This window comes from Miscanthus floridulus, chromosome 3 (genome assembly GCF_019320115.1).
Source record: "Miscanthus floridulus cultivar M001 chromosome 3, ASM1932011v1, whole genome shotgun sequence".
NCBI lineage: Eukaryota > Viridiplantae > Streptophyta > Magnoliopsida > Poales > Poaceae > Miscanthus > Miscanthus floridulus.
Window position 1 is genome coordinate 78591164 of NC_089582.1, and position 69158 is coordinate 78660321.

Below are 69158 nucleotides of genomic sequence, written 5' to 3' on the forward strand. Positions count from 1 at the left end.
TCATGGAAGTCAAGGGCCAGACTGATTGCTGCTCCAGTATGACACTTTATTTTGTCCTACAAGATCAAATACTCAGCAGGCAGACTTTCTTGCATTCGTAGTAAAAGTCAACAGCTATGGCTCCTCCGTTCTGCATTAGATCGAGGCGAGACTTGTTCAGATGAACTCCTTGCTACATGGTTCTTTCAAGGTCCACAAAATTTATCAAAGACACAAGTTGACTTCAACAGTGATCAAAGGCACTCATGAATGTTTAGCATATTATAGATCAAATCAAAGATAAATAGAAAGAAATCTATAGTGAAAACCAACCAATAGGGCTAGAAACTAGCTACAAAATGACCAAAAGACCTGAGCTACACCACACTCAAAAGAGTTTAACCCACCAAATACAAAGTTCAACAAAAGTTAACACCAACATGCAAACAAGAGTTCACATATTTGCAAGGGTGTCCCACAGATCAAACCTCTTCATGACTACTAATACTACTGATATGTCCCATAGATCAAGGGTTGTGGTTGGCATGCAAGATTGGCTCCATGTCCACCTTCAGTAAGATGGTGTTGGTGGGCAGCTCAAAACTCTCGATCAGATCAGCGATGTCATCATCCGTCGAACCCAGCGAAAAACCCTACTCCACCACCTAGACGTTCATCGCTGCACTAATATAAAGTTGGGCAGCAGCCAGCACCATGGCAACCCCTTGACGAATGGCTTCGGTCACCATAGCTCAAAGGTGGGCTGATAGAGCTCGGAGGTGCTCCTCTGCGGTGACCTAATTGTCTGTTGTTTCCACGGGGAAGGCCATGTCATAGGCGGCTTGCGTGCATAGCTGCAGGGTCTAGACCTGCGTCCTTAGTTCAACAACCAGGGATGGCGCCATCATGCGGCGATAGGACGGCTCTCCGGCAACACCGGGTGGAAGCCCCATGACTTGCGGATGGCGCCATCATGGAGAAAGCACTACACAATGCAAGCCAAGTTCAAGCCCATATAGGATAAGGGGGAGAAGCAATCAGATTGAGAATGCAAACAACTTACTAAATTGACCGGCACAGCATGACACGAAATCACAGGTGGCTACCCCCATCGGGGATGCCTCGTGGGGACACTTTCTGAGCCTGACCGTAGATGAAGAATCATGCTCTAGGGCCAATGAGGCTCAGTGATGCCATCACGCCCATGTTCACCCATTGAGAAAGTAGGTAAATTCCAAATACTAATTAAATTAAACAGCATGAACACATACTAGCTAGTGTGAGCATTGCTCGCATATTCAGTTAAATGAAGATAAACAACATGAACAGCAGTATGGTGATGATCCACCTTTGAAGGGGGAAGTGGTGGTAGTTGAGAGACCACACCGACGAGAGGTCCATTTGTTGCAGGAGGACTATTCAGCGTGGAAGGCATCCAGGGCCTCCCATCACCACGATCTGGCGTGGACACTCTAATAGCTGTCATCATCAGATCGTCTACCTCCTCCATGCTGATCAGGATGCTCGACTTCAATGTAGCAGTCCCTCGCACCCTGGAACTCCCACTAGGGGTGGCCCCTCATCTTCAAGGGGAGTACCCTGATGGCTAAAGAAGGTACGGATCACCCTCGGCGCTACTAGTCCCCGGTCCTTCAGTTCCTCGATCGCATCAAGCAATAAGCGCAAATGTTGTGGTTTCGACAGGGTTGGCGTCCTCGACCATGATTCTAGCATGTCAGGACACAACCAGTCATGAAAAAAGTCAGCAATGGATGCTGCTCACTATTGGGGATGTAGAGCCACCTATGCTCCCAATCTAGGTCTACGGCATAGTGGCGGTCAAGGCTCAGGTAGCGCTCCTCCAATCTAGGATGAACTTTGATCGAGGCGCCCCCCCCCATCGGATAATGACAGGTACAAAGAGCACGCTGATAGAACCACCCAAAAAAGAATCTGCCACATATCATAATGGGCAGGTATTCCTAGGAAGCCCTCGCACAGCATGATGAAAACTGAGAGGTGAAGGATCCCCTCTGGGGTTAAGTCATGGAGGTGGAGCCCATAGTAGTAGAGCAACCACTTGAGTAAGGGGTGTGCCGATAGCCCAAACCCAAGAAGGTGGAAAGGGATGAAAGAGACTGACCTCATTATCCTTTGGCCTTGACTCCACTTCGCTTCTCGATGGGACTCTCCACCCAAGCTCCTCGATGGCCTCCAGGATCACCCCCCTCTCTCGCAATTGGTCGAACTCAGCCTAGTTGATAGACGATCTTGTCCACTCTGCCATGGTCCTAGCAGGAGGCATTGGTAGTATAGTAGGGTGGAAGGCAAAAGCTTTAGGATGAAATCAGGAGCTCTGGAGAGAGGAGGCAGCAGGAATAACCTTCCCTCTAGCCCTTGTCTCTGTTGCTATAGTATGGGGGCCATTGACCACCCCACGACCGAGACGTTTACATGGGTGGGCAGCGGGGCTTCGCCCCATCATGTCAATGTGACAGGCCTACAGGCGATGTCCCCTACTGTAACAGGTTGTTGATGCCACTTGCATGTGCACGCCTGCATGGGAATACAGGAGCACGTCATTCATCAATTACACTATCTAGGTAGTCAAGATTTCAAACGGCCAAACCTTGTGTGGTCCTATGAAGTATAGACAGCTCGATCTAATCCAAATAGTCAAGATAGTCGAGAGGCTTACTGAGGACTTGCTTCAATTTCTCTTGGTTTGTAGAGGCACGCATCATATTATAAAAACCGAATTCTGAATAAAATTATCTTTGATGCATGGTTCTTGGAAGTTCAACAAATCTTATCAAATACAAGAAAATAAGATGAGTTGGGTTCAACACAGATCAAAGCCACTCATGACTACTACTGCTGATAGAAATGTTGTGATCGAGTGCACTCTGTTGCCAATAGTTTTACTCATAGCTTTGTACTATATAGTATCCGACGAGATCAAATGTGCCATATCTAGACTTTCTTACACGACTATAGTAAAATATGAATAGCTATCTAGCTGCTTCATTTTGGTGGCCTATTTCTCTACGTGTAATTGTCGGAAGGCGTGATCCTCAGAGATCATGGAGATGTGGCCTCGCCTTACCTCTTGCTATCGCCCGACATCTGCTAGAACTCCATCAGCCAGTGTGCGTCCCCTGCTATAAAAATAGAGGAAAAATAGGGGAGTTAGTACAGTTGCCTTGTAACCTTATGAACTCACCTTTTCTGCTCGCCGCCTCCTCCCTAGCACCTCGTTCTTCAAGCTTGAACCATGGCGATGGAGAAGCATCCGAGGGAGGAGATGATGGTGCGGGACCTAGATGTGACTAAGTAGGCTCTCCATGAGGAGAACTAGGAGGCGGAGCAGCTACCATCGTGCCTCTTCGATGTGGAGACGGCACTTCGCCGTAGTCGATAGGGAGATGGCCATGGCTAAAGCCGTAGCGGGTTAAGCATAGGCGCAGCTCGCTAGTAAGGCATTGTCATTACCGTATCTTCTTGTTTTGTGTGGCACCGCATCTTACTAATTGGTAGGGTTTTCTTCATTCTTGCTCTTCCAGCTGTCATGGAGCAGCTAAACTCCACGTCTGTGCTGCCAGTGGGGCCAAACTTCCTTGAGCACGTCCATGCTCTGTCGACGTGGATCCAGAAGATAGTGACGCATGGCAGTTCGCCATGGGGCTACGTCAGCCCTGGTCATTGCCCACCTTTGTTCAGACGTGGACTTGCGTGCGGTGGAGCCGGGGTTCCCGCTAGAGCTGCTAAACCAAAGGACTTCATAGGATTTTTTCCTATAGGATATGGATCCTTCAAAATTCTTGTTTCTCCTTCATTCCAAAGGAGCCATAAGTTTTTGAGTTTTTTTCATTTCTTGGGATTCCATTTTGCAGTGTTGGTGGGCCCCGAATAGACAAGGAGATCTACCTGCTGCGAAAATTTGATTTTCAGCAAAAATTTCACACCACACCGAGCAGTGCCGCCAACATGCAACGAAAATTATATGTCTCTCTTTTGCCCTCCACTAGGAAATTAGGTTTACCATGCCATTGATTTCAGACAAGGGCATTTGTAGTAATGTGATGGCCACATAAAAGCACAAGGAGTCGTCATCTTCGCCTCCATCTCCATCCTCTAGCCGCCACCATCTCTCCTCCCGCTTCAAACCCTAGCCCCATGGCCTTCATCTCCACTCTCTAGCCGCCCCCTCTACCACCCCTCTCTGGACCCTAGACACCATCGGCATAGTAGCTCGACTCATCAATCTCCACTCTCCAACTGCACCCTCTCTCAAAACTTTCTGAACCCTAGTCGGAGCCAGATCCCCTTCAATTCATCGACAGCAGGTTAGCTAATGGTGGAAGGACTACCTCGACAACGATATAGGCCTGATCCAAATCCCCTACTTCGGCACCTCTCACGACCAACCAGATTCGAACCCTAACTAGAGCCAGATCTGGTACCCTTTGTCAATGTCGGTTGCACCAGTTCCGCGACCACGATGACAAGACGGCTATGCTGATGATGAAGCGTAGCCAGGGTACGCGGAGGAAAAGGTACCCAAATTCCTTTTATGATGTGTGTTGTATTGTAGTGGTTCAACCTAGGATATGTAGATAGCGATGGGGCTGCATATTTCCTATAGTTGAGCATAGCTGACAAGTGCTTTATTCGATTAATGACTTTCGTATAAGTTGTAGTTACTAGTTAGGCGCTTATTTGCAAACTCTTGCTCTCTATTATGTTGACATTCACTAGAAGCTTTAGTTAATAAATACCTTTGTAATCTAGATGAATAGCCACTAACTGCTTTTGAATGATAGCGGACGACGAAGCATAGCCAGGCTACACGGAGAAAGAGGTACCCAAATTCCTTTTATGATGTGTGTTGTATTATAGTGGTTCAACCTAGGATATGTAGATAGCGATGGGGTTGCATATTTCCTATAGTTGAGTGTAGCTGATGTGTGCTTTATTGGATTAATGACTATCGTATAAGCTATAGTTACTAGTTAGGTGCTTATTTGCATACTCTTGCTCTCTATTATGTTGACATTCGCTCGAAGCTTTAGTTAATAATTACCTTTGTAATCTAGATGAATAGCCACTAACTGCTTTTGAATAAGAGCGAGAGACACAAGTCACAAAGAACATAGGAAGATGGAAGAAACAGGGGTGGTTGTTGAGGGATTTGGTGATACAGATGAAACATATTCAGATTTACAAGATGAGCCAGTAGACCTTTGTAGTTGAGGTGCTTATTCTACCTTGTATTGAGTTCGGGTGGGAGGGGCCATGATGAGGACATGACACCCATGCATATGACCATGTTTGGCACATGGTATGGAGGGGTAGGAGGCCAGCAAGGGTGTCCAAGTCAAGAAGGAGGTGGTCCGAGGCTAATTCGGTTTGAGTCCCCGAGGTAGAGGCCCAAAGCAACTCAAGTTTGAGTCTGCCTTAAACTGGTCACCCAGGACGTATCCGGACTCTGTTTTCGACGATCCACATATGGTTGGAAAGCTAATTTGATAAGGAAGCCAATACAAGTGGTTTCACATCAAAAGACCTTCGAAATCAACAGGAATCATCAAAATAAGTCAGCATCTAGAATCTATCAGGGTGCTGCGACACCGTCTTTTGGTCCATTGGACCGTGTATCGTGTTTGGGCCCATTAGGGGGTGCGTCTAGGGGGTGACGCCCAAGACTCTATAAATAGAAGCCGTCACTCTCCTTAGGGTTTGGGTTTTGTTTAGTTCTTGATTTTCTCATGAAACAGACGTCGTTTTGCTGCAACTATCGCCGCCAAGGTCGCTTGCTGTGAACTAGGGCCCTAGTTCTTGATCTTGTTCGCCTGTGGCGATTAGTCCTTTAGAATTAAGACTTAAACTCCTTCTCATTATTATAAGCCTCATATTTATTTGTAATTTCAGATTGTGTTCATCTCATTCTTGCTTGTGTTCTCAATTCGCTTGCAGGAAAGCCTTCTCGGCGAGGTCAATCGTGTTCGCGTGGTTGATAACCAATGGAGCAGTGGTGTAACGATTGCAGGGGTCCGAATCAGTCTTGGTTCGAAGCCTAGATCGTGAACGTTGAGTCTCCACCAATCGACGCTATCATACCTTTTGAAAGATCGAGCCTTGTCTACATCAAGTGGTATCAGAGACCTTGTTGCCCGTTAGGTATAAGTTTGTTTTCCCCTTTAGATTGTTACTGTTTTTGCATTACCTATAGTCCACAAAAAGCTAATACATATATATATACATACACCGCCATATATTCCCTATCCTATAGCTTTGTTGTGCCGTGCAATTTCGTCTCTGTTTCGCATTGTTGAGTTTGTGCCCTAGGTCAAGTTCTGGTTGCTGGTTTTAGATTATTTTTTAGTTCAGTTTGTGTTTTCCCATTTGTTTTTCATCACAATCCATGAACATCTCCAAGTCTTGTTGAGTTTTCTTTGTATCCATCAAATTCTAGTCCACGCCATCTAATTTTCTATACTTGTCTTCACTGTTTCCATCAAATCATTGCTGTCGTGACCAATTTTACGCGCATTGTTCCCGGTTTGTCCTCTAATTCGGAGTCCGTTCTTAAAACTGGTCTAGTTTTTGCATACGAACTCGGATTTTGACACTCCATATATCAAAATCGATCAGAAAAAAATTTAGGATCCGTCCATCCCCCATTTTCTTGAGGTCAGAGATTTTTATTTTGGACAAAAAGTGGTCACAAGATTCTTTTTTCGTGGTCACAATGTTTTTGTCGATTTCGAGCACGTCTTCTGAAAATTCCACATGCCACGTATTTCACTTGTTTAAGCTCATATTTTCTATGATTACTTCTTTTGTGCTCCTAAGTGAAGAAAAAATATCAAAAAATAAAAAGAAAAAGTCAAATTTTCTCAAAAAAACAACGATAGCCCAAAAATAGAAAAAAAGAGAGGGGCAAGAGAGGAACAATATCTAGAGGAGCGCATAGAGAGCGTCATTTGAGCTGTGTTTGCATGTGCTGATTTCTACCTTGTTCCTAATCATATTCTTGCTGTTCACATCACTTGATACATCTGGTACTTGGAACGTGAGTAGACTAGCAACTAAGACAAGTACTTAGGATACTTATTCAGCTTTGCTATTCAGTTGCAAATTTTGCTATTCCTTGCTACTATATTGTGCCTGTCCAAGCTTCACTTTCTTCTAACCAAGTATAGGTTCGCCTTGCAACTGTTACACTCAAGCTACAACGGTATCACAGTCATCGACCGATTGCACCGCCTGTTGCTTTGGTAAGAACACTTGTAAGACCGTGGTAAGACGCTTGAGAGTTGAGTGCCTTGATTTTTCCTTGTCCACAACCTAAGTAGTTGATAGCGATAATACTTTTGTGTTGTCTTTTGCTGTCTTCTAACAATGACAGGTTGTTCATATCCACTGACTTATAATGGTATAGGTGCTGATGAGTACATGGAGTAGAAAATTACCATAGATAACATATTTGCTACTCGCTTTATGTGTCCAAGGAGGAAGGTAACAAATGCAGCTAGTGTTTTATGACATTCTGCTTTATCTTGGTGAGAGTCTTTAGATCCTTCTGATAAACCTCAAACTTGGAATGATATGAAACTTCTTATGCGAGAAACCTTTGTTAATCCACCTCCTATTTTGACTTCATATGCTGAGGTGCACCATTTAGAGGATGAGTCTGTTGTTATTCCTCTTGCTATGACTAACCTTCTGTAGGATAATGTACATAAGCGAGAGGATGATATGGAAGAAAATGAGGAACTCCCAACCTCATATGCAAATTCTGAACCATCACTTCACAATGCACCTATTACTCATACTGAGAACACAGGTAATGCCCATGGTGCTACACTCATAGAAGGTGAGAATAGTTTTAATGTACTAAATTCTTTCACAAACCATGCTATCATAGAGCAATTGTTAGTGGAACCCTCTTTTGATTTATCTCCATCCCATGATAATTTGCTTGAAGTTCCTTATGATAAAGATGAATTGGTTGATGATGCCTCAGTTTTACATATTTTGGAACCAGTCACTTGTGCTGAAAATAAATATGTTATTCATATTGCTACTAAAACTGATGAGTTCAAACTGTTGTCTTCTTTACATACTTTGGGTTACATTGAATTTGATGTTTTGTGTAACCTAGATTGTTTGGAGGAGAGCCTATTTAAATATATTGATTTGCCTTGGTTTTCTAAACATACATATCATGTTATTGGCAAATATAACAACAAGGGACAATATATGATATATCGAGTATACATTCGCAGTAATATGAATTCTCCTTTTGTTGTACAAGATTATAATCGTTTAGAGGTCAGCCATAATCATACAAACATTTTCTCATGTTTCTCAAAGAAACAAGTTTACTTCCAAGAAGGGGAGAATTGTTGGTTGCTACCTATGTCTGCTAGATCATCTATTCCTACATTATCTTTGGATAGTTCTAATCTTTTGTAGGATAGTGTTGACATACATCGTGTGCATTTGGATCATGGAGTCTACAGGCTTGCTGAAACTTTTATGTGAGATGACATGCTACAAACTTGGAAACATGGTCATGTTCCTTCTCACAATTATTTTAGTTCCCTTTGTTTTCGCAACCCTGTTCTCCTTTATGTTGTGCAGGATTAGTTTCAAGCACAATCGACGCCGAGGACGGCTTTTCATCAAGAAGGGGAGGATGATGAGGACATGACACCCATGCATATGACCATGTTTGGCACATGGTATGGAGGGGTAGGAGGCTAGCAAGGGTGTCCAAGTCAAGAAGGAGGTCCAAGGCTAATTCGGTTCGAGTCCCCAAGGTGGAGGCCCAAAGCAACTCAAGTTCGAGTCTGCCTCGGCCTCCAGGACCAGTTTGCCTTAAATTGGTCACCCAGGATGCATCCGGACTCTGTTTTCGACGATCCACATATGGTTGGAAAGCTAATTTGATAAGGAAGCCAATCCAAGTGGTTTCACATCAAAAGATTTTTTTATCAATGGGAATCGTCGAAACAAGTCAGCGTCCAGAATCTACCAGGGTACTACGACACCATCTTTTGGTCCGTTGGACCGTGTATCGTGTTTGGGCCCATTAGGGGGCACGTCCAGGGGGTGACGCCCAAGACTCTATAAATAGTAGCCGTCGCTCTCCTTAGGGTTTGGGTTTTGTTTAGTTCTTGATTTCCTCATGAAACAAACGTCGTTTTGCTGCAACTATCGCCGCCAAGGCCGCTTGCTGTGAACCAGGGCCCCAGTTCTTGATCTTGTTCACCTGTGGTGATTAGTCCTTTCGAATTAAGACTTGAACTCCTTCTCGTTATTATAAGCCTCATATTTATTTGTAATTTCAGATTGCATTCATCTCGTCCTTGCTTGTGTTCTCGATTCGCTTGTAGGAAAGCCTTCTCAGCGAGGTCAATCACGTTCGTATGGTTGATAACCAACGGAGCAGTGGTGTAATGGTTGTGGGGGTCCAAATCAGTCTTGGTTCGAAGCCAAGATCGTGAACGTCGAGTCTCCACCAATCGACGCTATCATACCTATTAGAAGATTGGGCCTAGTCTACATCAGGCCAGGGTGGGGGTGGGGTGCATGCTTTGCTATCTGGATAGCAATATAATTTGTACATGCTTCCTACTTAAATTTGTTTCTCTAATTTCAGCGTCTGGTTCGAAGAAGCCATAGAGGAGGCTCCACTAGCAGGACAAAAGGCAGCACTAATATCAGTCCTAGAGGAAGGCAGTCCAAGAGAGTGAAGTCAACACGACCTAGAGAGTTGACTCATGGATCTGAAAAGAACAAGCAAAACCGTGCAAAAACGAAGTGCCACCAAGCTACAGGATCTCGCTCCTATGTTGTACAGCTGCAATCATTTGTAAGTGATGGTTGTGTTTTATTGTTACTTTAGCCTTTATATAAACAGAAACTCATGTGCACTGTTAATAGAAGTAATAGCGGCAGGAGCCTAAGGCCCCCTATGGAACGCAGGATCAGAAAAACGTAGGAACAGGAAAAATAGAGGAATATGATTGGAATGCATGTGAAAATAGAGGAATGAAAAATAGAGGATTTTTGTCAGAAGGGGTGTTTGGTTTTGTATAGGAAAAACATAGGAAACCAATACAATGAGGTTTCACTGGATGTTTTTTCCTTTGTTTTTCCTATGAAAGTTGAAGGATAGGAAACTTTCCTATGGTTTTCCTTCCCCCATTTCTTCCTGTGAACCCAAGGCCTCTACGGTGCTGACTCCATAGGATTACTGATTCCCACATTTTTTCTTTGGAAATCCTATGAACCTAAAGAGGCCCTAAATATGGCATCATCATTTAATTTTGAAGTTGCAATACATGTGCATTGTGCTTTATGTAATCCATATCTGTAACCTATTGTTTACTACTTGAATTTTATAGTATGTAATCCATATTAGTATATGTGTGTTGTTCTTATGTAATCCATATTAATATGAAACCTATGTTACTTGTTATGAACTAATCTCTTGAGTTTTTAATTAAAGTCCTCTTCCACTAGTTGTAACCTAATGTTTACTGCTTGAATTTCACAACAAGCTATGGAAACTATGCGAGTAGAACATGTTGCTGATGGGCACCAACCAATGACAAGTTCTGATGTTATTCCCATGGTCCATTGCCTTTCCCATGGCTAGGTCCACTCCCAGGTCAGCAACAACACCTTTTTTTGAAGAATGATATTATCCCGACATGCTCCGCCAGAATAGAGACATCGATGGAGAGAATACTTCAGGAACAACTTGTTGCTAAATAGGAAAGTTCTGCTAACCTCGTCGAACAAGTAGATGAACTGAAGAGGAAGAAAAAAAGACTGAAAGGGAGTTTGAGGAGTTCAAGATACAGCAACAGGAGGAGTACAATAGGCTACGTGAGGATATCATGTGCTTCAGCTCTTCTTCTGGTGACTCTCAGTCATCAACTTTGTTGGCTTGATGTAGTGAACATTTATGGTTTGATGTGGTGAAACTGTCAGTGGGTTGCTGCTGATGTGTAAACAGTGATTTGTTGTATTTGATTGTCATGCTGAATAATTATATAGACATCGTCGAATAATTATGTAGTCAATCTGTGCAGCAGTGATGATCTTGAATTACTTTTCTAATGAATTGATTGTTGGGCACGTGGTAGAACCTGGGCAGGCCACGTGATCAAATAAAAATAGTGACACGTGGATGAACCAGTGCATGACACATGAAATGGCCATGGCACGACACGTGGGCTAATAAAAAATCCAACACGTGGAAGGAAGCCATCAAGCCACGTGGTCGAATCAAAAATAAAATGTGGACGGATAGCACCATGACATGTGGTTGAATAAGAAACGGCCACATGGACCAATAAAAATACAACACATGGTCCAATGAAGAAATGACACATGACCTAACCGCAACACGACATGTGTGCCAATAGAAAACTGGACATGTGGAACAATAGGGGTCCGACACGTGGTCCATTAAGAACCTAAAACGTGTAAGAACTAGGGATAGCCATGTTGTCCAATAACAAGGTGACACATACCCGAACTATCTCTAATGCAACCAGGATATAGATGGTACACGTAAAAAGCATCTCCAACGGAAGCAACCGATAGCATGGATGCCCCCTTGCCATGCATGCCAAAACAGTTCTATGACGGTTAGTTTCCGTCATAGATCTATCCACATCTATGACGAATTTCTAGAATCGTCATAGAAGTTAAGGAATGACGCGACTTCTATGACGAACCGATTTCCATCATAAACTCATTATAAAACTAAAATTATAACGAATTTGACTCCTTCAGTGATGAAGTAGTGCACCCACAACTGGAATACTAACCTTATCTCGCAGATTTTTTATAATAACTAGGTAGCGTGCCCGTGCGTTGCTACAGGATAACTGACAATTTATACTAAAAACACACGGATCGCACGATAAGATAACAATACTGTAAAAATTAAATACCAAGTGACATTTAATCCAAAAAGTAAAGTTTATGAATTTAACACAGTCACGGAGCGTGTGGCGTCGTAGGCTCACAAACTCTACTTTATAGACCTTTCCGTGATGCGGCTACGATAATTTGACAGGCACTAATATTTACATATATACTCACCGTACTGCTTCACTACCACTTATGTTCCGCCTCATCGTGGAGGTGACGAAGCAAGGTCACCACCACTTATGTTCCTTAGTTATAGTAGTAACTACTAAGCTAGTAGAATCACAGTTAGGGATGCCAGCTTTCTTTGAATGAATGAATTATTGAGCTAAATCATAGACAGTTAGGGATGCCAGTCTTAACAGTTCCCTATGGTGTCCACAGCCCCAACAGTCAAGCGTGTGTCCATGCATCCGGCAGGCATGGCCATGGAGGTCTCACTACAAACAAGGCGCATGGAGAAGCCTCAATAATTACACAGCGAAGTACATAGTGCCGAATAGAGCAGGAAGTTGATCTCTGTCGTTCTAGCACCAAATAGAGACTTGCAGGGCAACAGCATCCATCCACAAAAGAGTGGGAAGTCTTCCTCAACTATTTCCAGAACCATGGTGCTAGCAAGAGGGCAATGGAAACGCCTCCTGAATCACCGTCAGCACCGGCTGTGGCTTAGCAGGCGGCGTGTCACCGACAAGGACCCCTAGAGGTGGAGTCTACAAAACGAAACACAGAACAAAAAGCCATGTACTGACAGAACTCATGTCCGAGAGGTAGAAAATCGGCACGAGAGCAGGCATGTTACACCATCAAGCAAGATCGAGGAGCGTCTATCTTCTGCTCCAGACGTAGGCAAAAGATCGCCTCTATCACCAACAGCTGCGGAGAGCATACCGTCAGGGCCATTCTGAGCAATGCACGGGGGAGACTCGTGCTGGCCATATGCAGTCACAACCGAATTGAAACTATCTTGGTGACGTCAGCTGGCAACGGTGAAGCAGTTGTGGTTGTCCTGAGCAGCTGTTGAACCGGTTTCCCTATGATCTGACGTGCAACATCTCCCAAACAGATCATCTCAGCCTCATCAGTACCATCAAGAGCAATGAAACAGATCTTATACCTGCACAAGGAAAATAGCACTGAACATATTAGTTACTTGGAGACTGTAAAATACCATCGACCAGAAAAGGACATGCACATACTTGAATCTGAAGGAAGTTGATGAGCAGGCATTGCATTTGTAGCTAGTGCCATCCGGAGAGCACGATCTACTGCATCTAGTGCAAGACGCAAACCACCAAGACAACATGTTTGGCACCAAACGACCAATGGTAACGGTGCAGTGATATCCAACTTCCTGGCACACGAAAGCAGGGAATTGCCAAGCAAAACAATGAGAGCCAACCACAACGCAGCTATGAAACAGTGACACAAGCGTGCATTTTTCTTACCGCAAGGTCATACGGATCCATGCCATTTAACTCTGCTGCCAGGGTCTTGATCTCAAGCTGGATAGGCACACGACGCGGGCTATCTACCTGCAGAGAGAGGCACAGCAACTCACCTCACACCAACACGCTGGTCCTGGAGCCTGACAAATAAAATTTAGTTAGCAACACCAGCCTGACTTTGTCACTGTAGAGTACCAGTTACCAGATACACAACGGACAGATATTAGAGCCGACCACAGAACTAATTGGTAAGGAGATTACCTGCCATACAAGTGTCTAGCAGGTGGGATCTAAGGATTGAAGTACCACCTGGCAGCCGCATTGCCGCTAAGATAGCAATTGTCTACGCAGCACATGCAAGGCAGGCATATCGATGAGCATCTACATCTAAACCAAAACGAACGAATGCAACATACCGTGGTACTTTTTTATTAATCCACCAACAAACAACATAGCGAACGGCCTTCCGTCGGTCTGAGTGAGTGCCTGGTCAACAACAAACGCAGAATCACACTCTCCCCACAGGCGCACCTTGACCTCCGAGTAGCTGCATTCATTTAGGAAATTATCATAACACCAACCGCAAACTGATTCGCAGCACTAAGTCGAGCTAAGAAAGCATCAAAACACTGTACAGTGCTTTTGGTCCCTAAGAATAATGTGCCTGGTGAGTGTAGGCCGAGGCTTGTTAGGTAGATGCACCGTGTAAGTGTCCGACACCTTCAGTCAGTAGGCCAATAACATCTACAGCCACGATCATCTAAGCCAGGGTTACTATAAATCAAAGGAACAGGCACTAAGCATTAAAGGGACTCACCAACAAAATCAGCGGTGTCACCAGCACGCGACCTCAGATCATCGATTGGTGTCAATATGTACGCATACAACGGAAAGCCAGGCACGTCTTTCTCTGACAGCAGACACCTGCGTGCGAAATGTGATGAACTGTGAAGCGACAGGCCTGAAGCCGCGCTTCGCATTAGAAACTCTGAAATGGCTAATCACATAGATGCCATTTTCTTGTACAAGCAGGCTCTTAGTCTCCACCTCACCAGACGGGAATTCAGTGTACATATTGTTTCCCTACAGAAAAAAATGAAACCACTAATCACGCAAAGACACATACTCGGACCTGTTGCAGCACAATCATGCAGCGGGCAAGGAATACAACAGCAAACTAACAGAACATGCATACAGAACCATGTACCAAGAATATTCTCACCTTCTCATCGACCAACGTAAGATCAACATGCTGTATGGGCCCATCATCAGTTCCACCGCGATACTCCCACTTGCGGGAGACCCGAACAAGGATGACGGCATGCATGTTGCCAACCATTAGGCTGGGAAGCAGATCGAATGCCATCGCAGCCACCTACCTAGCCCTGCAACCACCAAAAAGCATAGCAAAACATATAAGTGACGAAACCGGGCACACTGGTGAGCTAAAAACATGGCACAAATTGCTACAACAATAAAAGTAAAATGCAGCACCCACCTACTAAAAAAAGCAACACACTTATCACAGCAGCGGTCTCGCATGGCGCTTTCTCTAATGATCTCAGCAAAATCTATCTCTTTCAACAGGCGCCAAAAGACAAGCAAAACACCATAGACCATGGCTGAATTTATTTGTGTACCAAGCACAAACAAGCAGTTCATGCCGGGTCACCTGCCGATGACATAGCCAAGAAGATTTCACTATAGACAATATTCTGCGTCTCGTCCGTGCTGTTACCATCTGCATCCTCTATTAATATCTTGAGACCTCGTTTCGGCGACATACAATTGACCATGGCTAAACACGGGTCTTTTTAGGTATACACCAACACTGGTCAGGGTCTGTCCCTGGCTCTTATTGATTGCCATTGCATAACATACCTTAACTAGGAACTGGCGTCTCTCTAGAACAAAGGGTAGCTTCATATTCTTAAGTGTGAGGCAAATTCTTGGAATCAGAACAATACTGCCTATGTGTGTGCCAGTCATTATCTGTGCCTCTAACAACATGCCTCCTATCTGAGTTACCACTAAACGTGTCCCGTTGCATAGACCAGTAGTTTGATCGAGATTCCTAAGCAACATTATTGGGACACCTTTCTTTAGAATAAGTCGATGCTGAGGAAAATTATTGTCGTTTATGGAATTCGAAAACTCAACAGGATATAACAAATCATACGAAGAATGTGCTACCGGGCACTTTGAAATCCTATCGCAACTTAGATACTCCTTTTCATCACCAGGCACTAACTCCGTGACGTAAGTGTTAATAGTGGCAGCATCATCATTTTTAGGTGTCAAAATGGCCCGTGCAGCGAAGGTAGTGTCAAAATATCATTTGTTTTGTATTGTTTATCAGTAAAATAATGAATGTGTAACCAGGTAGCTCTTCTCTAAAGACAAAACTAACTGAACGTATTATTTAATAAACTTTTGTGTTAATCAAATTAACTGTCATCCTACCTATTTCAGAGATATGACCAACAAAAAAAAATAGGGACAGAAACAGAGTCGCTTGTTAAAGTGCAACTACTATTTCAGTGTTTTGCAACACATTGCTACACACTTGAGAAACTGCTAGTAGATATGAGTATAGTTCATGGTGCCAGGTTAGGTAATAGAAGCCTTTCTGAAATAATTGGGTAGGCACTGCACACAGAACAAGAGCTAGTGTGTGGGCATTGATGCTACTATTGTCACTGTACATAAATCTACACAAACTGCAGCTATATATAGAACCCGTCAAACCACAAATGGAAAGGAAATGGTAGCAAGCATAAGGAGTCAAACCAAATTTGAAGTTTCAACGTTTCAAAAAACTCACAATATTCAGTCCCAAAAGAATATCACTGGAAATAAATGATAAATTGGGCAATGCAAATTTCACATTCATTCCACCATAGAAAATATGTGTCAGAAGTAGAGTGCTTAAGAAAAAAAAAACATAGATCCAATTTATCCAGCTAGTGATAGAAAAGATAGATTTGCAAGAAAATACACTCTTTCTTTCGTCATTTTGATTTATCTGCCAATAGCGATGAAATAAATACACTGCACTTCTCACCCTTTTCACAGCACCAAATTGTTCATCCATGGAGAAATCAACTACACCCCAAGTGGACGGATTTAGGAGCTACGGGGAGGGAGGGAGAGAGAACGGACCTGGATCTAGATCGCACAGCAGGGATGGAGAGCTGCCGCGGCGGGCATGGCGTCCGCGATGGCGAGGATGGAGGCCGCCGCGCTCCGAGCCCACACCACGCTCCCTGTCCCGCGCGCCGCCGGGTGTGGTCGTGCGCCCTCCCGCGCGCCGCCAGGGTGTGGTCGTGCGCCGTCGTTCTCCTTCTCACGGATGATTGAAACCCTATCTCCTGTGCCTTCACATCGGTGGGGGTTGGATCTGAGGCGGAGGCGCTCCATCGCCTGGTGGCCTGGTGGCCGGCAGCCTAGCGTCGCCCTCGCTTGGGTGGCCGGCGGCGGCCTAGAAGACGCCCTTGCCCCACCTGGTGGCCGACGCCCTCGTCCTGGTGGCTTGCCTCGCTCGCATCGAGGTGGGTTGGGGATGGATCCATCGCAGGGGAGGTGGGGGGTGCGGTGATTGTGGCTTTCCTTTTTTAAGCGACTTGCGCGTGGACGGGAGGCGGGGATCGCAAGTGGGCAGACGGACGAACCAAAACAAATGTCGCACCAAAAAATGTCCACGATTTATTCTTTTTAGTTGCAGGAGATAGGATGAAGCATCTGCCATATGTAGTGTAGTCACGGTTCCTTCGGACGACAATGATGCAGTTAAATGGAAACCTGCACCCAGAGGTAACTGTTGTGCAAAGGAAGCTTTCAAGCTTCTTAGCTCACAAGTGCAGGTACAACTCCCTGTTCAGGGATCGAGGAGTGTTAGCACTCAATCGATGGACATTTTGAGGAGGGTGTGGGCTCACAAACTTTTATCTCCAAACATGAAGGCTTTTGCCTGGAGATTGATTCGAAGAGCTATTGCTATAGGGGTCCGAGCTGGAAGTCTGTCCACCAAGATAAGCAAATACTGTGAAACCTGCAAAATGCTTGAAAATGACTCTCACTTGTTCTTTCACTGCAGCTTTGCAAGGGCGGTTTGGTTCTCTTCCAAAACCCCGTTGCACACCTGTTTGCTTCCGTTTGAACAGGATGGAGTTCAGGATACTCTATCTATCATCATTAACAGGGACACTTCTGACGTAGACTTACAGAGGACAATTCTCACTATCTTGTACATCTGGAGAGCCAGAAATGACGTTCGCTTCAAGAGGAAAAAATGGTCTGTTTTTCAGGTTCATCATGCAATCGAGGCAGACATTGAAGTTGCATCTGTTTGTGCTAGGGCAGATAACTCCACTGCTAATTCTAGGAGCGCTCAATGTGTCTCCCAAACAAATATTATGCAAGAAAACAATTCTACTGCTGCAGGTACGCACATTGATGGAGGGAACGCTCAGGCCCATATTCAACAGCAAAATTTCAGGCTGGGCTTGCCCAGCGATCAAACTTTTTGCAGGTTTCCGATGCTTCTACCGGGTGCAAGGTGTTACACAGATGCCTCTACTGCTCCGGATATGCCGAACCCCAGTCCAAGGAGAGCAGGCCTAGGAATTTTTATCCTGGATCCAAGGCGCAATTTCAAGTTCTACATCAAAGTGCAAATCTGCAACATCACTTCTGTCATCATGGCGGAGGGGGCTGCCCTCGCTTTTGCAGCTACAGCTTCCTCTTCACTTCAGATCGGTGACATTTCATTCCTCACCGACAGCCAGCTTCTGGACAGTTTTTTCAATGGCACAGATCTCAGCTCTCCACCACATTGGGAAGCCAAGCCATTCACCCAGAGTTTTCTAAACTCTGTGATCAACAAAAGAGTTCAAGTGCTCAAGGTTCAAAGAAGCATGAATGTCACGGCTCATTCTTTAGCCAATCAAGCCTTTAGACACTCTGGGGCTCAATGTAGTTCGCCAAATGTAACTTGTACCAATGCCAATCATGAAAGCTTCCCCCTTCGCATGGCACTGCTGTGTGTACCTTGGGAGCCTTTCTCCTTCATTGCAGCCACCTGCTGCTAATAATAAAAGTTGCTTTTTGTCAACAAAAAAAAAACTGGCCTTCCTGTTGCGGTGCACCTGCAGCTTGAGCATTGGCATCACAGAATCCTAGTTGGTGAGTTCGGCTTTCTTTATGGTGCGCTCACATATTTTTATGGGACGTTATACATGAACGGAGAGAGTCCCGATGCCTGAACTAGTTGCATGCAGATACATCTTTGTATGAATGTCCTGGACTATAATCCAATCGATTGTTAGCCCGTTGTTGACAGCAAAATATGACCGGCGAGACAAATTTGTACCCGAGGAAACAAATTCGGATCAAATTAGGTTTATATATATATATATATATATATATATATATATATATATATATATATATATATATATATATATATATATATATATATATATATATATATATATATATATATATATATATATATATATATATACTACCCCGCTGGCTACAAAATAACTTATTCGGTAGCCACTTTGAGTTACGATAATTACTATGTTAATTTACGATATTATAGTAACTCTTTACTAAATGGTTTAATATAATGTTATGGTAAATATCCCCATGTGCTATAGTAACCCGACTATCGTAAATATATATTGACATTATCGTAAATTAGTATATAAAATTATCGTAAATGGAGGTGGCTACAGAATAACTTATTTTATAGTTGGCTACTGAATATATATATATATATATATATATATATATATATATAACCAAGCAAAATTTCTGCCACAAAATCTTTTGTCCAACTAAGACATCATCGACTCGGTTACCGTTTACGTATTTCTGCCATAAAAATTCCACTAACCACTCGTCCAAGTGAGTTTCAGTGTCAGTTAACCACACGTTCATCCAACCATGGAAACGCCAGCGTCACCCACGACAACACTTTTCTTTTCTGTTTTCATTGTCAGTTCCGTCCTTGTTCTTTTTCTTTCTCCTATTTTTTCTATATATAAACATCAAAAGTAAAAAATAAATATAATATTATAGCTCTTTGAACTCTAAAATTTTCTATAAATAAAAATACAACAATAAATATAATATTATTGCTTTTTGAACTCTAGATTCTTTCCTACAAATAAATACTCCCATCAATAAATTGTTGGCGTAGCTTTGATTAGGAATAAAATTAATTTATAGTTAAGCTAGCGCCCGGACTGTCTGTCCCTAGGCCCGCGTCCGGACATAGCTTCGGCGCCTCATACCTGCATCGCATCCCACACGCTCCGTCACATTCCCAACCAGTGCCAGAATCCGGAACCGCGGCCCGCACCCATCCCGTGTCCGCACGGCAGAACCATGCCCTGCGCCCACCTACCCTGCTTGTGGATGCACGTTGTGGAAGCGTCTGCAGGCCTCAGGCGCCGGCACATGAACCATGACTTTTGAAACATGCAAATAAAATATCTACAACATACGCCTGAAAAACATATTAAACACTTGAAACATGCGAGTATAGCCATTGCAACATGTGCAACACCAGATCAACTTTTGAAACATCTAGATGAAATATTTGAAACAAACGTCTGAAACACCTGAAACACTTGAAACATATGCTTGCAACATGCATATATTACCATTGCAACATATGCAACGTCCCAGATCAACTTTTGCAACATTCAGATGAAACACTTGAAACATAAGTTGAAAATGCCTGAAAGACTTCAAACACGGCATCGCCGGTAGCCATGGCCTACCTAGTTGGGGACTGCGGTAACCAACAAGCTCAGGTCCAAAGGGAAACGTCGAGGACAAATAACCCAGCGTGAAGCAGGCCTCCCCTTCCTTCCGTGGGAGATGAAGTCCGGACCGGTGGCGACCTCCTCTTGGTGGCGCCGGGGTGGTGGTGGCGTGGTGCCCGCCATGGCCGCAACGGGCGAGGTGGACAGGGGCGCGCCGGTGGATAGGGTCAACGTGCGGGATGGTGGCACGGCCGGCGATGGGGTGCGGTGCGGGAAGGGGAAGGGCATTGCGTGCGCGAGGGGCGGGCGCGCGGTGGGGAAAGTGGGCGGTGCGGCAGCGGATGCGCAGTGATGCTCTGATAGCTAGATGCGAGTGCGATGGGGATGAGCACACCTATTGGGCTGTCCGCTGCGCACGCCCATGAAGAAAGCGTCCGGATGAGGGCGGACGCCCGTGTCCAAGTATTAGCGAAAATTTATTCTTATTATTAGAACCTGGTCCACGATGGTCCAACTAACAATAAAACTGTGAATTGAAATGTTGAGCAGTTTATTATCGATCTAATCTAGATAAATGTATCTACAAGTTATATGCATATACCAGTGCGATTAGACAAGGGCTACCATATGAAAATTGAGGTATCCATTATAATCATGAATGGACAGACTAATCCATGACAGATACGAACTAAGTCCTCATCACCGACTATAATCATATAATAAAATTACATATTTTTGCATATCCTTAGAGAAGATCAAGGAACTCAATATTTAACAACATCAATACGTGGGTATTATGAAAAATAAAGTTATGATATATTTATGAATAAATATTTTTGTACCTTACAATATAGGAAAAAACTGTCAAAATTATATTTAGTTTGATAAAACCTTAATAGGATATTGTCATATTAGTACCATCAATATTAATTTATATTGTGGATGTCATGGTCACCATAAAATAAATTATAGATTTTAAATTTTATAGAATGATATATAATATAAAAGATAAATAGATATGTAACGTTTCGGTCTCGCTTCATATTAACATTGACAACTTTTTTCTCCGCACGGACAATTTTGCTAGTATAATAATAATTTTGGGCGAGCCATGGAAAAACTGGCCCAAACCGATTTAGGTGGGGCCTCTATAATGTGTCTGTTAAAAACGGCCCAAACGCACATGTGGATGTGGCAACTTCCCTGGTTCTGGTTTGTTGACGCGGATCGCATGGATTTGTTGGCTGCTTCTGGACAGTGTGTCGCCTTTTCAAGCTGGTGTGTTTTTTTACTCAGTATATTACTACTTATTTGTTTCTGAGCAATATGGTTACGGGCTAAAGAATCGATGTATTCATGTAAAGGTAGTATAGTCGGATAACAAACTTATTCATTAGCAGTATCATGACATAGCTATTCAACGTGTTTACTCAGCAAACTCATGTCAAAGACGTTATGCATTAGCCGCGTAAGCGTAAGGTCTGCAATTAGAGCATCTCTGAGAAGAGTTCCCTAAATCCTTTCTTAGGATGCATTTGGATGCGAGAACCAGCTGTGATGGGATGGGATGGCTCCAGGTTCAGGGTTGTTTGGTTGGGAGTCCAACGAGGGCAAGGACGTCCCAGCTCCGAATAATCCGTGCGGGGCAACCCTGTCCTAAAAAATTTTATAGACGAGGTTCGCCCCGGGTTGGACAAGCTCGCAACGAAGAAGAGAAGGTGGGCGACGGGCATAGGAGAGGAAGAAGAGGAGACACACCGAGCGTGGCCACGTGGGAGAGCTTCGCCATCATCGCCGAACATGCGAGTTGCGCGTGCCGCCGCCGCGAGGGCGAACTCTGGCCTCGCCGCCGGGTGGACAACTTGCGACCTCGCCAGTCTGTAGGCGAGCTCCGACAACGACGTCGAGTGGACGAGCTGCAGCCCTCCGACGCGCGGCGTGAGCTCTGGGGCTAGCCCTGCCTTCGCCGCGAGAGGAGGCTCGGGGCACCGCGTGGAGGAAGCCTAGGGCGGCGTGCGTTCGCGCTGTGGTGGAGGAGGCGCAGGGCAGCCCTGCTGCGAGTCGCGGGCGGGCGACCTCTGCCCCATCCCTGGTGCGAGTCGCCGGCGAGGGAGCCGGCCCTGCTGCGCGGTTGCGCGAAGTCGCGGGTTGCGTGGAAGAAGCTCACGACCAAAAGGATAAGGAGAGAAAAAAAGAAAAATAAAAAATAAAAAAATGACAAATTGATCGTGCCTATCATTCACTTATCCCATTTTTAATGTCTCCAAACCAGAGAGAAAACGGGTTGATCCCATCTCTACTCAACCAAATAGAAAATAGAGTTATCCCGTCCCACGAATCAGAGACGGGACCATCCCACTCCACCTTGACTGCAACCAAACGCTACCCTAATCCTTGATTTTTATCAAGATGAGAAAAAATTCCTCTCCGACAACTCATAATCCATCCTCTTAATCTTTTAGAACATAAGAAAAGTTACTCTGTTCCGCATAAAGTTACGCGCTTCTGGGCCGCTCGTATCTTCTCTCCGCATACGTGTTTGTCGGCCAATCTAAAGGTGAAATGGCATGGAAAGAATAAAGAGTAGAAAATGGTTCTTTTGTAAATATACAAGAGAGAAAAAAATATATAAAAGTGGTTATGATATTTTAGAATTAGTATATGATTTCTGATGTAAAATTGTCTTCTATATTTTTAGAGTGCATTATTAGAAACTCTTGGAGATGGCTTTCTTTATTTCTTTCGATACTTTTTTTAGGAGTTGTAAAGCTTTATATTTTTATGAAGAAAATATTGGGTAGGAGATGCTCTTAGATAAAAGCACTGGCAGAAAAGCATCTTGCAACGAGGATAGTCCTCACGTGGTTCTAGGATCATTTCTATGGGAATAAATAAGCATGCCACGTATACAAAATTCAAACGTGCCAGTCGAGAACAATAAATAGAGGGAGAAGAAAAATCGATGAAACGGTTTCTCCTTCAGGAAGCGGAGTCGACCCCCCGGCTTCCTGGAGAAATGATGGTTTTTTTTTCGTTGGAGAGGCGGGTGTTCCCCCGTTCGTTTGGTCTGGGCTTATAAGCCGTATTTTTTTAAATCAATAAATAATATTTTTCTCTTACGTTAAATAAATCAACAGTACTTTTAGCTATAATTATCAGTCAAAAAAAACCCAAACAAATAGGGTGGTTGTTTCTTTACAGCTTTCTTGGGGCTCACGATCGATGCTTGCCATAGAGTGCTGCGTTCGTTGCTCCCATGAATAGAGACAAAATTATTATGAGCCCACTGCAGTATTGCGTTGTATGGCATAGTTTCTTTCTAATTTGGCATGTACGGAAACTAGAAGGTCGTTTCTGGGTTAGGATTGCCCTAAATTATCTGGGAGAAGCATTGTAAATAGTCGGCCTGTTCGCTGGTTGGTTTCTGGGCTGGTTTGGGCTGGCTGATGCTGGTTTATTGTGAGAGGAAAACACTGTTGGCTGACTGGTTTGGGCTGGTTGAAACCAACAAGCGAACAGGCCGAGTGGCAATTTTCCTTCCAGTGAATCAGTAGCAAATACGATTTGTGACACCTAAAACAGTATGTCAGCATTAAGTGGACAGAAATTTTATAGCAATTTCTGCTCGTCTTTCAACCCAACACAATGGATCTTTTTCCACACACTTTACAGACTTACTTTCTAAAAACATGCATGTTAACAAGAATAACACAGCATGCAAGTCTGACAATAACCAACATTTAATGGGCTCGGTATATTGCTAAGGTGATCACAAAATGAGCACCATAGGTACAGCGGGCATTAGCTAGATAATTGTTTTTAGATAATGGAACAAAGTTCTCACCTTTACATCTCCGAGATGATGTATACAGCAATGCACTAGCTAGATCATGAGCAAATACAGATACGAGGGTACATGATACAGAGACAGCTGTCCCAACAAACTTGCACAGAAGCCCCTATAGAAAATACAAGTCACAAGAAGGTCCCTGGCCACCGTGCACTTCGATCTCGTTGGCGAACTCCACCTCCGTCCATCTCCGGCACCGGGAACACCCGCCGCCACCCAGATCTAGAGGAACCCCATGGCATAGTAGCTTTGAAATGAGCCACAGTAGACACCCAACGCCGAGGCCGGGTTGATTCTATCGTTGAAGAAGCATCGGCCGGGGACGCACCCCGAGTTCCACCGACCATGGATCGCAGCTCGCCGTCGACTCGCGCCGAGGAAGGCTCGAGCTCGATCCACTCTCCAGCCAGCTGCATCACCCGTAACCGTCGCTGCACCCTTGACGAAACGCGTCGCTGGCACTGCCTCCTCCCCGAGATGACAGAACGGCAATCCACACGGACTCCTGTACAGGAGCTGGCAAAGCCGGACTCCACCTCCACGCGCTCGTCGCCAGCACCGGAGTAGAGTGCTGCCGAGACGGGGAAGAGCGCGAGAAGACCTTATTCCTTGACGCCGCCGCCGCCGCCGGACACTAGACCCTACACCTAGAGGGACCTAATCTACACTACCGGGCGAAGATCCACTCATTTCCGAGGCCAGTAAGGCCATTGAAGACAAGGAAGAATGGTGGTCTCATCGGTGGGAGCACCTGTTTCTCTCGCTGCCTCCGCAGTCGCCTGGAGAATAGACGAGGCTTCGAGAGAGCGGCGGCTGGCTCTAGAATAGAGGTCCTTAATTCACGGTGTAGTATCTATGTCATATCGAATCCTGACATTCAAGAGCAAAGACAGAGCTTACTGCCTAACTTGGACATCAGTACTGAACGAAGCCACGTAGAGCATAATCATGATGAATAGTCATGAGTAGCTGATGACAACCTTAAAAAAAGGCATTTAAAAACCTGGGAGGACAAAAACAAAAAGATAAGCAATAATATAAAAAAGAACTTGGCCCGTTGGGTAAGACAGCCATGAACATTGTCCTTAAGATAGAAAGTAACTTCTCAAACAGGTCGACAAAAACCACAAACCTCTGTCTCATCTATCAGCCTATTGGCGGGGGATGAAACGATCATATACGATCGTAGATTATTACTGCTAGTTGATTTGGTATGAAAAAAAATATTGTTCTACCTAAAAATTTACGATCGTTTACGACCAAACGAACAGGCTGTATAAACAGCGGCACGGTTGCCCACATGAGACCTGGGCCGGTCCTTAAAGCTGACATGCGCATTGTTCTCAAAGAGTGTTTTTGTTTATTATTCCTCTTGTCAGAGAGAAGATAACAAAGTCAAAACTAATAATCTCATTACCAATAAAATAGGAAAAACACTATGAATACCTCGAGGTCCAAATTAGTGATAAGGAAGACGCTTAAGGAATCAAAGGAAATAATCAACCTGCAATTTGAACACCGTCAAAGTTCTTACTGCTTAGTTTAGAAGCTTATTAAGCTATCACGATGATATACCAGGGTCCTCGTTGTGGTGCCCTCCGAGCTCAGGCAGCCTAATTCGCGAACGCTCACCATACGGTTGTGGTGCCCTCCGAACTCAGGCAGCTTAATTCGTGAACGCTCACCATACCAGGTTCCTCGTTGTGGTGCCCTCCGAACTCAGGCAGCCTAATTCGCAAACGCTCACTGAGAACCCAGCGAACAATATTCCGACAGCTACCGTTTTTGTTTTTGGAAAAAATAAATTTCCACCTTTTTTCTATTTGGATATCTACAGGTGAGCGCAGTACTCCCCTCCTCCGCTGACGTCACTCTCACCAAAGCTAAGAAAAAGTATACCATTTATTTCAAATTGCTGCAACTTCTAAACGAAGTATCCATTTTAAACTCCGTCTGCACCGGTGTATTCTATACGACGAGACGAACAAACTAGACCTCACTTACATATATTTCAAAGAATTATTTTATAGTAGCAATTTATGTGTACTAACTTATATCATATAAATTATAATGTATAACTTATAAAGTATAACTTATACGAAAAATTTAGAAACTAAGAAATTATGAAACATAACTTATTTATAAAAAGTTATTAAACATAAGGGAACAAATTAACATAACTTATGCCAAAACTTACAAACACAAAAGTTATTTTTTTTTAAACACAAAAATTATTTTTACACAAAGAAACGAGCTAATTTATAACTTATACCAAAACTTAGAAACATAAAAGTTATAAAACACAACTTATATGCAAAGTCATCAAACACAACTTATGTACATAAGTTATTTTATATAATTTTTATACATAAGTTATTTGATACAACTTGTGTGCATAAGTTGTAAGTTATAAGTTACATATTATTATAAGTTAATATACAAAAATTGCTACTAGAAAAAAAAATCGAAACATATGTAAGTGGGGGTGCTAGTTTTGTTCGCCTCATCGTGTAGAACACACCGATATAAACTAAATTAAAAATGGATATATCGTTCAAAAGTTATAGCATTTTGAAATAATTTTTTTCTTTTTTAGAGACATCAGCGGCCACGGAGAAAACGCTGCAAGGAGGAGCCGCCGTGGTCTCATCGTTGGCTATAAGTAGGGATGAAAACGGATCGGATACAGACGGATATAACAGATATTACATTTGTTTTCATATTTCTGTCCGGATTCGGATTCAAATACGGATAGTGTCAACTATGTCGGATAGGATACGATTGGATATCGACATCATAAATATGCGATTTGAGTATTCGGATACGGATGTTGGATATCCGGACTCGGATACGGACAGATCTCAACCCCTCTAAATGGATTCGGTTTCGAATACGGTCGGAAAATATCCGTACCATTTTCATCCCTAGCTATAAGTGAACGATCGCTATAATGGAATTGGGCGTTGAACTCCTTCAAAGGGACATGACGATGACGATTTTTTTAAAATTTTAATATTTTTTATAAACTAATTTTAAATCTAACACTATTTTTTTAAACTAACACTTTTGGTCGTGTCTATTGTCATGGCGTGGCGAAACGCCTGTGCTGCGCCATGCATGGTGACGCGGCAGGAGGGTGACGTGGCGAAGACCGGGGCCGCTGACTGATGATGTGGCAGGGTCTGTCGCGCCACCGATATTGGCGCGGCACTGACACGCCATGGAGCATGGCGTGGCAGGACCTGGACACAGACTGAAGATCGCCTGCTGTCGGTGAGGATCAGCAGCGACGCGACCATGGACCCCGGCTTCCTCGACCCCTTGCCGGTGGGCTCCGATCAGGTGCTCTAGTCCGACTAGGGTCGCGCAGCACGATCGAATACTGCGTGTCTAACCAGGGTGCCTTCTTCAACGATTTCGTGGCGGCGATGACCAAGCTCGGGAGGATCGGGGTCAAGACGCCGACCACCGGCGTCGAGATACGCCGGGACTGTCGGTTCCTGAACTAGTTGCTACTTAATCTCGCCGGTAGTGCTGCCGCGACGCATTAAAACGAATATGAAGCAAATAAACGAAGTCCGTGCGTAAGTTCACAAGCTGCCACATAGTATTTTTATTGGTTTAACATAAGTTCGACATATCATAACCAACTAAGCCTGAAAGTTTCGGACGCTAATATTCGTTCGACCTAACAAACTAAGACCTAGGAGTGTAAGGATTCCTCGCACGCCTCTGTCTCTTTGGATTTGTTGGCAACACATTGGGAGTATAGCCAACGTCGGTGTGGTCGCCCTGCCGGTGCGTACGGCTCATACCCTACAAGTATATGATATGCACGGTTACTTATAATCTTTATGACCGATAGTTCATAAAGCCTACGTATTTAAAGAAACTATCTTTGTTAGTACATGTGAGGCTCCTTGGGTACCAAGCGGGGCACCACCTAGCTGAGACATGCCGATCTCGTCCTACGGCCAATCGTCCCACTGGTCATGCTATCTGCGGAAGCCCAGGGGGTCATCGTCGTCGTCATCGTCGTCCTCGGTTGCAGGGTCCTTCCCAGCGCTATGATGTGGTGGTGTATGCACTGCGGAAGTGGCACCTGTCACTAGCTAAGAAGAGCCGGCTAGTGTCCTCAAAGAGGCTGAAGACGTGCCACCCAACCGCGCCCGGAGTGGCGGTTCCACCCAAGTGTCCATGCAGCTCAGCTTCTGAGCTAGCTTCCTGCAGCTCTTTTTTACCTTCTGCATAAATAGATGTTAAAGTTAGTGCATTTCCCAAATGTATATACACTAAAGAAACATTTTTGGAACAGACAAGTTTATGTTTACCTCCACAAAAGCCTCGAGAACGCCTGGCCCCTGCCCTCTAGACTCGTGAAGCCGGAACACTGCTTCGTTGGACATCCTTGACAATTTTGTCGCCTGGGTACAGAAACGCGGTTGGACAGTTTTAGTACATATACTTAATATCAAATGGATAACAAATTGTACCATTCAAGTATCTTACCACGTATCTTTGAAGCGGGGCTCTCTGTAGCTATGTGTCCTCCCTAGTGGCAACATCGTACACATCTTCAATCACATCTTTCTCCGAGTCATCATCAATCGCCTTCTTAGTGTACGGGGGCTTGATATGTGTCCTCGTAGACCTATGAAGCCACCGTAGGTACTCGTCAAAGGTGTGCTAGTCGTGTGGGGGACTCGCATGGACCAGCTGTCGTTCCCTGTTCAGCCACAAGTTGATGTGCGCTTTATGTGTTACACGCCAATCCTTGGTCTTGTACCTCTTCCTGCGGTCATACCTACAACAAAACTATGTTAGTTGTATCACACACACCTCTGAATTGTAGCTTTGTTATTAATCGATAACGCACCCGTGTAATTCTTGGTTGGTGGAGTAAAGCGGTGGTGGACAGCCTATCATTCTTCCAAACTGTCTGCAGACCCTAATGGGCAAGTGAATCTCGACCACATGAAAGAAAATAAGAGGGACATTGCAGCGATACTCGTCTGACTCATCCCTAGTGATAGGACTCAGATAGTACTTGAGCTCCGAAGCATCCCAAGGACACCAATGCACCAGAACATTTCGTAATTGAGTTAGGTTGTGATATAGTGTACATCTGTGGCAGAACCACCTGACATAGCATACTTACGGAGGCGCTCGTCTTCCACCAAACACTAAGCACCCCGAAAGCCACTACCGTGAGCGGTATCCGTCGGACAAACCCCGAGGGAGAGCCTGAAAGATCCACATTTTTCCCCAAGGATCCAATAATGAAAACGAGTTACAATACAAGTCTATCTCATACATTAGAGTTTCTAAAAAGTATATTATTACAATACCAAATACAGAGTTCGGAATGATAAACAGCGGAATATTAAAAGATAACATCTAGCGATAAGATAACGAGGATTTCGTCTGAGCCCACCAGAAGAATCCTCCACACAAGGTACTCCTCAAGCATCACCTACAACAGGGGTAAATAAACCCTGAGTACACAATGTACTCGCAAGACTTATCCGATAGTGAAAATACTTTCCCGACTCCAAGGAATATGCTAGGCTTTATGGTTGCTGGTTTTCTTTTAGCCAAAAGCAGTACTAATAGTGAGTCCTTATTGATATATTATTATTATCAGCCGTATTAAGTTTTATCTAGTCAATCTATATAAGCACCTGTGCTACTTTCAAGCAAGAGTTGAGCAATTGATACTGTTTCTTCTCCTTTTCCACTTCTAGTTCTTACTATGGTGCTAAACTACAGACAAGCCGTACCGGGTAACTCGGCGATTCGCGAATCAATGTGCCCAGCTGGGTGCCCCAAAGACACGCGCCCTGCTTGTACCCCGGGCACAAGCGGGACTAACCCACCACTCTCCTGTCCTGGGTGTCTAGGTCCCCGTCCAAACTTGGACTCCAAGCCCCCGCCTCTGAATCCTGGACTCAGTGTGGCGCAAGGACCTCCACCACCTCCTCTTCCCATCAGTCGGTCCGGAAAGAGCCGGATCCACGACAAGAGAGCAGCAAGTCTTTCCTGCGCCCATACCCAAGTATGTGCTCGAGATAAAAGTCTGTGACTTACCTAGAGTCATATGCAACGACCGGTCCTTAATCAACACAGACAGGGAAAAAGTGTAACCGTGCTATGCCCTGTTGGCCATAGGACACAACCCCTCACACCCACCAGTATCAAATCCACATCCCTGTCCGGTCACCATTTTTCCTTCCCATTATTTCGTCATGATATTATAGTGTAATCACCTATTTGCGAGTAACGTCAGGTTACTCACGCTACCGACATCCTGAGCAAAGTAGCTACTCGACCTGCACTAGTAGGACTCAGGGTGGATATATCTATGCATGTAGTTTCCACAAAATGCCTGTAACATAAATGCATATCATATAAATATATTCAGTGATCATTTAAAAATAGGGGTTATGCACCGGGGGCTTGCCTTGGGCAGGTGCCGAGTCAGCAAAGTCAGTACCAACAGGCTCCTGGGCTCCCTCCTGTGTGAAAAGCTCCTCCTCGTACTCCTCGATCACCTCGTCGTACTCCGGATCACCAACGGGTACGAAGTCTACCTGTTCGTGATCTACATGAAATGACGATGCAATGATTACACAATGGCAACAGTAATTCTCAATGCAAAAGTAACTCTATTACATTACTAAGCGAGGTCTTCCTACTAAAGTCTAAGCTATATACTAGTACTACTAACATGTATGACCGCGTCCTACATTCTTACGATGACTACGGATATTCATACTCCTAATGCCAGTTTACGATAAAGCAAGGATAATAACTACGTCATTAAACGACTCGTTCAATGATTACCATTTTTACAGCAAGTATATAAATGCCTAAGGAACCTACGGTAACGATTTCAAAGCTAAAGCTATCGTCGGTTTACCACAACAAATCTTGCAATTAAAGATCGATATACCGCTAAGCTTTCTACTTCAAGCTTATGAGCCTACCATCCTAACCACTAATGGGGAACCAACTATACTAACAGGTAGGCGACATTTTTGCGAACCTAACAAACTTTGTTTCGCTATTTTTGGACAACCATGCAATTTACTACTAATTATTGAAGTTCAGTTCATAACCTAAATAGATAAACAATTTCTAATGCAATGAAATAGAGAAAACTGAAACTTCCTTGGCCGGCCCACAACGCGCGGCCCGATCCAACTCGTCATCCCGCCCGCGCGTGACAGAAAGCCAGCGCGCAGCCCACGCGGAGGTACGGCCCAGCCGACCAGCGGCCCGCGACGGTGATGGCCTATGCGCGGAGTCGATTATGCACGGGCACCTCCGAACTACAATGAAATCATAGCAAATCCTAAGCCACTATTGAAACAATCAGCGCTTTTACAACAGCACCCTCCGAATACTATGTCTTCACCGCAGTGAAGTCCCTAACCATCCAGAGCACGCACCGGCGCGACGACGCGGCACTGGACGCCTACGCCGGCCACCCCGGCCCTCTCCATGCTAAAATAAAGGGCCGATACTCACCTACGTGCGAACGCAAACCACCGGGTGGAGACACAGGCACCGAGACGTCGCAGCGAGCTCGGACCACGACGGTGGGCAACCTGCAAGGACGGCGATGCCGTTCCGGTGAGCAACAGCACTGCCAGGACAAAACAAGGAGTGGACGAGTACCAGCGACTCACCACGGAGCTAGAAGACGTGCAGCAACGATCGGAGATGGCTCAGGCCAAGCCGGCCACGTGCGCGCGATGAGTGCGGCGGAGCACGGCAATGGCACAGCCACGCCACGGGATGCACTATGGCGGTAGGGTCTAGGATATGGCAAGCATGGTGACAACCGATGGAAGGGGAGGCTAGTGGTGCGAGGAATTTGACCGAGCTGCTTTGGTGGCGAAGAAAACCGATGGCGCAGCACTTCGGGTCTTAAAGGCATGAGAGCTCGTCCCTTCAAAATTGGCGCACAGGACTAAGCTATAGGCTGCTATGAGGGGCGAGAAGGGTTACCGGCTGCCCAACGGAGCTGCGGGCCAGACCAATTGGAACGGGGTGCAACCACTACGGCGAATTGGAAGGAAACGCTACGGCGGTAAGGGGACAGCGGAGCCAGAGGAGCTCACGGCGTGGCATGGCTCATCTGTGGTCGTCAACACAAGGTACCGCCGTGCTTGGCCATGGGGAACCCCAGGGTGTGCTCCTGACAGCCGTCCACATGGCCGCTACAGCAAACGACGAGCCGTGGCATGGCACGTCTGCGGACAGCGCCAGGCAAGGACACGACGGCCACGACGCCGAGGCGACAGTGCAGCGGCAGTCTTCTAACACGCAAGCGGCCAAGGAGTCAACTGAGCGGTGCCGAGCGCAGCCGCTAGCGATGCGAATGCGGGACCCCGCCCGACCACGGCCACAGCGGGGTAGGGCAAGGTGCAGGCAGAGCACGGCCGGTGGTCCAGGAGCCACGCGTCGGTTGGCGAGGCGAGCAGCAGCAAGGCAGAGCGCGCTAGCGGCAGCAGCGAGCAGGTGGTCAGGACGCGCGGGTCATGCACGTGAACGGCGCAGCGAGCGTAGCCGGCGTGCAGTGGCTCTGGCCCGCACGGTAGAGCACGCTGGCAAGCCAACGGGGTGGTGACCGTGCCCAGAGTCCATGCAGGTGACGTGCACGACTTTTAAAGCAGCTAGAAAATGAGTACGCCGTGCTCCAAACGCTATTCCAATTGCTCGATGCGAAAAGGAGTACATCGAGCCATCACTCTCAGTCACGACATTGCGCTACTTCTTAAGCCGATTGTTCTACAACTAATGCCAAAGGTGGCTTCGTCGACCACTTCAAACACTTACGCGGAGGACGTCGATTTGAAAGATTTCGCGTCGAAACCCCAAACCCGCTCCCCGGGACGTACTCGCTAGCCCTCCATGTCACCGACCACAACTTTTTATCGCCATTCCCAAAACGTTTTATAACATTTTGTGTTAACAAAATTTTGATTCAGGTAATAAACGCGTTATGTGACATGAAACATAACCTTTTTCTTTCTATTTCGTAAAAATGTTTCCAAGCCAAACATGGATTGTAAAGCCTATCATACACCAATGCACATAAATCAGATGCTTACGAAATGTTTCAGCAAAACATTACAATGTAACACCAGGGTGTTACAAATCTACCCCCCTAAAACAAAATCTCGACCTGAGATTTCATGTGCCTAGTGCGAGAAAGGGTATGGAGTACATTTTGTGCAAAACTAACTATCCGACCCAGAGAGGAGATGGGGGTAATGCTTTGTTAAGTAATTCTCTTGCTCCCAGGTGGCTTCGTCCTCTGAATGGTTTTGCCATTGTACCTTGTAAAACTTTATCACCCTATTCCTGGTCACTCTCTCCTTCTCATCCAGGATTTTTATAGGATGCTCCACATAAGACAGATCAGGTTGGAGTGGAAGTCCTTCTATTTCCACAGATTCTTCAAGAACTCGTAGGCATTTCTTCAGTTGCGAGACGTGAAATACATTGTGAACTGCCGAGAGAATTTCAGGGAGTTGGAGACGATAAGCAATGGGACCACACTGCTGCAACACCTTGTATGGACCCACATACCGAGGGGCTAACTTTCCATGGACACCAAACTGATGTACTCTCATAGGAGACACTTTGAGATACACATAATCTCCAGCTGCAAATTCTAAAGGCCTTCTTCGCTTGTCTGCGTAAGCCTTCTGTCGACTTTGAGCTGACTTCAAGTGTTCACGAATTATATTTACTTTCTCTCGAGCCTCCTTTATGAAATTAGGCCTAAAGTACCCACAGTCTCCTACTTCAACCCAGTTTAGTGGCGTTCTACACTTCTGTCCATATAAAGCTTCAAATGGCGCCATGCGGATACTCTCTTGATAGCTGTTATTATAAGAAAATTCGGCTAGTTTCAAACACTGATCCCACCTCTCAGGAAAAGAGATTGTACAAGCCCACAGCATATCCTCAAGCACCTGGTTCACCCTCTTGGTTTGACCATCTGTCTATGGGTGGTACGCTGAGCTCCTGAGAAGATGAGTACCCAAACACTCCTAGAGTTTCTCCCAGAAACGAGAGACAAAAACTGACCCTCTATCAGAGATGATGGCGAGAGAAACTCCATGTAGGGTCACAATCTGATCAAAGTATAACTCCGCATACTTCTTTGCATTGTATCTAGTGTCCACCGGAAGGAAGTGGGCAGACTTGGTGAGACGGTCCACGATGACCCAAATAGAATCAAAACCAGAGGAGGTGCGAGGCAAACCCACAATGAAATCTAGGGAAATATCCTCCCATTTCCAAACAGGAATGGGTAAGGGATACAGATACCCAGGAGTACGCATATGATCTGCCTTGACTCTGCCACAAGTGTCACATTCCGCAACGAACTGGGTGATATCTTGCTTCATGTATGACCACCAGTACAGCTTGCGTAGATCATGATACATCTTGTTGCTACCAGGGTGGATAGACAGCTTGGAATGATGGGCTTCTTGCAAAATCTTTCTTTTCAGCTCTTCATTGGATGGAACTACCAATCTATCCTTGTATCTTATGACTCCTTGCTTATCAATGCTAAAATGAGGTCCATGCCCTTCTGCTAGCAACTTCTTGACATGAGGAATCTCTTCGTGATCTCCCTTCTGTTCCTGAATAATTTGCTCCAGCAATTCTGAGGTCAAGGCAATCTGAGTGAGCACCTCAGTGTGGTGGAGTGACAAGGGTATTTCCTCAATCTGATGCGACTTATGACTCAAAGCATCCGCCACCACATTGGCTTTTCTGGGATGATAGTGAACTTCCAAATCATAATCCTTGATCAACTCTAACCATCTCCTTTGTCTCATGTTTAACTCAGACTGAGTGAAAATATACTTAAGGCTCTTGTGGTCAGTGAAGATATGCACTTTGTTGCCCAACAAATAATGCCTCCAAATCTTCAGAGAGTGAACTACAACAGCTAGCTCTAAATCATGGGTAGGGTAGTTCACCTCGTGCTTCTTCAGTTAGCGAGAAGCATAAGCTATCACACGCCCTTCTTGCATAAGCACACACCCCAATCCTATCTTCAAGGCATCACAGTAAACATCAAAGGGCCTCTAAATATCAGGTTGTGCCAATACAGGAGTAGTGGTCAGAAAAGTCTTCAGGGACTAAAAAGCTTCTTCACAAGCTGGACCCCAAACAAACTTAGCTTCTTTCTGGAGCAGCTTAGTCATGGGCTGGGCTATCTTGGAGAAATCAAGGATGAAACGTCGATAGTATCCAGCTAGCCCAAGGAACTGACAGATTTGGTGCACATACCTTGGAGACTTCCAATCTAATACATCTTGCACCTTGCTGAGATCCACAGAAATGCCCTCAGGTGTCAACACATGTCCCAAAAACTGCACTCGATCAAGCCAAAACTCGCACTTGCTGAATTTAGCATACAACTGGTGCTCCCTTAGCCGAGTCAGTATTATCCAGAGGTGACGGGCGTGCTCTTCCTCATTCTTGGAATAGATTAAGATGTCATCAATGAAAACTACCACAAACTTATCTAGCTTCGGCATAAAAACTAAGTTCATCAGGTACATGAAGAAGGTCGGGGCATTGGTGAGGCCGAAAGACATCACTAGGTATTCATATAGCCCATACCTAGTAGAGAAAGCTGTCCTTGGTATATCCTATGGCCTGATCTTGATCTGATGATAGCCCGATTGGAGATCTATCTTTGAGAACACCATGGCACCAGCTAACTGATCAAACAAAGTATCAATGCGGGGCAAGGGATACTTGTTCTTAACTGTTACCGCATTGAGGGGGCGGTAATCCACACACATCCGCGGTGTACCATCCTTCTTCTTCATGAAAATCGCTGGGCAACCCCATGGTGAAGAACTTGGGCGGATGAAACCCTTGTCCATCAACTCCTCCAGTTGCTTCTTCATTTCTGCTAGTTCTCTTGGGGCCATGCGGTACGGACGTCTAGAGATAGGAGTAGTACCAAGCTCAAGCTCAATAGAGAATTCTACCTCACGGTCCGGTGGCAATCCAGGAAGATCTTTAGGGAAAACATTAGGGAACTCACATACTACTGGAATGGAGGTAAGATCAGGAATGGCTTCAGCATGGACAGCAATAGGTAAGACCGGTTCTGAGGGTATGATGAGAGACATCCTATCCTCAGAAGACGGAAGCCATAGCTCTACACTTCTTCTCTTCATATCCAATACTACCCCATACACCCGCAACCAGTTCATCCCAAGAATAACGTCAATGCCTTGCCCAGGCATTATCATGAACTGTAGATGGTAAGTGTGGATGGCTAATACCAAACTTACTATATCCGTGCGGGTGTTGATGAACATGTGAGAACCCGCAGTACGGATCTTATAGGCATACGGTATAGCCACAAGTGATAAATTGTGCCGCTCTACAAACCCCATGCTCATAAAGGAATGTGATGCACCAGAATCAAACAACACCAAAGCTAGATGGGATTCGATGGTAAACATACCAGCCATAACTGTCTCCTGATGCACAACCTACTGAGCATCCATGAAGTGCACCTGACCGGATCTGCTAGGCACCTTCCTCTTGATGAAAGTCCTCTTAATCAGCCTGGAATTTGTAGACGACTAAGACGGCTGAGCTGCCTTCTGCTGAGGACCCTCCCTAGCATAGTGGCCCTCCTTGCCACACTTGAAATAAGCACCAGGCTTGTTCCCAAATCGCTGACGAGGTGGGACCTACTGTCCCTAAGTCTGTTGGGGCTGCACCTGCTGCTGAGGTGCCTTGTACTGAGTAGCGGAAGTCTGTGAGGTCTGCTAGGGTGACTGAAATGGAGGCCCGCCGGATGGTTGATAGGACCCTCGCCTCACAATTTGCACCTTCTGAGTATGAGGGTGGCTGGAGGATCCAGCTGCCACCCTCCTCCGCTTCCAATCCGCCTAAGATGCCCACTAAAAACCCTCAAGAGCAATGGCAGCGTTCATCAGAGCCCCAAAGGTCTAATAGTTTCCTAGGTACAGTTTCTCCTAAAGAACAGGAGTGAGACCACGAAAGAAGTGATCCTTCTTCTTGTCATCTATGTCCACCTAACTACCAGCATATTGAGCCAAGTGGTTGAACTAATTCACATACTCCATTACCGTCCTGCTCCCCTGATGCAACTCCATGAACTCAGTCACCTTCTGGTGAATAACGCCAGCAGGTATGACAAACTCACGGAAGGCGGTGGAGAACTCCTGCCATGTTGCCAGATGATCCGGCAGCTCCGCGGCCAGGAAAGTCTCCCACCAGGCACCTGCGGACCCCAAAAGCTGCTGGGATGCAAAGTGCACCTTCTGCTCGTTGGCCACTCCGAGCAGCCAAAACTTCTGCTCTAGCATGCGAAGCCAGTGCTTTGCCTCCAACGGATCGTCCGATGGCGTGAACATGGGCGGGTGGGTCTTGAGGAAATCCTGGTAAGAGGACTGTCCCTCAGGATGGCGAGCACCACCCCCATTCCCACCGTTGCCTCCGGGGCCTCCATGGGCGAGACCCACAATGGCCTGTGCCATAATCTCCAAGGCACGAGCAGTCTCCTGTCGAGCCGCGGCTGACTCCCGATGAGCAGCCAGCAACTCCACCATGACCTCCGTGGTGGACAGCGGTAGAGGCGGCGGTGGCGGCGGGAAAGGATGAGGAACCAAAGGTGGAACCTCCCGAGCTCCCTCGTTGTCACGCTCAAATGCCCGAGCACTATCACCATGGCCCTCATTGGCCGCTCCTAAACTGGTGCTTCCACGTCCGGACCTCAGATTCATCTGTAAGAGAGACGAACCCTCCATTAGGACACCCTCCCGATTAGAATCTAGGGATTAAAGAGATGGCAGCACATTTATTAAAGTATTCATTAAGTTAGTCCTGCCAATTTACTACTTTCATTATACGTGAAGGGGGATTCCTAGTTCAAAAATGCTATTATATGATGCATGCTTCGACCTATACGTTCACTCAAGCCAGAATATAGCGGCGTTCATAACATTTTCGGCACCTCGCACCCTCACTTTCCGTATACTAAACGATTTCTTACGCGACGTAAGTCAGTGTACCTGCAAAAAACTGATTAGATAAAACCAGTGCTGCTATCCTAGATACACCATATAGCTAGGGCTTATACTTATATAACTTAACTTAATCGCATCCTACTTTTCGCAAAACTTTTGTTGGTCAAACTTTTAGTTTTGTAAAAGAGTGAGGAACTCATGACCATTATTGGCTCTGGTACCAACTGTGGCAGAACCACCCGACATAGCGTACTTACGGAGGCGCTCGTCTTCCACCAGACATTAAGCACCCCGAAAGCCACTACCGCGAGCGGTATCCGTCGGACACACCCCGAGGGAGAGCCCAAAAGATCCACATTTTTCCCTAAGGATCCAATAATGAAAACGAGTTACAACACAAGTCCATCTCATACATTAGAGTTTCTGAAAAGTACATTATTACAATACCAAATACAGAGTTCGGAATGATAAACAGCGGAATATTAAAACATAACATCTAGCGATAAGATAACGAGGATTTCGTCTGAGCCTACCAGAAGAATCCTCCACACAAGGTACTCCTCAAGCATCACCTGCAACAGGGGTAAATAAACCCTGAGTACACAATGTACTCGCAAGACTTATCCGATAGTGGAAATACTTTCCCGACTCCAAGGAATATGCTAGGCTTTATGGTTGCTGGTTTTCTTTTAGCCAAAAGCAGTACTAATAGTGAGTCCTTATTGATATATTATTATTATTAGCCGTATTAAGTTTTTATCTAGTCAATCTATATAAGCACCTATGCTACTTTCAAGCAAGAGTTGAGCAATCGATACTGTTTCTTCTCCTTTTCCACTTCCAGTTCTTACTATGGTGCTAAACCGCAGACAAGCCGTACCGGGTAACCCGGCGATTCACGAATCAATGTGCCCAGCTGGGTGCCCCGAAGACACACGCCCTGCTTGTACCCCGGGCACAAGCGGGACTAACCCAAAACTCTCCTGTCTCGGGTGTCCAGGTCCCTGTCCAAACTTGGACTCCAAGCCCCCGCCTCTGAATCCCGGACTCAGTGCGGCGCAAGGACCTCCACCACCTCCTCTTCCCATCAGTCGGTCTAGAAAGAGCCGGATCCGCGACAAGAGAGCAGCAAGTCTTCCCTGCGCCCATACCCAAGTATGTGCTCGGGACAAAAGTCTGTGACTTGCCTAGAGTCATATGCAACGACCGGTCCTTAATCGACACAGACAGGGAAAAGGTGTAACTGGGCTATGCCCTGTTGGTCGTAGGACACAACCCCTCACACCCACTAGTATCAAATCCACATCCCTGTCCGGTCACCATTTTTCCTTCCTATTATTTCATCATGATATTATAGTGTAATCACCTATTTGCGAGTAACATCAGGTTACTCACGCTACCGACATCCTGAGCAAAGTAGCTACTCGACCTGCACTAGTAGGACTCAGGGTGGATATATCTATGCATGTAGTTTCCACAAAATGCCTGTAACGTAAATGCATATCATATAAATATATTCTATGATCATTTAAAAATAGGGGTTATGCACCGGGGCTTGCCTTGGGCAGGTGCCAAGTCAGCAAAGTCAGTACCAACAGGCTCCTGGGCTCCCTCCTGTGTGAAAAGCTCCTCCTCGTACTCCTCGATCACCTCATCGTACTCTGGATCACCGATGGGTACGAAGTCTACCTGTTCGTGATCTACATGAAATGATGATGCAATGATTACACTATGGCAACAGCAATTCTCAATGCAAAAGTAACTCTATTACATTACTAAGCGAGGTCTTCCTACTAAAGTCTAAGCTATATACCAGTACTACTAACATGTATGACCGCGTCCTACATTCTTACGATGACTACGGATATTCATACTCCTAATGCCAGTTTACGATAAAGCAAGGATAATAACTACGTCATTAAACGACTCGTTCAATGATTACCATTTTTACAGCAAGTATATAAATGCCTAAGGAACCTACGGTAACAATTTCAAAGCTAAAGCTATCGTCGGTTTACCACAACAAATCTTGCTATTAAAGATCAATATACCGCTAAGCTTTCTACTTCAAGCTTATGAGCCTACCATCCTAACCACTAATGGGGAACCAACTGTACTAACAAGTAGGCGACATTTTTGCGAACCTAACAAACTTTGTTTCGCTATTTTTGGACAACCATGCAATTTACTACTAATTATTGAAGTTCAGTTCATAACCTAAATAGATAAACAATTTCTAATGCAATGAAATAGAGAAAACCGAAACTTCCTTGGCCGGCCCACAACGCGCGGCCCGATCCAACTCGTCATCCCACCCACGCGTGACAGAAAGCCAGCACGTGGCCCACGCGGAGGTACGGCCTAGCCGGCCAGCGGCCCGCAACGGTGACGGCCTGCGCGCGGAGTCGATTATGCATGGGCACCCCCAAACTACAATGAAATCGCAGCAAATCCTAAGCCACTATTGAAACAGTCAGCACTTTTACAACAGCACCCTCCGAATACTGCATCTTCACTGCGGTGATGTCCCTGACCATCCAGAGCACGCACCGGCACGACGGCGCGGCACTGGACGCCTACGCCGGCCACCCCGGCCCTCTCCATGCTAAAATAAAGGGCCGATACTCACCTACGTGCGAACGCAAACCACTGGGCGGAGACACAGGCGCCGAGACGTTGCAGCGAGCTCAGACCACGATGGTGGGCAACCTGCAAGGACGGTGAGGCCGTTCCTGTGAGCAATAGCACTGCCGGGACAAAACAAGGAGTGGACGAGCACCAGCGACTCACCACGGAACTAGAAGACGTGCAACAACGATCGGAGATGGCTTAGGCCAAGCCGGCCACGTGCGCGCGATGAGTGCGGTGGAGCACGGCAATGGCACGGCCGCACCACGGGATGCACTATGGCGGTAGGGTCTAGGATATGGCGAGCATGGTGACAACCGATGGAAGGGGAGGCTAGTGGTGCGAGGAATTTGACCGAGCTGCTTTGGTGGCGAAGAAAACCGACGGCGCAGCACTTCGGGTCTTAAAGGCACGAGAGCTCGGCCCTTCAAAATTGGCACACAGGACTGAGCTACATGCTACTATGAGGGGCGGGAAGGGTTACCGGCTGCCCAATGGAGCTGCGGGCTAGACCAATTAGAACGGGGTGCAACCACTACGGCGAATTGGAAGGAAACACTACGGCGGCAAGGGGACAGCGGAGCCAGAGGAGCTCACAGCGTGGCATGGCTCGTCTGCGGTCGTCAACGCAAGGTACCACCATGCTTGGCCATGGGGAACCCCAGGGCGTGCTCCTGACAGTCGTCCGCACGGCCGCTGCAGCAAACGATGAGCCTTGGCATGGCACATCTACGGACAGCGCCAGGCAAGGACACGGTGGACGCAACGCTGAGGCGACAGTGCAGCGGCAGTCTTCTAACACGCAAGCGGCCAAGGAGTCAACTGAGCGGTGCCGAGCACAGCCGCTAGCGACGCGGACGTGGGACCCCGCCCGACCACGGCCACAGCGGGGCAGGGCAAGGTGCAGGCAGAGCACGGCCGGTGGTCCGAGCGCCACGCGTCGGTTGGCGAGGCGAGCAGTAGCGAGGCAGAGCGCGTAGGCGGCAGCAGCGAGCAGGTGGTCAGGACGTGCGGGTCGTGCGCGTGAACGGCGCAGCGAGCGCAGCCGGCGCGTAGTGGCTCTGGCCCACGCGGCAGAGCACGCTGGCAAGCCAATGGCGTGGTGACCGCGCCTAGAGTCCATGCAGGTGACATGCATGACTTTTAAAGCAGCTAGAAAATGAGTACGCCGCGCTCCAAACGCTATTCCAATTGCTCGATGCGAAAAAGAGTACACCGAGCCATCACTCTCAGTCGCGACATTGTGCTACTTCTTAAGCCGATTGTTCTACAACTAATGCCAAAGGTGGCTTCGTCGACCACTTCAAACACTTATGCAGAGGACGTCGATTTGAAAGATTTCACGTCGAAACCCCAAACCCGCTCCCCGGGACGTACTCGCTAGCCCTCCATGTCACCGACCACAACTTTTTATCGCCATTCCCAAAATGTTTTATAACATTTTGTGTCAACAAAATTTTGATTCAGGTAATAAACGCGTTATGTGACATGAAACAACCTTTTTCTTTCTGTTTCGTAAAAATGTTTCCAAGCCAAACATGGATTATAAAGCCTATCATACACCAATGCACATAAATTAGATGCTTACGAAATGTTTCAGCAAAACGTTACAATGTAACACCAGGGTGTTACAACATCGAACAAGACACATATATGATAGTAAAGAGAGCGTAACCTGGTGCTGTGTTAGGACATCGAGACCATCCGTGTACTCCTTGTACTTACGCCTCTCATTCCCTCTAACTAACTCTACTTCCATCCAGATATACAGAGCTGTAGGGAGTGTATCCTGCCCGTTGCATTGTTGTATTGAACACAATAATGAAATAGCCATTAATAATTAAATCATATGTAACTGCCTCGAAGAATATAGTGAACTGAAGTACTTACCGATAAACCAGTATTAATGGGCCTCCTAACGGGCCATCATTCCCAACACCAAACCTGGAGTAGGTAGGAGCAACCCCCAAGGTTCGCATACATTGAGGTGCGACGGTTGGCAACGCACAGTTGTCGATACGTCCATGTCGAGACTGCGCTGCTATAGCTGTACGCCGCTATGTTCTCCCATGGTTGGCATAGTATGTCAAGGAAGATCCAGTTGATGGTGTTGCCCGAGGCGGCTGGGAAGAGAAAAGCACCAAGGAAGTGCTAGAGCCACACTCTAGCAAACCTATCGATCTAGCCTGTGGGTCCAAGTAATCAAAGCGCTCTGTGATCCAGGACAACAAAACTCTAGAACTTTTCCTGAAATTCACCAAAGAAAATAAGACCCGATGGCTGCAGGAAAGTAATGCAAGTATTAAATAGGCTTAAATTGCTCACTTATTTTTCTTTGAAACCTCATCGTCCAGTGGAAGAAATCCAGTGAACTGAGCCACCAGCTCCCTCCAGTGATCATTATCAATTATACCCATCACTGGAAGTCTGAAAGCATCTAGGCCCCATGTTGGGTTTTGGTGATTAATGACAATACAAGATTACAATGACTAACGTGTGTTTTGCAGAGGCAATTAAGTTAGGTCATGGTAATGGAGATCAATTGGGCAATCAAGGTGGTCATGTCCCTATGATGGAAATTGTTTTGGTTTTCAAAGGATGGACGACAAGGTTAAGGATGACTAGTTCTAAGTGTCGATTGGAGTTGGAGTGACACTTAGAGTAGTTTAGGACTTTGTTTTTCCTTTGGCCATACTATTAAGGGGGGTATGGACGGGTAGCTTGACCTAGATGAGTCTAGTGAGTTAGGGTTGGTGCACACTTGTTAAAACTAGCACTAGGTAGCTCCACAATAGCACTATGATCCTATGAAGCAAACTTCATTCACATATGTTCGAGAGTTGGAAGTGAATGGAGGGTCAAATGCTGACCAAACGCTGGCTCCGATGCGACTGGACGTTGGCCGTAGGGTCCGGTCAGTACATTTGATCAAGGAGATTGTGTTCGGTGCGACCGAATGCTGGAGTGGTCAAGTGACCGGACGCTGAGAGGCAGCGTCCGGTCGACTCCAGTAAGGTTCCAGAGAAGGAAATATGCGATCGGACGCGTCCGGTCAGTGGTGATCGGACCCTGCTAGCGTCCAGTCAACACTTAAACACTAGTGTGCGGGTTGAACTGACCGGAGCGTCTGGTCACCCCACAGAGGCACATAACGGTTCGTTTTTCAGGCTGCCTTATAAATAGAAGCTCCACTTGTGTGTGGAGTCACTTTTGCTCATTCCAACAGCTAAGAAACACGTTTGTGAGTGCCAAGAAGAGCAAGGTCCTAGTGAGGTTATTGAGATTCGTGAATCCAAGAGAGTAGCCACATTAGTGAATCAAGAGTAGCAAAGTTTGCATCCACCGTTCTCATTAGGCTTTGAGTGGTCAAGTGAGAGTTTGTGCTTATTACTCTTAGTGATCGTCATCACCTAGATGGCTTGGTGGTGATTGGGAGTTTGTTGGTGACCCAACTCAAGTTGTGAGCGGTTTTGGGTGATTCACCACGACAGAGTGTCGAAGAATCAACCCGTACAGAGCACTTGATCCTTGCGTGGATCAAGGGGGAGCTACACCCTTGCGCGGGTGCTCCAACGAGGACTAGTGGGGAGTGGCGACTCTCTGATACCTCGGCAAAACATCACCGCATTCCTCTCTCTCTCTCTATTTACTTTGAGCATTTACTTTGAGCAATTCAATACTTGTCTTTACATTCATAGAATTGCCATGCTAGAGTAAGTTTAGAACATAGGTTGTAAGTCCGTTGTGCGTTAGATTAATAGAAACACTTTTCTAGGCACAATGGGTTAATTGGGCTAACCGTAGGATTTAATTATTGCAAGAAAATTTAGAATTGGCCCAATTCACCTCTCCCCCCTCTTGTGCATCTGGATCCTTTCAATTGGTATCAGAGCCTCATGCTCATGTTTTTAAGCTTAATCGCTTAGAGCAAGATGTCTTACGGGGATGGACCTCCTCCTATCTTTGAGGGAGATGACTTTCCATATTGGAAAATCCTGCATGGAGGTCGTACTTAGAAGCTCTAGATGTTGGTATTCTTAGAGCCGCCTCACAAGGCTTCCCAAAACCTCAGGATGCTACTAACTTACAAGGCAATGAGGTTAATTATGAAAAGTGGAATGCAAAGGCTCGAAACACCATCTTTAGAGGCCTTTGCAAAGATGTGTTCAACCGTGTAAGGAACCACAAAGACGCCCATGCACTATGGTCGAATGTTTGTGCGCTCCATGAGGGAACCAAGAGTGAGCGTGAGGAACGCTATCATCTTGTAATTAAAAAGCTAAATTCTTTTGAGATGCTTCCCAAAGAATGTGCTAATAAAATGTATTCATGTTTAAATGTTCTTGTAGAGGAAGTCAATGGGCTTGGACTTACTCAAATGTCACCATCCGACATTGTGAGAAAGATCTTGAGTGTCCTCCCCATTGACAAATATGGGCATATTGTGACCGTGCTACACCAAGGTGATCTTTCCACCACTACACCGACACAAATCTTGAGAAAGATCAATGCTCATGAGATGTACATGCACATCACTGCCACAAGATGGCTTCATCCTCTACCAAGAAGAAAGAGAAGGACTTAGCATTCAAAGCTAGTCAAGATAAGGGCAAAGCAAGACTTGAGTATGAGAGCTCAAGTGATGAAGAAGATGAAGATAAAATCTTGCTCTCATGGTGAAGAAAGCCAGCCAAGATGCTAAAGAAGCTAAACAAGAGTGGCATCAAGTTTGACAGGCAAGAAGAAGAAGTTCTTCACAAGCTCTAGAAGAAAGCCAATCTCTGAAATAGGATTGCTTCAATTGTGGTGAACTTAGGTCATCTAGCACATCAATGCCCCAAGCCCAAGAAAGACAAGTTCAAGAATAAGAACAAGGGCAAGAAAGATGACTCGAGTAATGAAGATGAAGATGAGAAGAAGAAGAACAAGCCATACAAGAAGAGAGATGGCAAAAAGAGGGACTTCCACAAGAAGAAGAGTGGAAAGGCATACATCGTTGGTGATTGGCTCACGGACATTGATTCATCTAGTGGATCATTCGATGATGATAGTGACAATGAGAAGGTGGCCACCATTGCTATTGATCTTTCATCTTCACCACCACCATCGCCATCATCCTCTACACACCTATGCCTTATGGCCAAGGGTGAACGCAAGGTAACTAATAATGATGATAGTAGTGATGATGAGCAAGCTAGTGATGATGATAGCGATAGCGATGATGATGATTCACCTTCATATGATGATCTTAGTCAAAATACTAAGAAAATACACTAAGATCATTAGAAAGAGTAGAGCTAAAAATGAAAAGCTTGATGCTAAAAATGATTCACTCTTAGCAAAATGCGATATATTGGAAAAGGCTAATGTTGAGCTTAGAGAAACAAATGATGCTATATCATCCCAACTCAAGGAGTTCAAATCTTCTAAGAAAGAGCTTAAAGATAAACATGATAAACTTGAGTGGGTGCACAATGAGCTCATCACTAGCCACAACAAGCTAAAAGATGAATATACAACTCTTAAGATCAATCATGATACTCTAGTTATTGCTCAAGAATTTTTACCAAATGAGACACATGATGCTACTAACCATGTTGTTAAGATTGATATAGCTACATCATGTGATGATTTGATTGATGAGAGCATTGAGCAAGGATCTAGTGGCAAAGGCAAGCAAGTGGTTGAGTGTAATGACTATGATGAGTATATCAAGCTCAAGAGTGATAATGAGAAACTCAAGAAAGATCTTGAAGAGATGAAAAGCCACAACACCATTGTGCTAGAAACTCTTGATCATGATGAAGGTTTGATCCTTGAGAATGAGAAGCTCAAAGAAGAGAAACAAGAAGCTTCAAGGAAGAGAAGAACAATGATGATTCTCAAGGAAGAGAACAAGAAGCTCAAGATGGAGAAAGAGCATCTCAAGATGGGATTAAGCAAGTTTGCAAGAGGCAAGCATCTCCAAAGTGAGCTACTTATGAACACCATCATGAAGATGGATAGAAGTGGCATTGGATATGTTGCAAGTGTAGAGAAGAAGAAGGCTCAAGTTCAACAACAACAATCAAAGCCAAAGCCAAAGCCAAAGAGATGTTTTGAGTGTGGACAAGAAGGCCACTTTGCTCATGAGTGCCATACTTCCACCGCCACAACCCTTGTCACAAGCATGCTAGACCCTTTGCCTTCAATGCTCACTATATGCTTAGAAAGGATTCTAGTGAAAAGATGAAAGTCATGTTCTTAGGACCCCCTAACAAGAATAGGCCTAAGAAGATTTAGGGTGGCTAAGTCACTTGTTGAGAAGGTGAAGGGTCCTCAACAAGTTTGGGTTCCTAAAGCTTGAATCTCTTGTGTGTAGGTGAACTACAAGACCAGGTGGAAGTCATTGGGTTATTGATAGTGGTTGTACTCAACATATGACCAGGTGATCCTCGTATGTTCACCTCACTAGATGAAGAGGTAAATGGACAAGAGAAAATAATATTTGGAGATAACTCAAAGGGCAAGGTTAAAGGATTGGGCAAAGTGGCAATATCAAATGATCATTCCATCTCCAATGTGCTATATGTTGCTTCATTGAGTTTCAACTTGCTATCCGTTGGACAATTAGTGTGATCTTGGCTTCCAATGCTTGTTCACCGAGAAGGAGGTTGTTGTATCCAAGGTAGATGATAATCAAGTGATATTCAATGGATTTAGATACAACAACTTATATCTAGTGGACTTCACCTCCGAAGATGCAAATTTGAAGACTTGCCTATTCACCAAAACAACACTTGGGTGGCTATGACATAGAAGACTTGCTCATGTTGGTATGAGTTCACTCAAGAAGCTAATGAAGAATGATTTGGTGAGAGGGTTGAAGGATGTGAAGTTTGAGAAGGACAAGCTTTGTAGTGCATGTCAAGCCGGCAAGCAAGTTGCAAATACCCATCCAACAAAAGCTTTCATGTCAACCACAAGAGTGCTAGAACTCCTACACATAGATTTATTTAGACCAACAACATACAAGAGTTTGGAAGGGAATCTCTATTGTCTTGTGATTGTTGATGACTATTCAAGGTATACATGGGTATTCTTCCTTCATGACAAATCTAAGTTGCATCTTGCTTCAAGAAGTTTGCCAAGAGAGCTCAAAATGAATTTAAAGTGAAGCTCAAGAAGATAAGAAGTGACAATAGTAAAAGAATTTGACAACACAAACATTGAAGCTTATTGTGATGAAGTTGGGATCAAGCATGAAGTCTCTGCAACTTATACTCCTCAACAAAATGGTGTTGTTGAGAGGAAGAACCAGGACTTTGATCACTCTTGCAAGGACAATGCTAGATGAGTACAACACCCCTGAAGCTTTATGGGCGGAAAGCAATCAACACCGCATGCTATGCATCAAACCGCCTATTCCTTCAAAAGTTCCTTAGGCAAGACACCTTATGAGTTGCTCAATGGGAAGAAGCCAGACGTCTTCTTCTTTAGGGTGTTTGGTTGCAAATGCTACTATCTACAAGAAGCGGCAACACCTAGGGAAGTTCCAAAGACGTTGTGATATTGGTTTTTTTGTTGGTTACTCATCAAAGTCCAAAGCATATAGAGTATTTAATCATGCCACCAGGCTTGGTTGAAGAAACATATGATGTGGAATTTGATGAATCTAACGGCTCCCAAGGAGCACATGAGAATATTGATGATGTAGGTGATGAACCATTGAGGGAGGCTATGAAGAATATTCCGGTGGGAGACATCAAGCCAAAAGATGATGAAGATGATGTACAAGTCATTGATCAACCTTCTTCATCAAGTATGCCACAAGGTGGTGAAAAAGATGAGAGAGTAGAAAATGAAGATACTCATATCTCCCATGAGCAAATGGTGGTACAAGCACAAGATGTTGATGCTCCACAACCACTTCCTCAAGTGGTCAATAGAAGAAATACACCTCTCCTATAAGATCATCCACAAGATCTCATCATAGGGAGTCCATCAAAGGGTGTAATGACTCGATCTAAAAAACTTGCTTCATTTATTGCTCATCACTCTTTTGTCTCTTGCTATGAGCCTACCAAGGTAGAAGAAGCTCTTAAAGATCCGGATTGGATAAATGCCATGCATGAAGAGTTGAACAACTTCACTCGCAATGAAGTTTGGACTCTTGAAGAGTGACCAAAAGGTGCAAGAGTCATTAGAACAAAGTGGGTGTTCCACAACAAACAAGATGATCAAGGTGTTGTTGTGAGGAACAAGGCAAGACTAGTTGCAAAGGGGTTCTCCCAAGTTGAAGGTTTGGATTTTAGAGAGACCTTTGCACCGGTTGCAAGATTAGAAGCCATCGGTATCCTACTTGCATATGCATCACATCATGAAATAAAACTATATCAAATGGATGTGAAAAGTGCATTTTTAAATGGCTTTATTAATGAAGTAGTCTATGTTGATCAACCTCCCGGGTTTGAAGACCCTAGATATCCTAATCATGTTTATAGGTTGTCCAAGGCACTATATGGGCTTAAGCAAGCCCCAAGAGCTTGGTATGAGCGCCTTCAGAACTTCCTCATTGAGAAGGGCTTTACCATTGGGAAGGTCGATACCACACTATTTACCAAGAAGCTTCATGGGGATATCTTCATTTGTCAAGTATATGTTGATGATATCATCTTTGGATCATCAAATGAAGACTCATGCAAAGAATTTGGTGAATTGATGTCAAAGGAGTTCAAGATGTCCATAATTGGTGAGCTTACATTCTTTCTTGGTTTTCAAGTCAAGCAAATGAAAGAAGGCATCTTCATCTCTCAAGAGAAATACACAAAAGATCTTCTCAAGAGATTCAAGATAGATGAATGTAAGCCAATCAAGACACCAATGCCTACCAATGGACATCTCGACCTAGATGAGGGAGGTAGCCCGGTTGATCAAACTCTCTACCGTTCTATGATTGGTAGCTTGTTATATTTAACCGCATCTAGGCCTGACATCATGTTTAGTGTGTGTATGTGTGCTAGATTTCAAGCTAATCCTAAGGAAACACATTTAATTGCCGTAAAAAGAATCCTTAGGTATCTTAAGCACACACCAAGCATTGGCCTTTGTTATCCCAAAGGAGCTATATTTGAATTAGTTGGCTATTCTGATTTGGATTATGCCAGTTGCAAAGTTGATAGAAAGAGCACATTCCGGAGGGTGCCATTTGCTTGGATAGATCACTTGTGTCTTAGTCCTCCAAGAAACAAAATAGTGTGGCTTTGTCCACCGCCGAAGCGGAATACATTGCCGTGGGTGCTTGTTGTGCACAAATATTATACATGAAACAAACTTTGCTAGACTATGATGTAGTTCTAGAAAAGGTACCTCTTTTGTGCGATAATGAAAGTGCGGTAAAACTTGCAAATAATCCGGTTCAACACTCACACACCAAGCACATAGATATCCGCCATCACTTTCTAAGAGATCATGTTGCTAAAAATGATATATCACTAGAAGGTGTAAGAACCGAAGATCAATTAGCGGATATCTTCACTAAACCGCTAGATGAGGCTATATTTTATAGATTGCGGAATGAGCTCAATGTACTTGATTTTAGTAACTTCACTAAAAATTGAGCTGGTGCTGTCCCTTGCATTCATTGTAATATACAACATGTTTAATTTTTGGTAATGCATATAGGGCTTGTCTAACATGGTTAAGATAACCGCCAAAAAGCGTGTGAAGAAGCTTAACCTTGGATCAAACTTAACAAGCAACTAGATTTACTTACAAGTATTACATATGCATGAGTGTTGTTTTGTCGTTTTGTTCCATTTGCCCTCTTATTGCCTATTTTCTTAAAAAGAATTATAGCCTAAGGCAAAATATTTTGAAAAATATGAGGGTTTGAGAGAGGTCACTCACATCAGTCCCAATTGGTGTTTATTTGGATCTTATTTCAAGTTGGGACTTGATTGGGAACAGGCAGCGCGGAGGAACATTGAAGTTTTGCTAGAAAAGAGTGACCGGACGCTGCACCGGACTCTACTATCCAGCGTCCGGTCTGTTCACAGGAGGTGAATAGAAGCTGAAGGAGTGACCGAACTCTGCGTTTGAGCGTCCGATCAGAAAGGATTCTAGTGTCCGGTCGATCTACATGGTGTTAAAGGCAACTAACCAGACTCTGGCTGTGTCCGGTCATGGACCACCGGACGCATCTGGTCGTGATTCCAGAGGAATTGGACCTCTCTGGAATCGACCGAACACTGGGTGGTAGCTCTGATCGCTACCACAGGAGCGTCCGGTCAGTAGGAATCGTGCGGACTTCGATCTCTATTTTTGTTTCCTATTCTGTCTCTCTAGGACCCCTTTATAACCGATTCGGTCGTACCTTGCACCGTATCCGCCTTTGCCCTAGCCTGCTTCCCCGCGCCGACGCCAATGCCACCGCAACTCCTCCGTGCCAGCATCGTCACACCAGCTCCACCGCCACCACGCCCACACATCATTGCCCCACGCCAGCTCGCCGTGCCAGCGCCACCGCTAGCCCACGCGCACGCTGCAGCCCCCCCGCGCGCACGCCGCCGACTGCTCCCATGCCGCTAGTGCCCTGTCCATAGCACCGCCGAGCCAAGTCCTGGTGCCCCAGCGCCGCCGTCAGTCAACATCGCCGATTCACAACCGTAGTATGATTCTCACCCATTGCTTTGCGTCGGGCTATCAATTCACCGCTCAACCCTAACCCTAGCTGGTTCCGAAGGTTCCCCGTGGGTCACTTCTCTTCTTCTCGGATCGTCGGTTCGTCAGGTAGCAAGCTAGTCGTTTCTATTTCGCACCTAATTTGCTTGCTCTAATAGGTTTTCGCATCTATTAGATATATCGTATTTACTCGTATATCCATCTATTCCATCATGCAGCGGTCGGCGTTATTGAGGTGTCAGTGGCAGTTGACAGTCAACTCGGAGCCAAGCTCGCAAGTACGGATCGAGGCCAAGCCTCGAGAGTGTCAGTGGACCATTGATTGTGTCAGCGGCAGTTTTTTTCTTGTCAGATCAGATGGATCGCACCAAGAATGTTGGTGGTGGTCCAGGAGATGATGATCGGAGGCCTCCGCCTTGCTTGCCCATAGGAACTAAAGGCAAGGCGACAAAGCAGGTTGTATCAAAGAAGCGCAAGTACCCTGATGACAGAGACAAGCGAGAGCAGCAGCAGTAGCTGAGGCCGCTAGAGCATGCCGAGAGAGGAGGTGCCCACAGTGGAGTTATCATTGCAGATCATCTGGCACCAGACGCGTAGGGCAGACTTGAGCGTGTTGAGCGTCTTCATGGTAGTCCACCTGGGACTATCATGATGGTAGGACGACGTCTTCCCATTATGGATCCTTAGCCTCAGGGGGAGTCACAGCAGGAGTCCTAGCAGCAACCCCCACCAGCAAAGCCTTAGACAGCTTAGGAGACACATGAGGGACATCAGTCACAGCAGCCTCAGGAGGGTGAGGAGGGCCTAGCAGGCCGAGGAGACCAAGCAGGCACCCTAGCCATAGCTACGCGCTCTGGTCGTACCTAGGTTCCAGTGTCACCGATGCCGCCGACACAGTGGAGGGGATCACGTCTACCACCTCGTCCACAGGGTCTGCCTCCAGTGATTCACCTTGACTTGAGGGCCGCCACGGCCAAGTAGGTTCAGTAGCTTCGCTTTGTGGAGTTTGATGTGTGGTTTCCTCCGAGGATGGATGAGAGAGCAGCAGAGGGTTTCTATACACCGCTCTAGGAAGACTTCTATAATGCATATCTAAGCAGTGGGGCAGTCTTCTGATCTCAGAGAGTCTGCAGTATTGAGGCTATTGTGGCAGCAGCCGGAGAGCATATCCGCCCCTACTTATCATATCTGTCGGGGCTGACAGATCTGATTGGCCGGACAGGATTATATGTACCATCTTGGGTTCGGTAGTTTTATGCTTCGCTCTACATTGATCCGCAGCATAACTTATACACTTTGCATTCAGAGGCAGAGACTACAGGATGATGAGTTTTAGGGCTAGGGAGATACTGAGGCTACAAGAGCAGCCTGTCAGGTTACATGAGGTATGTTATGGACAGCAACAGCCTCCCAGGCGCCCTCATGGTGGTTTGGTGCCTCCTACAGATCTTGTGCGTCATTGCTTCAAGGAGCCCTTTGGTGAGGGGTCGAGGAGGAACCCCTAGTGACCTTACTCCTACAGCTAGAGTTCTAGAGGCTATCATCAGGAGGACACTACTTCCCAGGTTGGGATACAGAGAGGGTCTGACTCGCCTACAGCTTTGGCTCCTCAATGCCCTGATACAGCAGACAGTGTTCGATATTTGGGATCTTCTTCTGTCTGAGATGGAGGACACAATAGCTGAGGGCTTCAAGGGTCGCAGGCAGCTTCCATATGCACATTGGATCACATTTCTTATGCTCAAGGCTATGCATGTTAGGACTCCTAAGATGGTTGCAGAGTACAAAGGTGCCACCATAGAGTTTCCAGCTTATAACATGGCACAGAGGATCAGGCATAGCACACCACAGGCACCCACTCAGCCTCACCGTCGTCCAGATGTACCAGAGTCAGCAGCTCAGCAGGACGAGATTATCAGAGGCATAGCCGCTACTGAGGAGGAGCGGCTTGAGGCTCAGGAGGAGAGGAGCGAGTCTAGTGATAGTTCGGATGATGACTACCTGCCTATCCCTCATATGCCTCCACGCAGACATGATGCAGAGGCCGGTAGTTCCAGCTCAGCTCCACCTGCACTGCAGACGAACCCTGTTTTGATTGCTATTCTTGAGTGGATGGAGCAGGATCAGGCACGACAGGCTCAGGAGACCGCTGCCAACTTTGCAAAGTTTCAGGCTCGTCAGGACGAGTTCCAGCAACAGTAGCAGGTCCTCCAGCAGCAGCAGCAGCAGATGCATCAGCAGTAGTTACTCATGCAGCAGCAGCTTATGGGATTTATGCAGCATGTAGTAACAGCACTTGGGGCTCCACAGTCACTGCCTTCACCCCAGCTTGCTCATCCTGCCACCACTATGATGACTCTAGCAGTACAGCCCAGTGGGCTTCAGAGTCAGGGACAGCCTCCAGCTCCGTTTGCCTCTCCCACAGTACAGGTGTCCCAGTGGTTATCCTCGCCAGTGGTAGCCCCACAGTTCACACCATATCATACGGGCTTCACACTGGACCAGTCACCCTCGCTATTTGTGCCTGACACGTCAGTCTCTAGGAGTCTTGGAGCATCTTTCAGCAAGTTGATAGGGATGCCTACATCGCCGCATATGTATGCCCCAGGTCCTTCTACAGCAGCTCCTATCACCGTGACTACTCAGAGGCTCCCTTCTTCTGTCGTATCTTCAGATCCTACGACAGATATACCAGCAGCATCATAGGCAGCACCTGCCCCAGCTTAGACCCAGACCGCTTCAGAGACACTTCCAGCCACAGAGGGTCAGTCAGTACATAGCTCAGGGTCAGATGATGATGGCGCCCAGTTCCAGCTTGCCCCTCGTACCTCAGCGCCCGGCTCATCCGCTACAGCCCCACCGACCGACCCTTAGGTTGTGGTGTTTGACGCCAAAGGGGGAGAGGGTTCGAGTATGTAGACTCAGGGGGAGCGTCTTTTAGGGGGAGTCTTGTTAGCTATTAGTCTATTATATACATTTGGAGTTTTATTTGTGTGATACACTATTACTATTATGCATTCATGTATTTACTTTCATGCATACTATTATATCTATGTGATAGTGATATCTACGTGATTGTGATATATGACATGTGTGCTCTCTACATTGAATTCTTGTATATGTCATATCACTTGTGCTATACTCATTTGCTTTTGCTTCCGCGTTTATACTCTGATGCAAATGAGCTTTATTACTTGTACTCATCCTTATTTTATATCCTTTGAGTACATTATGTTGGCTTGGATCATATAAGCTTGCTTAACTCTTTTGGTTCCTATTGACAAAAGCTTATATGAACCAAGCATAACAAAAACCTCACTCCTTCACATACTCGAGGTGGTATTGTCATCAATCACCAAAAAGGGGGAGATTGAAAGTATCTAGGCCCCGTGTTGGGTTTCAGAGATTAATGACAATACAAGATTACTATAACTAACGTGTGTTTTGTAGAGGCAATTAAGTTAGGTCATGGTAATGGAGATCAATTAGGCAATCAAGGTGGTCATGCCCCTACTAATGGAAATCGTTTCGGTTTTCAAATGATGGACAAGGTTAAGGATGACTAGTTCTAAGTATCGATTAGAGTTGGAGTGACACTTAGAGTAGTTTAGGACTTTGTTTTTCCTTTGGCCATACTATTAAGGGGGGTATGGATGAGTAGCTTAACCTAGATGAGTCTAGTGGGTTAGGGTTGGTGCACACTTGTTAAAACTAGCACTAGGTAGCTCCACAACAGCCCTATGATCCTATGGAGCAAACTTCATTCACATATGTTCGAGAGTTGGAAGTGAATGGAGGGTCAAATGCTGACCGGACGCTGGCTCCGGTGCGACCGGACGCTGGCCGCAGGGTCCGATCAGTACATTTGATTAAGGAGATTGTGTTCGGTGTGACCGGACGCTGGAGTGGTCAAGTGACCGGACGCTGAGAGGCAGCGTCCGGTCGACTCCAGTAAGGTTCCAAAGAAGGAAATATGTGACCGAACGCGTCCGGTCAGTGGTGATCGAACCCTGCCAGCGTCCGGTCAACACTTAAACACTGGTGTGTGGGTTGAACTGACCGGAGCGTCCAGTCAACATGACCGGAGCGTTCGGTCACCCCGCAGAGGCACATAACGGTTCGTTTTTCAGGCTGCCTTATAAATAGAAGCTCCACTCGTGTGTGGAGTCACTGTTGCTCATTACAACAGCTGAGAAACACATTTGTGAGTGCCAAGAAGAGCAAGGTCCTAGTGAGGTAATTGAGATTCGTGAATCCAAGAGTATAGCCTCATTAGTGAATCAAGAGTAGCAAAGTGTGCATCCACCGTTCTCATTAGGCTTCGAGTGGTCAAGTGAGAGTTCGTGCTTGTTACTTTTGGTGATCGCCATCACCTAGATGGCTTGGTGGTGACTGAAAGCTTGTGGTGACCCAACTCAAGTTGTGAGCGGTTTTGGGTGATTCACCGCGACGGAGTGTCAAAGAATCAACCCGTAGAGAGCACTTGATCCTTGCGCGGATCAAGGGGGAGCTACACCCTTGCGTGGGTGCTCCAACGAGGACTAGTGGGGAGTGGCGACTCTCCGATACCTCGGCAAAACATCGCCGCGTTTCTCTCTCTCTATTTACTTTGAGCATTTACTTTGAGCAATTCAATACTTGTCTTTATATTCATAGAATTGCCATGCTAGAGTAAGTTTGGAACATAGGTTGCAAGTCCGTTGTACGTTAGATTAATAGAAATACTTTTTTAGACACAATGGGTTAATTGGGCTAACCGTAAGATTTAATTATTGCAAGAAAATTTAAAATTAGCCCAATTCACCCCCCCTCTTTGGCATCTTATCCTTTCAAAGTCCTCCCAACCGAAGGCCAAGGATAGCCTTCACGTCCTGCATGGTCAAGGTCAGCTCGCCATAAGGTAGGTGGAACATGTGGTTCTCAGGCCTCCACCTATTATAAGAATAGAACGACTGTTAGTTGACTCAAATTTGTTATAAGAATGTTTACGTACAAAGAAGGCACTCGCACCTGTCTACAGCTGCAGTATGTAGTGCTGGATCAAGGGGCGGAAGACCGTAGTTGACAACACGGACAAGCTCAAGGAAGCCGGCACGCCGTATATACGACGCGTAACGCTCGTCCCACTAGTGCGCCCTGGTGTGCGTGCGGGGCCTCAAAGTAGGCAAGGCCACCTGTGCGTCGGTGTCACTCAAGATGTGTGCTCGGTGCTGGTCGTCGTACTCTACCTCAAGAATGGGATACAACGGGTGCTGCGTGAGAGAGACTATCCTGTTACAAATTGATAAACAAAGGGTTAGAGTATTTAAATTAGCAATATTCAAATTAACATTATGTACCATTGCAAAATTTAAACTACTTGTTATGCAATACGAACACAATATGAAAGCACATGTATATATTCAAAGTAACATTAACAGATATATTAAACAACTTCACTAGAAAAATAAACATCTGACGAAACTTCATCAAGTCATACAAATCGTCGTATCACGCACTACTAAATACCGACAATCAATCCCTAAACCTAAAATCCTAACTAACAGTAACCTAAACCCTAACTACCTAAACAAAACTAACTAACATAAACCCAAAATCCTAACTAACAGTAACCTAAACCCTAACTACCTAACCAAACCTTAACTATCCTAAATCACTAACAAATTCTAAATCATTATCCTAACAAATTCTAAATCATTATCCTAACAAATTCTAAATCACTATCCTAAATCACTAACAAATCCTAACAAATTCACTAACATAACTATCCTAAATCACTAACCCTAATTAAAATAACAATCATAATAACATGAAATCGAGAGAGCCTACCTTGATATGAGCGGACGACTGGCGGCCGTGACGCGCCGACGTTCATGGTGCGGCCGGAGTGGGCGGGCGCGGTGGGCGCGTGTGGCAGTGGGCGGGCGGCCAGCAGGGCTCTACGCGGCGTGCGGGCATGCGCAGTGGTCGGCGTGCAGGCACGGCGGCGGCAGGCGCTGAGGGTGCGGCGGCGGCGGCGCTTTGGGCAGGGCGGGCGGCTCACGGGCAGGGGCGGCTCACGGGCGATATTTATCTAATACTGCCGTGCCATGCACCGTGCCGCGTCAGGTCCGCGCCAAGATCGGTGGCGCGACAGACCCTGCCACGTCACCGGACAGCGGCCCCGGTCTTCGTCACGTCACCCTCCTGCCGCGCCACCATACGTGGCGCGGTACAGACGTTTCGCCACGCTATAACAATAGACGCGACCAAAAGTGTTAGTTTTAAAAAAAACAGTATTAGATTTAAAATTAGTTTAAAAAAAATGTTAAAATTAAAAAAAAAAAATCACGATGACGACGACCAACGACTCGAGACCAGTGAGCAAGTGCGCGCGGCACTCATCCACAACATCGACTCGTTGGTCCACGAGAACAAAGACCTCCCACGTCGGTACCGCGCTCTCAAGGAGGCGAAAACGTTAGGATACACCCGAACGCAAGCCAGAATCTGACGACTACGCTACAAATGATGGATGACATGACATGCCGGTACCCTCGTTCGGTGAGAGACAACGCATGATCTGCAATTCTGCAGGGTCAAGACCCTGTTCGAGAACGTGGCAAGGCAGCTTCCGGAGCTAAGCCGCTTGCACACGAGTGCTTCCCGGACTTGGCAACCATCACCTCGCCGGAATTCGGGGTCTCGAGCGCACATGAAGGAAGGAGGCGTGGAACATCAACCGGCGTACCGCCCGCGGCACTATGTCCACCATCGTCGGGGTCGGTGAAAGCAGAGACGCTCATGACATCTTCAATGCACGGCGTCGTGCGATCAAGGATCACGATCACGAACGCCAGCAGAGGGAGAAGGAGAACTTCTCCCCAGGCCTGCATTGCCACGACGAGCCAAAGAACCCTGGGTTTGGCCAAGCCAAAGAAAATGTTATCTATACCTAATAACAAGGAGGCAAAATTTCAGCCTATTTTTTCGTCTATCCATTTTTTTTTTTGCCCATCTCTCTCTAACTGGACAATAGAGAGTTTATACCGTCCAGACTTAAATATATAACCCATGCTCATACGAGTTAGAATAACTTTTATTTAGCTCGATACGAAGTCTGATTGCAAAGCATATTGGGTCTGTGCTCATATGTGTTAGACAACCGGCGTCAACCTGTGATACGAGTCTATCTTCCAATATTAAACCACGATTTGAATTTCCATCAAGAGCACTGCAAAGAGTCCAGGTGTTATACAATTGTTTGGTCACGTGAGAAGAAAAGGCAAGATAGATGATTCTGACTTGCAATAAGATCTGATGTGATTACAAGGGAGATAAAATTGGAAAGCTATTACATGCATGCAGATTTGCGGAAGGCACATGGCATGCACATGAAATCGCAGTGTACGTGTTCTGCTAGGACTTTTAACCGAGCCGGATCGGGTTAAAGTATGATCGACTATTATTTTTTTCGTCCATTGTTTACTCCTCAGGCACGGAATTGGTTTTGATAATGACCGGATCATTTGAGAGTTTGAGGTCTAAACCAGTACTCACGTAGTAACGGAAGGCATTAACGTGTGTCTGTTTTTCTTTTATCTCATATATTTGTTTATTTTGCAAAACTTCGAGCGAAAGAAAATAATGAACTAGAGAATTTAACGCTGACAAATTGCAGCTACTCAGAACATTGCATTTTTTCTATTAGCCATGTTATATCCTAAGTAAGGATGGTTTATTGTATCCGGATATTTTGACAAAATATATGGCTTATTATATCTAGATATTTTTGTAATATAGCGATAGTTTCAGACTGTAATTATTTCTGTGCAGTTTTTGCCCCTCTTTTTAGCTTCTACCTTTCTGTTGGCTGGGAATGTATAACCAATAACCAGCATGTAAACCTGTTCTTTTTCACCTCTACTTAATGTAAAGACAGAGCACCTTAGTTATTATTCACATCTACTGTAGCCCCATTGTTAAATCATAGACTAATTAGGCTTAAAAAATCCGTCTCGCAAATTAATCAGCAATCTATGTAATTATTTATTTATTAGTCTATACTTAATACTCCATACATGTGTCCAAACATCCAATGGGATATGGACTAAACTTTAAGGGAGAGAAACTAAACAAAGCATTATATGATGAGTTTCGCTTCTTATATCTAAGTTGACTATTATGTCTCGAGCTTATATTACTCCCTCCGTTCCTTAATATAAGCCATATATATTTTTAAAGAAAATTCCAAAATATAGGTATGTATCAGCTCCCACGCCGATTAGTTTGGAAACCTTTCCACCGTACATAGCACATGCCCCAACCAATTCCTTATATTTAGGAAGCAATCTGATTGGGAGAGAGAAGATGGCCTGATTTTTCTTTTTTTCCTCGGTCTCACATCCTTTCCCAAGCCGTGCGTTAATATTGGTGCTAAAAACTATATGGCTTATATTAAGGAACGGAGGGAGTATTAATGTCATGGTTATCATGTAGATTTGGAATTTTGTAAGAAGAATAAAATTAAACATACATAGATATGTACTGTTTGCATTGTCGTTTCGTATGAACGCGTAGTTTTTTCTCTCGTTGCAACGCACGGACATATTTATTAGTTAGCTATGAATAATATTAGTAGCTGCTATCTAAGGAAGTTATAACTCTTATTACAGCTCATCACAAACCGACGATTGAAGCAGGGTATCCAACAGCCTCTGGTCTTGTAAAAACAATGCCTTCGGTAGCACTCCCCATCACGTGCTAAACGTGTATTGCGGATTTGGTATTTTAATTTCAGAAGGAAAGACAATCGATGAGCCCGACTGGTGCTGGTTTATTTTAAAAGAAAAATACTATTGACTGACTTATAAGCTCTAACTGAAACCAATAAGCGAGAAGACTGAATAAAGCCATACTTGTTGGGGTAAGTAAATCTTGTGCATGCATACATTGATGGAACCCCTAACCAGCATATAACATATTTTTATAGAAAAAATTGTAAAGAACCGTTAAATTTATAAGAGCTCAAGTATAACAGCCATTGCTAGGGACGTTGAAAATAAATATTTGAGGCACTAAAAAACCAGAAACAAAATAGTTATCAACAAAAAAAACATATAGATCAAGTCAGACTTCAGTATTAACTATGTGAACATTCAAGGTCATTTGATTTTAATTTTTAAAAATCTATGATATTAAAATAAATATTTAGAACTCTAAATGACTTTAAATAAAAAGCTTTGGACTACAAAGTTATAGACTGTATTCAGAACTACAACTTCAGTATACACCAGTTCAACATCCAAAGTAGTTTGAAAATTTCAAATTTCAAAATCCGTGAATATAAAATAATATTTTGAGACTCTAAATAGTTTCAAATAAAAAAATATCAACTACAAAGTTGTAGATCACCTTGAGAGCTATAATTTTTATATAAAATTTGTCTTCACCCATATTCATATGAAAAATTTATTAAATTTTTTTATGCAACTATTTTTAGAGACAGATATCTTAAGATGCCTGTCTCTATTAATCAAATTTTTTTAGAGCTCTATACGCATAGAATAGCTACCTCTATTAATAGTGATTTTTAGATACGGGCATTTATCTAGAGACTGTCTAACCATTTATGGAGTGGTCTCTAGATGTGCCCGTCTTAGAGAGGTTATCTCCTAAAATTGTTTGTGTGGTATTTACATTGACTACAAGCCGATGATTTTTTAAGCACAGGACCGCATTCTACTCCACCTACGCAGGTAGAAACAATGCCTTCCATGTCACTCCGATCCCCATCACGTGATAAGCGTGTCTTGCAGATTTGGAATATTAATTCAAAGAACAAAACAACGAGGCTATACTTGCAGATTTGCATGATGCAACACCAAACCCAGCATTCCAAAAAAAAATTATCAAAAGAGGGCTCCCGGCTCCATCACACCACACCAATCACCTAGGTCTCGCGAGTGCGGGGTCTTGTGACTTGGAGCGGCTGTCGCCGCCACCTCCGCTGGTACCCCTCCCTCCCCCTCCGGTATATCTCTAGAGGTCAAAGGGAGTGGAGATCCATCATTTTTAATAAGTTTTTCCAGTAGATCGAATCTTTAGTGTTAGAGTCTCTTCATGCCAAGTTTCTTTGTTTTGGGGATTTATTTCCTCCTCTCCGGCGACGGCGAGAGAGTAGGGTGAAATCGTTTTCTCCATGGCGGCTCTGTTGAAGATGAGGGCGACAACTACGGTGTCAGCATCCTCACCGGTTTGACGGCATGGAGACTTTTATTTTCGGACGGTGACATCTAGGCGGAGATAGTATCGTCGTCATGGAATAGTTTTCTCCGGTCTCTTCTCCAATTTATTGTGGTTAGATCTGGCTACGATGAAGGACTATGGAGAATAAGTTTTTAGATGAGACTTCCTCATTATTCAGTGGCAGAAAGAAGAAGATGGAAGACACCAGAAAGAACAAGTTTCTCAACTCCACCTATATGAATGTTGGCCGTTGTTTGTTGGGCATTTGTTCTCAGGTCTTTTACTGAGTGCTTGTCTGTGCGGTCATCCATACTGCAAAGCGTCCTACAAGTTTGGTTTTGAGATCTGGAACTATTCACGATATGGTTACAATTTAGATAAAAATTAGTTTCTGGATATTTGTGTAATCCAGAGTTCCTTGTAACGTGTTGATGTATGCAACTATTATCTAATATAATTTTTCTTTCGTCGAAAAAAAATATCAAAAGAAGAAACATGCCTAATAATGCTGTCACTTGTTACTAGTCCGTAATTATGGAACTGGTCACCTTCACGTACCAAGCACGGACTAGGTGGCTGGCTTGTACTAGTCACAGCCTGCGCCTGCTTGGCCCCTTGCCATGTTGGCTTGTTGCGACACCGATCTAACCCTCTATAAAACCCCAGCTGAAACCGAAGATGGCACACGACAAAATCACCACCCACCAGTCACACCAGTCACCCACCAGGTGTTGAGAAGAAATGGCCACTCCCGCGCCTGCCTCCCAGCGGCGTGGACGGCCGCAGCGGCTACTGCGAGGTGACCAGGACGTTCCGCAGCCTGCGCCCGCCGGTGCCGCTGCCGCCGCCGGACGCGCCGCTCTCGTTTCCGGAGTTCGCGTTCTCGCTCCTGACGTCGTCCCCGCTCCCCGCGCACCCGGCTCTCCTCGACGCCGCCACCGGCGAGGCCCTGTCGTTCCCTGGCGTTCCTGTCCCAGGTGCGCGCGGTCGCGGGGGCGCTCCGTTCCGTGGTCCGGCTCGGCCGCGGCGACGTCGCGTTCGTCCTCGTGCCGACGCGGCTGGACGTCCCGGTGCTCTACTTCGCGCTGCTCTCGTTCGGCGCCGTCGTGTCGCCGGTGAACCCCGCGCTCACCGCGGACGAGATCGCGCGCCTCGTGGCGCTGTCGGGCGCGTCCGTCGCCTTCGCCGTGTCGGCGACCGCCGCAAAGCTGCCGGCTGGCCTCCCCACCATCCTCCTCGACTCGGACCGCTTCCGCTCCTTTCTGCAGAAGCAGAGCGACGGCCGTGGCGAGGAGGGACTGGCGGTGGTGCGGCAGTCGGATACGGCAGTGATCCAGTACTCGTCGGGCACAACCGGGCGGGTGAAGGCCGCGGCGCTGCCGCACCGGAGCTTCATCGCGATGGTGGCAGGAGCCCACGCTGTGCTCGGGAAACCGAGGCACGGTCGCGAGAGGACGCTGCTGGGCGCGCCCATGTTCCACTCGATGGGGTTCTACTTCGCGCTCAAGGGGGTGGCGCTGGGGCAAACGACGGTGGTGCTGACCGACGCGGTGGCGCGGCGCGGCGTGAAGGGGGTGGCCGAGGCGGCGGAGAGGTGGGCGGTCACTGAGATGACGGCGTCGCCACCGGTGGTGGTGGCCATGGCCAAGGAGCAATGCCACCAGCTGCAGGCGCTGGAGCGCGTGGTGTGTGGCGGCGCGCCGCTGCCGAGGACGGCAGCCGAGAGTTTCCGACGACGGTTTCCCGACGTGGATCTCTGCATGGTGAGTTAATTTTGGTTATGTTGTCGCTTTCGGTCAAATAATTAATTATTGTGAGCTAGCGTTGTTACAGTAGTCGATTTCTATTCGAATTATTGCATATATACTGGTGGAAATTAATAAAAACAATAAAACAAATAGACTATTTTGTTGAAATCTTGTTCGCTTATTACGAAGCAAAATGCCAGGAAAGAATGCCAAATTTTAGCGGGTCACTGAACTTTGTGAAATAATAAAATCTAATAGTAACTAAATGAAGGTGATCCGAGAAACAGGTTTGGTGCAGTAATAATGGTTTGAGTATAGTACGAAACCATGCATCTACTAGCATTCAAGCTCACTATATTTTATTTTCTTTTCTTAAAATTTGCTTGAAATGTTAATACATACTCATATTTTAAAAGCATAGTTGAGGTAGATCCTAATAGGATTATGCATGCTTATTATCTAAAAATAGAGGCCAAGTAATTGTTAGTTAAGCATCCAGCTAACAACTATCCTATATACTAGCTGTCCTAATCTAGCTAATAGCAGTTAATAGATTGCTAAAAGATGTGTTTGCCCTCTCACATACCTACCTCCACGTGTTCTACCAATAGTAGTCTTTAAAATGTGGAGAACACAAAACCATCAATACATCCGCCTTCTACTATTGGGTCCAAATAACATTTAGCCTATAAATTAATACTCTCTCTCTCCATTTCAAATCCTCTCTACATGTTAGATATTTATATATACGTGGAGAAAGTAGCATAAGCCAATTTGCTCGGTCGTAAACGATCGTAAATTTTCAGCCAGAACAGTATTTTTTTCTCATACCAAACCAGTCAGCAGTAATAATCCACGATCGTATACGATCGTATCAGCACCAGCCGAACAGGCTTGGTACGGTGCTCCATTAAATAGTCATAATTGCCCCTTGGCCCTATTAGGCCAGTCTCAATGGGGATTTCATAGAGTTTCATGGGCATTAAATATGCTGACATGGCACTGTCTTGATGAAGAGAGAGAAGATAAAAGTTTCATGGGAGTAGAGAGAGTTTTATGGAGATGAAACTCTTCTACACTGTTTTCAAAATATGGGTGTATTGAAAACTGAAAGATGAAACCCTCACTGAGACTGGCATTAGGTACGGTATATATCACGGTGGGCATGGGCTAACTACTCGCGTCTGAAAGGTCCTTGCATGCATTTGTAGCTATTGACGTGTAGTTAGTAGAAAATGTATGCATGTGAATATCCCTGCTAAATCGAAGACCCAAATTGAATCAGAGGTAAGGTGAGGTTGATATATATTAACCGAAAATGCACCTGCAGAGAAATGCTATCTATGGCTGTTGACGTGGCTACATCTGCTATCTATGGCTGTAATTCTCTATTGTCAGCGGTTACCTTTAGTCTACTACACAGTACTTCTATCTTAAAATAGAAGTCGTTCTTGTTTTCCAATAAGTCAATCTTTTTTAACTTTGACCAATTATATATAAATATACTTTCATAATATATTTATTTGGAGATATAACTGTTGCACGTATTTTCTATATACTTAGTCAAGTTGAGAAAGTTTGATCTGCACGCGTCCTATAACGACTTTTTTCTAGGAAGGAGAGAGTATGTTTGGATGTTGTCGAATTCACCGTCTTAATCCACATGTATTAGGATGAATTGGAGTGGAATTTAATTTAAGTTTCACTCCAATTCATCCAGCCCAACGTATATGGATTGCTTCAAATCCAACCAAGTCCAAATAAGATGTATATATGGTACATGTACATTAACATTCCACCGGAGAACCTGATTGACAAGCGAGTGTGTTATGTAGGACTATATAGGAGTACTAGAGTGTTGGCTCCACTCGGGTACACGGTACACCGGGCCCTCTCGGCAAATATAACAGGCGCAGGCCACGATTTGTTGTCGTGCGTGGCCTCGTGGCCGTCCATACGATCGAATTGGACAGGACATGAGTTGGTGCGTCAGCATCCGCTCCGGCGGCTATCTCTGTACAGTATGGCCTATCCTGGTGGCCGGTGGGTCAGGGGCGCGTCGCGTAGCGCTGTCTGCATGCCCAGGAAGGCCAGGAGCCAGGCAGGACCGCAGGAGCAGGTTTTGGTTCACAGCGACGGACACCGGTTGATCAAAGGACGGACGTATCACGTGTGCTAACTGACACAACTGTCGGCAGTTCAGGGCTGCCAGTACGAGCCTGATTCCTATACGTACTCCCTCTTCCCTCTGTCGAACAAAACATACAACTATGCACTACGTTCTAAAAAAAAATAGTTCATTTGATTAAATTTTTAGTGAATATTATTCATATTTATAGCTCTAAATTAATTTATTATAAAAATACATTTCGTAACGAATCTAATGATATTTATTTAATATCATAAATATTGATATCTTTTATATATAATTAATTAAACTTAAGATAATAAAACATGATACCATGCTAGAATCGGATGTTTTTATGGACGGGAGCAGTATTAGAGGTGTGTTTGGTTGAGCTGTGGCTGTGGAAAAAAGCTGCTATGGGCTGTGGGATGTGGAAAAGCTGTCGTGGGCTGTGAGCGGTAGAAAAACTGAAAGCTGTTTAGTTAAACAAGTATAAAATATACCTTCTATCTTTATCTCTCTTGAAACAACTATAGAAGAGCTTTTTATTCCACCAATTTCGAAAAGTAAAAAGCCAAAAACCAAAAGCCAAAAGCAGAGTCAAACCAGATTTCAAAAATGTACTACGAAAAAACAGTCTTCAAAAACAGCCCCTTTAATTTGGCTTTTAGTTTTGGGGGCCAAAAGCTAAAGCTAAAAACCTAACCAAACGGACCCTAGGCAGCCTAGCAGTGCTATTTTTGTCAATAGTTATCGGAGTCTACCAAACTGACAATCCGGAAACCCCGAGAGAATGATTAGCTCCAAACCATTGCTCAGGCGCGTGACCCAACATTGATCATGGTCTTGCGGCTTTTGTGGCCACCTTGTTGTTCGAGCTGATTAGTAGTTCCTCTGTCTCCCCTCGTTCTCACGTTAGATCAAACCCAATAATAGAGTGTTTAGCTGTAAACCAATTATAAGAGCTAAATTATATGATAGTTGTCTCTTTTTTCTTTAAAATACTTTTTTATTATTATTGAGTGCTATTTTTACTCATACAGTCATACATCATGTTCTCTTTTCTATTCCTCAAAAACATTTACTTCGAGGGCCCAAGCCGCTAGAGGGCCATGAGTATATTTGTATGTAGTAGGTCTATATAACCATTTTATAATAATAAAACGTTGTAGGTCCATATATTCGGTACATCATCCCATGAGACCTTTGGTCAGCGTCTTTTCCTATTCCCGATCCACATCATTTGTGTTTCTCGTGGTCTTATCCGACGCCCAAGGCATCGCGCCTCGACCGGTCGACTGATCGTATTCTCAGCTAGCCACCTAAGTGTGGAGTGTCCGACACCGTCGCCCGCCGGCCGCCGGATGATCGGACGCACGGGTGCTTTTAGGGCAGCTTTTGTCATTTTGTGTAGCTTTTAGACTTCGATTCTCTTCCATCCGAGTATATAAGGTGTAACCACCTCTGATTTAAAGACCCAGAAACATATTTAATTCTCTCAATACTGGCACTACGGTATTCAGGGACGGACCTACAGGGTATGCAGGGTGGGCCACCGCATACCCTGGGGTCCGCCAGTCATAGAGATAGGTAGAAATTTTCAATATAAAAAAAAAATTGTATAAGAATTTTTTTTGGTTTACCGAATTACATGAGAATTTTTTTTGCTGCGCATACCCAGAGATAAAAACTTAGGTCCGTCACTGACGGTATTGATGTATGTTTCTCTAGAAAGAGCACGCCTTATATTATGGGACATGAATAATTCGGAGGGAGTATTAGTATTATAGAAGTACTACAGGCCATCGACTAGCTAAGGCGTAGGTAGGCGTATTTTATTTGTTTTATTATTTTTCTTGTATTATTTTTACTACTTTTTATATTAAATTATTACGGTAAAGACTGTTCTAAATTTTATATTATGTATATTTATTTTCCATGATAGATATTGCCTACATTATCTGGTGTTTAGAAAAATTAGTTTAATGGACCCTTACCATCTTGCTTGATAAGGGCCTTCAAAATTGTAGAGATGGTCCTGCCCGTACCTAGTTTATTGTTTATATGAGAGCCAAACTCTTCTCTTTTCAATCATTTATATTAACAAAAATATTGACTAGCTTCACTATAAGACAGCCAGTGTACTTATAACTCTGTGAAGAAACAGAGAAAGAGAGAATTATTTGATCTGGTAGGTGGTCGTCATATGAATGGCATCTGTTTATTGCGGGGGTCCAACCTGCGACGTCGTCCACGCTGAAATGTCCTCGGCAAAGGAGACATATAGGTGATAGGCTCCTTGTAGCACTGTAGGTACGTGCATCAATGGTTCAGCATCAAAGAATCTAGCACCTCTCTTGTTACAAAGAAAATTTGTCACAGTCCAAAAGGCATTGGTTCGTAAAGACTTTACCCCATCCGGTCAAGAAAACATGCATGCAGTTTTCCTTTGGACTGGAACTAAGAAGAGAGTTGCATCGGTGGCTTCATTTCTCAGGGCTACGGTTCAACTGAGGCTGGTGGCATATCGCTCATGATCAGCGGGAGGAGTGCGCCCGCATCGGTTCCGCCGGCCGTCTCTCGGAGAACGTGGAGGTGAAGATCGTGGACCACGTGACCGGCAAAGCCCTGTCCGTGGGCCAGGAAGGCGAGCTTCTGGTGAGAGGGCCTGCCGTCATGACTGGTAACTAGCTAGGATCCCTACTGGTAACCACCAGATCCAAAGATGCATGATAAGCCGATGCTGCTGTGCTGCTGGATTCAGATTTTCTTCTTTCTTTCTCTTCTTTTTCAGCTCAAAAAAAAAATGTTCTGAAACGCAGGATATGTTGGCGACGAGGAGGCCAACGCTACTAGTTTTGATTCTGAAGGCTGGCTTAGGACTGGGGACCTTTGCTACATTGACCGGGACGGCTTCTTGTTCGTGGTGGACAGGCTGAAAGAGCTCATCAAGTACAAGGGCTATCAGGTTAGTTTGCAGTTTAATGTGGTCTTCGTTTTCAAAGCACTATATTGCACCCTTGCAGTTTCAGACTGATCTGGGTGATCTATTCATCGCTGCAGGTTCCACCTGCAGAGCTGGAGCTTGTCTTGCAGTCGTTGCCGGAAGTTCTCGATGCCGCAGTCATGCCGTGAGTCGCCACTAGAACACACACGTTGGCAGAGTTGCAAAACATGCTCAGTTATTTATATATCATCTGCAGAATTCATGGTTTCACTGAATTTGTTTACAGGTATCCTCATGAGGAGGCAGGGCAGATACCGGTCGCGCTTGTGGTAAGGCAGCCTGGTAGCAAGGTCACGGAGGCTCAAGTCATGGACCTCGTCGCAAAGCGGGTGGCGCCTTACAAGAAGATCCGCAAGGTGGTCTTCGTTGAGTCCATTCCCAAGTCTCCAGCTGGGAAGATCCTGAGGAGGCAGCTGACCAACCATGTGCAGGCTGGGGCTGTCTCTAGAATGTAATTCTTCTTTACTTGCCTGTGTGCATGAGACAGAGATTGTGTGCAAAGAGAATTAGAGCACGATTTTTGAATTGAAAGAATAATAATGACATGCTGTGGAATTCTATCTATCTACAACAACAACAACAACAACAACAACAACAACAACAAAGCCTTTAGGTCCCAAACAAGTTGGGGTAGGCTAGAGTTAAAACCCAACAGAAGCAATCAAGGTTCAGGCACGTGAATAGCTGTCT

General features: G+C 45.3%; 2 protein-coding genes and 1 long non-coding RNA gene across 6 annotated transcripts; 1 reads left to right on the forward strand and 2 right to left on the reverse strand.

The window, feature by feature from the left end:
- Positions 1-12225: 12225 nt before the first annotated feature.
- Positions 12226-17027, reverse strand: LOC136541809 (uncharacterized). Of its 4 annotated transcripts, XR_010780487.1 has the most exons (9): positions 16548-17027; positions 14608-14770; positions 14203-14468; positions 14050-14129; positions 13802-13932; positions 13647-13728; positions 13386-13525; positions 13137-13291; positions 12226-13054 (listed from the first exon to the last, which is right to left on the reverse strand). It is a non-coding gene; the product is annotated as an uncharacterized lncRNA (long non-coding RNA). The 4 variants fall into 4 exon arrangements; XR_010780485.1 differs by having other exon boundaries at positions 13647-13932; positions 14050-14145; XR_010780484.1 differs by having other exon boundaries at positions 13647-13932; positions 16548-17025.
- An 11052-nt stretch (positions 17028-28079) lies between these two features.
- Positions 28080-37849, reverse strand: LOC136543924 (uncharacterized). The gene is made up of 4 exons (XM_066536240.1): positions 37169-37849; positions 35337-35419; positions 34297-34814; positions 28080-28258 (listed from the first exon to the last, which is right to left on the reverse strand). The coding sequence occupies exons 1-4, from the start codon at positions 37847-37849 to the stop codon at positions 28080-28082; spliced, it is 1461 nt and encodes a 486-aa protein (XP_066392337.1).
- Positions 37850-62326: 24477 nt separating this feature from the next.
- On the forward strand, positions 62327-69026 carry LOC136545975 (4-coumarate--CoA ligase-like 7). Its single transcript, XM_066537951.1, is given in 8 exon segments — positions 62327-62346; positions 62348-62546; positions 62548-63348; positions 67959-67998; positions 68001-68144; positions 68284-68429; positions 68525-68592; positions 68695-69026. Coding segments are annotated over 8 exon segments (1647 nt in total). The 3' UTR covers positions 68924-69026.
- Positions 69027-69158: the final 132 nt, after the last annotated feature.

What these genes read in the sequence shown, in the direction of transcription:
- LOC136543924 (XM_066536240.1), bottom strand. Translation starts at nt 37,849, where the DNA reads ATGGAGGGTTCGTCTCTCTTACAGATGAATCTGAGGTCCGGACGTGGA. An exon ending in TGCATCAGGGGAGCAGGACG is followed by an intron (nt 35,420 to 37,168) that starts GTAATGGAGTAT and finishes GATCGAGTGCAG; the next exon opens with TTTTTGGGACATGTGTTGAC. An exon ending in TTAGATTGGAAGTCTCCAAG is followed by an intron (nt 34,815 to 35,336) that starts GTATGTGCACCA and finishes CTATCATCCCAG; the next exon opens with AAAAGCCAATGTGGTGGCGG.